Here is a 72089-nt window from a genome sequence, read left to right as displayed (position 1 = left end):
CATGCGCCAATTCCTGTAATACAAGAAACTGAGTGGGTCAGGCTTGGGAGCCTGGTGAGCACATAGGGTTTTCAACCCACAATAAATAAGTTTATTATTTCCATCAACCAAACAAACCCGATTACCCATTCCCGTTAACCTCACTTTACGTCCCTAAAACATCTAACACAAGGGACCTAGTCTAAGGACTTTCATCGGGGTGACAACACATGCTTCGGGGGTTCCTCAGCAGTTCATGTCAAATAAGGCAACCATGTGGGGGATGGAGTACTGTTGGTGAGCACACAGTTCAAATAAACACCTACAGGTTGCGAGCCTGCTAGCGTTCCACTGGACTGTCTAGAATAGTCCGTGGTCGTCATCTATACTCCGCTAGATGACTGGATCATCAATAACATCTATAACGAGGCCTCTCATTATTTTATTTTGTCACAAAGCAACTATTACATCTACCCATGTTTTATCCAACACATTTTGTAGATATAAAATAAATATACAATTTAAATCATTTAAAACATGTATAAAATCGTTCATCCAGCTTAGATAACAAGTATACAGATAATATGCACACGTAGCATATAATTTATATAAAATACTTCATATCTATGTGTAAGATGAAAGTAACTATGCACTCACCTGTTAGGGTGGTGACTCGGTACTCGGACAGCGCTTCGTTATCTCAAAACAAATTTTCCCCTTAACAAAACCTAGTATCAATACCAATAGGGTTTAGTCTAACGTTAACCGCGACCAATTAATAGTCTAGCTATTATTACTATTATATAAGCGTTAAATAACACTCAATATAACTCATAATAATAGCCCAAATAATTATTTTAAGGTCCTAATAATGTTACTATAATTAAATAAAAGCTATATTAAAAATAGCGTAGGCGTAGCTCACTTACAGCGGGTTTTATAGAAAACCGGGCTTTGCTTGGAGAAGCGTTTCCGAACCGAAAGACTCTTTTTTCTCGGGACTCCGGGAGCCTCGTGGCTTCCTTCGGGTGCTAGGGGGTTTACCTAGGCTTAGGAGGGGTTGGAATGGGTTATAGAGAGAAAGAAACTAGAAAGAGAATGAATTTTGGTGTGAAAAAGATGGCAGCCTCGCAGCCCTTTTATAGGCGTCAGCCTCGGACGTACGCTGGGCGTAGTCCTTGGCTACGCGGGGTGTAGCTTCGGACATGGCACAGGTGGCGAGGCCTCGGTGGGGCTACGTGGCCATCTCTCGGACCGCACAAGATCAAGTACGCCGGGCGTACCCAGTTTCGGACGCGGGGAGTAATGCGAGGCGACGTGTCTCCATCCGAAGCGAGGCTGTGGGCCGCAAGCGACGGCTCAGATGCGGCCACGTCATCACCCTTCTCGTAGATTCGCAATTTTGCTTCCCGACTTCTAAAATTCATAACTTTCGCATACGAGCTCCGTTTTCAAAGTTCTTTATATCCACGCGTAGGCGGGAACGTACACTACAACTTTTGTTTAGACTCCGTCGGCTAATTTTGACTTTATTTTAAATTTTTTATTTTTAACAGGCCGGGACATGATTGGTCCGTTAAAAATTCATAACTTCTTCATCCGACGCCCGTTTTCGTCTGTCTTTTTATTGTTATGCTACTATTAACGAGATATTCGATTTTCCTTTAGGTTGTGTCGGCTAGAAACCGCTCGATCTAATATTCGAACTTCGGGTTGTAAACTGCTAGGCCGAAACTTCGAAAAATCATAACTTCCTCATACGAAGTCAGATTTGGGCGTTCTTTTTATGGACGCTCTCGATTTAACGTATTCTACGACTTTTGTTTATGGACGCTCTCCATATTGTAAAATGTCTTTGGATCTATTTGTTCTTAAGGAGTTTCATGGAACTTTAAATTTGAACTCAAAATCTAATCTGCATTAAACTGATTTCTTGAGACTCACACTGTTTCAAAAGTCAAATCAAACAATAAATTGGTTCAAAATCACAAAAAAAAAAAACAAAATTAAATAACATAACCTTCCTTGGGGTTTCAAAAGTCAAAACCAAATTCTTTTCTAAAATCAAAACCTAGTGTATCAGAAATAGAAATCAAAAACAAAATTAAACAAAAAAATCAAAACTTACCTTAACTGAAGTCGAAATTACAATTAACAACAAATAATCATTTTGATGATAGTATTGAGAATTAAAGAGAGAGGGTAGAGAAATGGTGGCAAGGGTGGGTGTAGATACCTCTAGTGGGATTTCATCAGCTTTTCTCCAAGAAACCTCATCTGCTATGGCATCCATTTTTTCTAGAAAAAACAAATCAAAACCTATAGTAAAAAACCAGTTCATACGATTGAATCACAATCAGTAAGGAAGAAAAACAAAAATAAAAAACTTAGATTTGTTACTTACTTTCTTCAAATCTCTAGAGATGATGGTGAGGTGCTCCGAAAGTGGTGATAGAGGTGGAGAGTGGCGATGTTGGTAGTAAGCAAGTGTGGTTCTAGTGTTTTGTGTATGATTTGTAGATCGAGAGCGATGGAGACAGATGCGGTGAATGGAGAAGCGTTTGTGAGGAAAGCAACCGATAGGGTTTTGTGGTTGTGGTGACCAACAACTACCGATTATGAAATAAACAATCTCCAGCCATGGTACTTAGAACACGGATAGGTTAGAACATTGGTAACAACAAAAGGGAAGTAGTCGACGATAGTGTGAAACAGCAACAACGACGATGGTGGTGATTTGTCATGCAGGTGGCGTTTTCTTGCGAGAGAAAGGAGAGTGTGTTTTTCAGATTTGAAATTAGGGTAAAATGAGAGAGAAAGAATAAGACCCTCAAGAGTAGGTGCGCTTTCAAAGGGAATGGGTGGTACGGTGGTGTTAGGGCTTCTAGAGTGAACATATGGGCGGTGGTAGAAGGCGGCAACCGATCTTTAAATGGTTATGGATGTGAAGTAGAGTGGTGATGTATGAAGAGAAATTGAAGAAAATTGAAGATAACAGAGAGGTTAAGGAGGTTATTAGTGAGTGAGTTTGTGATGGGGGCGCAATAGGAACGATTCAGTGAGGCTGAGAGAAACGAAGAAGGTGTTTTGGGTCTAGGGTTTTAGAGAGAGAACGAATATGTAGACGCTAAATGGGATTGAATCTGTGATTTGAGATGGAGATGAACAGTTCAACTAACATTGAAAGATTTTTCCCTAGATTTCATGCTTCAAGAGTCTCCATCGAAGAATAAATGACCAAGTCAAAAACCTTAGAGATAAGAAAAGGGACCTGGTCAAAGCCGATTTAAGTTTTAAAGCCTATGTTGACCAAGTAAGATATTTATTTCTGCAATGCATAAACTTGTTGTACATGACGCACTAATGGGTTATACCTCTTAATTTTCAGCTTTTGACCAAATTTGCATAATAAGCAGTATATATATATATATATATATATATATATATATATATATATATATACATCTTATCTTACTATCTTATTATACAAACCTTACTATTACTAAAAGTAGATTTAAGACGTCCAAACTATTAAGCTAATAGTACAAGTATCATAACATTATATAAACTATTTTATTTTTATTTTGACCCGATCATTATATTTTCCTCTTATCTCTCCTTATTTTCTCCTTATTTGGACCTGGTAATTGAAGAACGTATGTAATCCCATTTAATTCGCTTAACTACAAGTTCAAAAGCTCACTACCAGTCTCGTATCCTTCATATCTCTCTCGATAACCATTGCTTCTCACTTTCTCAAAACCCTATCTAGAAACGAATAGGCAGTCGATGAACGCCTCCCCTCATTCTCTCGTGTGAATTCAAGTTTTTAAATATTCCCCCTCTAGAAAAATGTAGACGTCGGGATCTGCTTCTTTACTCACAGACAACCTGTTGCTTCCTTCACCATCATCTATGTAGTTGAGCTTCAACACCATCATTGACATATGCCTTTCCTTAGGTTTTCTTTGTGATTACTAGGTTCGATTTAGTTTTTTTTATTTCCCATATGTATATGCAAAAGAGATGCATGAGTTTATGTTTTTTGATTTTTTGAATAGAAAGCACCCAAGAAGACCGGGAAACATATGACGAGACTAGGCCAGGAGAAATGGAGAGGAGATGTAAACTTTAAGGGATGAGTCCATGGATTTATTTATCCCTTCTTGGTTCTTAATCCAGGGTTTTTATTTGTTTTTATTGTGTGTTTCTACATTTATAATTGTTTTAATTTTCATCTCTCTGATCATTTTACATAGATTTTGTGTTTCTTATCCAACAACCCTTTATACGATGATTGAATGATTCAGAAAGGATTCACAATGCCAACATCCCTTCATATTAATTTTTCCAGGTAAAAGTGAGTCTTATTCCTTTTTTTTCTAACATTTTTGTGAGGAAGGGAAATTTTAGCCTCCTTTATATGAAGTAAATTAACGGATGTCCTGATATCATAATTGTATACTATCATTCTTTGGTATTCTTTAATTGGTCAAGACTACATGACTAGATGTAAGAATTTAATTTGTAAGACCAAAACAGACACTCAAAACCGTTTCATTATTTGGGTTATTATTGTTCTTAGCTCACGAACTACCATCAAAACTCTAGGAGATAAAGATGATGAAAATCCAAGAGTTTGTATCCCACTTATGAAGCTATATTACAAAAGTTCGCATCCTTACTGACATTATATTTTTGTTTTTCTTTTTAATGATTTTCATTTTTCACCCGCCCTAATTGGCCTTTTGAAACCACTTGGGTTGTGGTGACTTGGTAAGGCATGTGGAAGATATGCTGGATAACCTATTGAACCATGTTAAAATCATGGCACCACTCAGCCCTTGTGGTCATGGAGGTTCGCCTGCAGTGACTCCAGGGCATGAGGCAAAGCCTCATGTTTGCAGCGGGGGATTAGTCGGTGCGCGAAAGCTGGCCCGGAAACCCTCGTTAGGGAAGTTCCCTTTCCAAAAAAATTGTCCTTTTGACATTTAGATGGATTCATTTTCTATCCTAACCTAGATTATGTAGTTAACAGTGGTTGGGTGCTTGGAAATTTGTTGAACCATCGAATCTCCATTATCATCACCATTTTTGTGCATAGTTTCAAGATATAAACATCAACATCAATCTTCATATCTCTAATGTAGAATTCTTGAAACATAAAAAGAGAATGGAAGATTAATGCAACTTCTTATTGAATCATTTCTTAATATTTTTAGACGAGGGATTTATATGAGATACTAATCCCAAGTCAAAATGCATTTATGTGTATTTTCTTTATTGTTTCTCTCTTGCATCAAGATTCTAAATATTAATCGTTTTAGCTAGAAACACTACATGTTTGCACCGAGATCGTTCATTTATTGTTGTGGGCTTATGAGTTATATGTCAACAAATTACAAATTATGCGGTTAGAACTTGGAGAACTTAAAGAAGTCTATGTATGTGATAGGCCGAACTAATCAGTCTGACACTGAATGCTCCATCATTCGAAATCTCCACCATCTCTTCAAGCCAAGTAAGTTAGAGTATAAATTATTGTATGTCCCTAATAATTATGAATAAAGACGTAAGTTGGAAATTCCATAATGTCATGGTATATTTGTGTGTGAGGTTTGAATATAAAAGGGGAAAGAAAATAAATATCAAGCAATAGAGAGAGGGACATGGAGAGAGGGTAATTTGATGGAATTCAGGTGGAGCTACTTACAACTAACCAAACTGAGATTGATATTGATGTAATGATGTGTTAAAGAATGGTGATATTACATTGTTGCTGGTAAAAGCCCGTGAAGATGTTTGTAACGCCCGCAGATTCAGGCTAGTCAATTTAGAGACGATAAGCGTAAAAAATGACTTTTTGATAAAGGATTATTTATAATAAATAATCTTAACTAAGTTGTAGTATATGTCACAAGGTTTCCATACATGTAAAGAACGCTGAAATCTGAGTTATAACGAAGAAATTATGACATGTCGAAGTTTCGCGACAAAACCGACACGACACCGGGAATCGTAAAAAGTGAGTTTAGGATAAAGTAATTTTTAAACTTAGTGATCTAAAATAAAGTTGTAGAGTACGTCTCCACCTACACGTGGATATAAAGAACGTCAAAAACGGAGCTCGTATGCAAAAGTTAGGACCTTCCGAAGATACAACTGTCTGAGAGCATGACACGTGTCAGAAACCCTAATCTGACTGGACTCACGACGTGAGCATGATTTCTCACGATGTGAGGAGTCAAAATGCCACTTTTCAAGGCTAGAATGCAGATGACAAGTTTACGTTCAAGGCTCACGACGTGAGCATTGTTTCTCACGACATGAGGAGTCAAACAGACACTAATCGAGGCTAGAAAACACCAGGGAAGGCTACGAGATGACTCATGGAAGCTCACGACGTAGGCATGTGAGGCTCACAATGTGAGAGAGCCAAAATCAACCTATAAATAGCAAATTTGACCATTTCATTCTTTACACCAAAGCCTCTTTCCTCTCTCTCGTTTGCTGAAGCCGTTTTCCCTTCCCGAGCCTAACAACGACGAACCGCTGACCGTTTTTAGTTAGATTCTATCAAAGCACGCTACAAGTGAGTGCATAGTTGCTTTTATCTTATACATATATATGAAGTATTTAATATAAATTACGTGCAATGTGTGTATATTATTTGTGTTCTTGATATCTATGTTGGATGAACAATTTTATACATGTTTTAAATGATTTAAACTGTATATGTACTTTATATATAAAAATATGTTGGTTAAAACATGGGTAGATGAATTAGATGATGTGTAATGAAATAAAAACTGATGAGAGGTCTCAATGTTCAAGATGATCTAGTCATCTAGCAGAGTATACACAACGACCACAAACTATTCTAGACAGTCTAGTGGAACGTTAGCAGGCTCGTAACCTGTCGGTGTTTTTGAACTATGTGTTCATTAGGTGTTTTTGAACTATGTGTTTATTAGGTGTTTTTGAACTATGTGTTCATTAGGTGTTTTTGAACTATGTGTTCATTAGGTATTTTTGAACTATGTGTTCATTAGGTGTTTTTGAACTAAGTGTTCATTAGGTATTTTTGAACTAAGTGTTCAGTAGGTATTTTTGAACTGAGTGTTTACTAGGTGTTTTTGAACTACGTGTTCACCAGATGTACTCTAAATATCCTGGCAGCTGCGCCTAAAGGATAATATTGGCAGCTGTGCCTAACCTTGGAACTACATGTTCACCAGTTGTAATTTAAAAACCCTGGCAGCTATGAACTTAGTGCCTTATGAATGAAAATTGGTAGCTATGGACATAGTACTTAAAGGATAGTTCTGGCAGCTGTGCCTAATAGATAACATCGACAGCTATGGACTTAGTGCCTGGTAGATAAACCCTGACAGCGATGAACTTCGTGCATATTCCTTAGGAAGATCCTTAAGAATGAATAAATGAAGGATAGATGATTCTTAGGGTAGGTCCTTAAGAAATAAATAAGATAATGGGGATGGGTAATTGGGTTGATTGTTTGATGATTGAACATAATAATTATATTATTGTGGGTTGAAAACCCTATGTGCTCACCAGGTTTCCTAACCTGACCCACTCAGTTTATTTGTATCACAGGTGCCGATATGAAGATACATTACACTGAAAGATTAAAGGAGATGTAAATCACTAGTGTAAATAAATGTAAGGTCCGTTTATGCTTATGTTTCTATATTGACGATAACATCCCAAAGTTTTTGTCACAACTCCAAATTTTAGACCTAGCATGGTCTAAACCCTAACCAAGTGCTAGTGAGTATCACATTGCAATTTTTGTTGCATTTTAACATCTATAGCCTCAGGGCTTGTTAAAAGAATTAACAAAGAGGTATGGATTGAAAACTTAAACTAAATTGGAGTGTTATAAATGAGCATAACTTACAAGTCTAAGGGTTTAAAACATAAATAACCCCATTAAGTTTTCACCAAGAAATCAATGCATTAAATGGAGTTCACACCTAGAATTAAATACAATTGGGAGTTCACGACCAATAATTCACTTCAAAAAAATGTTCACGGTTGGAGAATTAATGCATTAAATGTAGTTCACGGCTAGACAATCAATTCTCATTGTTGTTCACGATCTAGAATTAATCCCATGATGATGTTCACGGTCATGGAAGGTTCCTAACTTCTAGTTCACGGCCAAGGTTAATGTAACAACGTAAATTTTCAAAACAATTTTTCATTTTTAAATCATACTTTCAATCACACGATAATCACAAAAACATAATGAATCCACAGTGTCATAACAAAACATGTCCCAGAATCTCAATAACATAATCTCTATGAGTGTGTACGGATCATGCCGACGCCTTCCCGTGATCCTCACTAGTACCTGAAACACATAACACAACGACTGTAAGCATAAATGCTTAGTGAGTTCCCCAAATACCACATACAACACATACGCCTTTCCAGGCCACAACTCTGTAGGATCTTCCGATCCATGTGTCTCAGGGGACTTCCGTCCCGAATCCCGGTAGACCTTCCGGTCCTACCCGTATCGACCTTCCGGTCCGTAACCCCTTGACCTTCCGGTCCATATCATCTTGACCTTCCGGTCCTCATCATACATAGCATACATAACACATACATATCACATAACCGCATATAGCACATACATCGCATAGCATACAAGACCTTCCGGTCACACATAGGTACCCTTCCAGGTACAGTATAGTGAGAAGACCCACCTCAATGAAGTCGGATAAACTCTCGTGCTCAACGTTCCGACCTAGCCTCCTCCTATTATTCAAATAACATTCCAGATCAATATTCTCTCAGAGCCTCATCTCTACAGATTGGGTAGAAGGCCATTTTACCCTTCCCTGAACTCTCTTGCATCAGTCTTGACCAGAACCCTAAGGTCAACGACAGTCAATGGTCAACTTTGGACTCGTCAAGTGCACATGGGCGACTCGGTGAGTCCATGCGGGTTCTATGAATCCTTCTAGCCTCTCTTGGCTCGTCGAGTCTTCGTCCCACTCGACGGATTACACCTGTCATGAATCGCGGGGCAACCCCGACTCGACTCGTCGAGTCCACTTATGGACTCGGCGAGTTGCTTCCATGTTCTTACTCAAATGACCTTCTAAGGTCAGATCTGCTTCCCTAACTATCAGATCTACCCTTCAAGTGCTCAAATGTCACGTAAAGGTGCAACCTTTACGTGCATGCAACCCACATCAAGTCATAAATGGAGAAATAACTCTAAAAATGGCAACCTAGTCTCCAATCCTCCATGAACAAACATAAAGCAGAATGGGGAAGGTTCTCTGGACCTCTATGGGTCCAGATTTGAGGACTAACCCAGCAAGGGACCATAAACTCAACTTTTCAACCCTTAAAAGGTTATAGAAAACCCTAAATCATAGATCTTAACCCAAAACAGAAAGGAAGTTCGATTTGATACCTCAATAGTGTAGATCTGAACTTGAAAACCCTGGATCCACAGCTCCCTTGACCTCTTCTTGTTGGAAACCACTTCTCCTTTGCTAAAACACACAAGAAATGGTGAAATAGCCTTCCTCTTGCACCACAAGCTTTCTCTCTGCCCTCTAGGGTTTCTCAGGGGTGCATTGGCCGCAAATGGAGGCTATAAAGGCCTTTAAATAGGGCACAGACCCCGGGAATTAGGGTTTCATTTTACAGCATGGACTCGCCGAGTCCACGCATCGACTCGTCGAGTCCTTCATTAAATCAGACAAGAAATGCGCGATCCTACTCGGCGAGTCTGAGCGCCTACTCGCCGAGTCCTTCCCTAAAACTCAATATAAATACTTAAAATAAGATACCTGGGAATCCGGATGTTACAGTTAAATGAAAACATGTGTTTACGGTCAAGTCCAACTGTGAACACCCTCTTATTGGGCTAAGAATTCAAGACTAGTCCACTAGTGAACTGTAAACCCAATTCATGGCCCAAATTCAATCCGTAAACACCCCTTTTATATATATATATATATATATATATATATATATATATATATATATATATATATATATATATATATATATATATATATATATGTGTGTGTGTGTGTGTGTGTGTGTGTGTGTGTTTACACCCTGAATTCATTCATTTCTCACCTTTTCAACCGTAAACATTCCCACAATTGCTCTCAATCTTCATCCGTGAACAGTCCCAAATCCTTTCAATCTTCAAAGGTTTACGCCCAAATCTTCAAATCTTCAACCAATCCATCAAGAACATTCATAACAAACTTCAAATATTCATAATCCTCAAGAACATACTGTGAACTCACATGATCCAACCGTAAACCCATTTTCCAACCTTAAACTCCAACCGTGAACTCATTTCCAACATTTCCAATTAATTTCCAATTAATTGTTAGTCCTCCTTATATAATTAAATTATTATTTAATTATTTAAATTAATATTCTTATTAATTTAAATGCAACGTCAAATATAATTATTTTTAGGATACGATCACTATTACATATTCTAACCCGAGGAGCAGTCGCAGTTACTTCGAGTCCGATTAAGCACACGCACTAGAGGTGAGTTCATACCCTTATGTTTTCAATATTTTTCAATGTTTTTAGGGGGGGATACAAGTACAACACAATTAAATTTGTGTAAACATTCAAATGATTTCAAACGTTTTCAACGATTTCAACGGCTACAAACAATTTCAAATGATGATAAACTATTTTAAACAGTTGAAACCATCATTCCTACAATAACATACTTTTATATATAAATATTGTTATTTGTATAAACACGAGTTCAAATATGTTGAGCAAAGGAAAACGTTTTAGAATAATCACATTTCCAACGAATCATACATTATCAATGCACGAAGCATAGATACAATGAGAATAAACATATAAACTGTAATAAGTATAGTTTATGGAACAATTACATTATCAATGCACAAAACATAGATACAATGAGAATAAACATATAAACTATAATAGATATAGTTTATGGAACAATTACATTATCAATGCACGAAACATAGATACAATGAGAATAAACATATAAACTATAATAGGTATAGTTTATGGAACAATTACATTATCAATGCACGAAACATAGATATAATGAGAATAAACATATAAACTATAATAGGTATAGTTTATGGAACAATTACATTATCAATGCACGAAACATAGATACAATGAGAATAAACATATAAATTATAATAGGTATAGTTATGGAACAATTACATTATCAATGCACGAAACATAGATTCAATGCGATTAAACATATAAACTATAATAGGTATAGTTTATGGATCATGTAAACACATAGTCGTTTAAATTCAAAGGATTCATTTTATTCTATACTTAATCGTCGGTATAGCATTTTATGAGTGAGCATTCTTCGCGTACTTATCTAAGTACTAACAAAAGTCCTGAGATTATAACCAGAGTCTCCTGGAGGGAGAACGTGAGTTTGTGTATATATCTATACGAGACCGACAATCCCGCACCCTGAATCTTAGCTACAGTCACCGGGGTGACAAAGTCATCTCGATTCCGACGTTTGAAGAACGTCGTTAAGGCAATTCAATAGTCAAGTATGGTTATAACAACTCATATGTGACATCCCCAATTTCACGGCCAGAAAAGACCGATTTCGTTTATGTTTTTTAAAATAAAACCAGAGTAATCATTTGATTGAAAGTGTTGCGGAATTTGTTCCCAGAAAAACATGATAAATATGTTATCAAATCATTTCTGAAGAAATGTATTTTATTCATTTAAACCACTGGGATGTCATTTCCAATACAAAAACATAAGCATAAACAAAACTTACATTCATTTACACTAGTGATCTACTTCTCTTTTTAATCTCTCAGTGTAAAGCAACATCGTATCGATACCTGTGATACAAATAAACTGAGCGGGTCAGGCTTGGGAGCCTGGTGAGCATATAGGGTTTTCAACCCACAATAAATAAATTTATTATGTTTAAACATCAAACAATCAACCCAATTACCCAACCCCATTATCTTCTTTATTTCTTAAGGAGTTACCCTAAGAATCATCTATCACTCATTCCTAAGGAATTTTCCTAAGGAATAGGCACGAAGTCCATCGTTGCCAGAGGTTTATACCACAAGCACTAACAAACGTCGATCCCCACATACTGATCCTATACAGTGATCTTACTAGATCTACCCTAAAGGATCGATATGAACAACCAACTGACGAAACTGCTTCGGAAATTCCCTAGCAGCAAACGAGGATCGATAAAGACATCAAATGAGAGGAATGGAATAAGTTTCACCACGAACCTTCGTTCGTAAAAGAAAGAACCACAAGACAATTAAGTCAGGGGTAGTTATCTGGATAACAATGCCTAGCCGTGGTTCGAATATCGTGAGGTGTTTTACCCCCAGACTCACCCTATCCAACATCGAACTTTGCCTAGCAGTGATCTGAATATCGTGAGGTATTTTTTACCCCCAGACTCACCCCTATCCAGCATCGAACTTTGCCTAGCAGTGATCTGAATATCGTGAGGTATTTTACCCCCAGACTCACCCTATCCAGCATCATAACACCAGACATACCTAGTGGTGGTCTATTACCGACACACTTCATTAGGCAGCCTACGAAATTCCCACACTTACTTCGTGAAAGGAAACGCTGACACATGAAGTTCGTCCAATCACTTCATAAAAGAAACGAAGACCCTAAAGCTCTTCGAAATAAAAAGTATAGGGAAAATACTAATAAAGTACTCCCGTACGCTCCCGTAACCCGACACGTATTAGTGTTAAAAAGAAGAACTATCGGATGAACACATAGTTCAAAAACACCTAATGAACATATAGTTCGAGAACACCTTATGAACATATAGTTCAAACATACCCACCGGTTACGAGTCTGCTAACGTTCCACTGGACTATCTAAAGTAGTCTGTGGTCGTTGTTTATACTCTGCTAGATGACTAGATCATCTTAAACATCGATACCTCTCATCAATTTTTATTTCATCAAACATCATCTAATTCATCTACCCATGTTTTACCCAATATATTTGTAGATAAAAATACATATACAGTTTAAAACTTGTATAAAACATCTATTCAACAGTCACCTTAAATAAACAATTAATATAATTACACATAACACATATTTTAAAGAAAATACTTCATATATATGTGTAAGGTGAAAGTGACTATACACTCACTTGATTTAATGATAATCGGGCAGCACTTCGTTTCCTAAAACGATCGTTTCTAATAAAACCGAGAGTTTTATTGAGAAACCGGGCTCTGCCAGGGTTGGTCTTCAAAACCGAAAAGATAAATTTCTCGGGCTTCTCGAGCACTTCGGGACGTGTTTCGGGCGTTGGAATTAATCTCGGGGCTTTGGGGGAAGTTGAAATGATAAAGATATTGAAAGATGGGTGTAAAATGGCAAAAATCCAATTTTTACCCGGGTAATCTCGCAAGCCTTGTATTTATAGGCGAGGTCCGAAGGTGGCCCGAGAAGGGTGAGTCATCAGCGAGGGACACGCGGCTCGGACTTTGCGAGGGCAGGTGGCTCGGACAGATGGCGCGCATGCGAAGGGCCACCTATGTGAGGTTCGGACGTGACACGGGGCGAGGCGCGTCGGACTCTGGTTGGCTGCGACTTCGGTCGAATCCGGAAGCGGCACGCGTCGAATGGTCGGACACGAGGCTGATCGCGAGAGCGGTGACGTGGCCGAACACCAGCCATGCGAAATTCCTCGGTTTTAGCATTTTTTTTCTCGATTTTTTGTGCTAAAACTTCTAAAATCCATAACTTTCGCATACGGGCTTCGTTTTTGACGCTCTTTATATGCACGCGTAGGTAAAATTACTCTCTACAACTTTCGTTTAGACTTCGCCGGCTAATTTTGAATTAATTTTTATATTATTATTTTTAACAGACCGGGACAGAAAATCCGTTAAAAATTCATAACTTCTTCATCCGACGTCTGTTTTCGTCTGTGTTTTTACCGTTGTACTACTATTGACGAGACATTCGATTCTCGTTTAGGTCGTGTCGGCTAAAAATCACTCGATCTAAAATTCGAGTTTTTAGCTGTCTACTGTTAAGCTGAAACTTAGAAAAATCATAACTTCTTCATACGAAGTCAGATTTGGGTGTTCTTTTTATATATACTATCGGTTTAAAGAACACTACGACGTTTGTTTAGATCACTAAGGCTAAAAAGTAGTTTATCAAAAACTCACTTTTTATGTCATTCGGCACCGTGCCGGTTTTGTCGCGAAATTTCGACAGGTCATAACTTCTTCGTTATAACTCGGATTTCGGTATTCTTTATATATCCGTAATCCTTGTCACGACCACTACAACTTTCTTAATAGATATCGGCTTTATCTAATATTTATTTTCGACGCTTATTTTTATTCTTAATTAATTAAATCTTAATAATTAAGCATAAAACACATAATTCACATATATTCACATAATTCCTTTTCATTTCTTCAAAATGAGTTACAAAGGTTAACCTAGACTATCACGTCAATATTAATGCCTAGCCTAGAAACACGGGCGTTACAATTCTCTCCCCCTTAGGATGATTTCGTCCCCGGAATCACACATCAGCAAACAAATGCGGGTAGCGACTCATCATGTCAGTCTCCGTTTCCCAGGTGAGATTTGGCCCATTCGTATGTTTCCAACGCACAAGCACTAAATCGACCATATTGCGTCGCAACTTCTTAGTCTTACGGTCAACGATTGCCTCAGGTTCTTCAATTAACCTCTTGTTTTCATCCAACCTTAATTCAGAAATTGGAATTATGTCGGGCACGTCTCCCGTGAACTTTCTCAAATAACACACATGAAAGGTATTATGAATACCCTCTAGTTCTTCTGGTAATTCTAGCTTATAAGTTTGATTCCCAATCCTCTGAAGAACTTTAAACGGTCTAATAAACCTTGGACTCAACTTTCCCCTTTTACCAAATCTTATAAGTCCCTTCCACGGCGAGACTTTAAGTAAAACCGAATCTCCAACTTCGAATGCTATCGGTTGTCTCTTCTTGTCAACATAGCTCTTTTGACGATCTTGAGCAGCTAACATCCTTTCCCTAATCACTTTCAACTTTTCAGCAGTCTGATGGACTATTTCAGGTCCCATAAACTGCTTTTCCCCAGCTTCCAGCCAACATGACGGCGTTCGACACTTTTCTCCATACAAAGCGTGATAAGGTGCCATATTGATGCTCGAGTGGAAACTATTATTATAGGAAAATTCTACTAGAGGTAAGTGTTCATCCCAGTTACCTTGGAATTCCAGGGTACATGCTCTCAGCATATCCTCCAACGTTTGAATTGTTCGTTCGCTCTGACCATCGGTTTGCGGATGGTAAGTTGTACTTAAACACAACTGGGTACCCAATTCCTCTTGTAGACTTCTCTAAAACCTTGAGGTAAAACGGCTGTCACGATCTGATACAATCGTTAACGGAACACCGTGAAGCCTCACAATTTCCTTCACGTAAGAATTCACAAGTTTATCCATAGACCATTTCTCGTTGGCTGCTATGAAATACACACTCTTAGTGAAGCGATCAACGACCACCCAAATCATGTCGTGACCGTTCCTTGTTCTGGGCAGTTTAGTCACAAAATCCATGGTGATGTCTTCCCATTTACCCATGGGTACAGGTAAAGGTTCTTGATGGGTTTTGCGCATTCTAACACTCCTAAGTGTACATGCAACCCTAAATACCTTGGATCTATGTTTTCTCTATTATACATGCAATTATGAACTTTCCAAGGTATTACCCTATCTAGCATACAATACTTGATACTTGGGTAATCAAATGGATAGAATACATACCTTTGTTTGATGTAGCTTGTCTCCATGAAGCTTGAGTGCCTAGTGCCCCAAGTGTGACACCTCAAATGGTTCACACAACACCAAATGCACATGGAATGACTTGAGAGAAATGGAACACTCCTTGAAATCGTCTAGCCCTCATATTCACACATAAGTCACGATTTCTTGAGCCATGGGATTCTTTTATATGGTAGCTATTAGGGTTACACCATGTAACTCATAACTTTACCCATTCCTTATGCTCCATGGATTTTAACCTCCATGGAGTATCCATGGGTCACCCCATGGACTTAGTCCAACATAAGAAATCTTGGATCACAAGCCCACATATATAAGAATGAATGATTTACACAATCAACCCATATATTTAATTAGTCTCCTTTTGATCACTTAATTAATTCCAAATTAATTCTTGATCAATACTAATTAAATAACCTTATTAATATATTAGAACTTATAATATATTAACCAACCTTAAGTGTTATTTCTCTCATTATAGTCTATCCAAATGCATGATGCCATGCAACCCAAATGGACCATGCCGGGTCGGGTCAAGTCTTACCAATTATAGTTATGGACTTAGACATTAATCCAACAGTCTCCCACTTGGATAAGTCTAAAACTATTATTGCGTATGACTTCAGGAACCGATCAACAGCTCTCAAAAGCTTCTGTCGAACTCTGACCTTGTCGATGAACTCTGACCTTTGTCAATGACTTGTCCATTAGATAAGGGATCATATATTCCTCCATTCTAGATATCATATGGACTGAGACATGGATTATCAATCATTCTCTCTGTCCATTTGTTGTTTCCCGATTTCCGATTCATGATGACTGACTGATTGAACAAATCAAATCAGTCCTGGCTTGGCCAAGCACTCACATGTGTCATCGCTAAATCATCGAGGGGCCCACATATATCGCTTTTATCCCGAAGGTAAAAGGAATGGATAAACTTCGACTCATATGGCTTGTTCTACTACTTGTTGAATCATACACAAAGGCACGTTTTATAACATCGAGTTACCAAATGCGTTTTCGTGCAATCAATGTACAACCAACTCATAGTAACAACTCATATCTCTAGGTTTGAAGAATATAATATATTATCGTCTCATGATCACTCGTGATAAAATCCATGAAGTGATTCAAATGAGCGCGGGTTGGATCCAATACTCAGAACTTATGAGCACTCATGAGTGTTGTAGCACCACTTTGTCCACCAACTTGGACCTCTACAAACCAACCCATGACAGTCTTGATTCATATCTACTTCCAACATATGACCGACTGTGGATGGTTTGAATAACTTAATCATTCAGGAAGAGCGACTTAGTTATTCTGGAAGTCAAAACATGCAAAGTGAAACACAAGAATAAATGAATCAAATATGGTATCAAACCCTATGAATATAAATAAACACTTTTATTTATCACCATACTGATTACTCATTATTCATTGTTTCGGTTTTATCAACTTTATACTTGAATTAAAAACACTAGTTGTCCCATGCTCCAAGCATATACACTATGTTTTTCTTAAACAATAGCTTTGCCATACACCAAGTATGCACTCTATGTTTGTCTATGATCCTTACTTTGTGAAATAAACCAATTGAACATAATTTCAATGATTCTAATTTCACACTCCCAAATCCTTATCGAAAAATGTGAGAATTTCAAATTCCTATCATTTATCGAAATCTGTTTAGATTTTAAACTTATATGCACTGACCCTCCTGTAATGAATATGTACAAAGTCACAAATACTTGTCAACAGTCATTATAAGGTATTCCAATGGAGATCAACTCCATGGAAACTAAGTCTCATATTCAAAGTACATTGCTTTGGACATGCTTCTTGCATTAAGTTTTCTAATCTTACACATATAACTTCCACCTATAGAGACAACTCCATATTTTCATTTTGACTATCACTTCTGAACAAAAGATGCCTCTTTTCAGAATATGTCAATATGGTCCTTCCAAAATTAGCACTATACTTCCAACTGTCCCTGAGCAACCAATCTTTGGTAAACCTCAGATTGTCCTCGACAATTGCTTAATCATTTTAGTCATATCCAATTCTAGACCTTTTCCCTTCTTAATGCCTCTGGGCATTTGGAAAAATTTAGAAATGACAAATATTATAGCACATGCAATCGATCCTGTACCCACGATTCATGATGTCTCACATAAAGACATGATTCTAGACCAGTCTTTTGCTACAATATTTTTATTTGCCATGTTTTCAAAATTTGACTATGAAGAGGGATGCCGTAATCATAATCGAATTTTGAGAATGCAATATATAGAATTTCCTTAAGTTGAACCAATCCAACATGAAATTCATATATATATTCTTGACTAAAGATGATTAAGGTCTCAATCTAAGCCTTTAGAACTGAAATGAAGTATATCCTCTCCCTTAATTATAGCAAAACAACTTTTTCAATCCCTGCAGCCTCACGAATTGAAAGTTTTGTTTTCTATAACTAACATTGCTAACTTGCAACAGTAACAATAATTATCATGCTCTCACTAACATGATGATTATTAGCATAACACTTATGCTCCCACTAGCTTTGACATGTACTCAGAAATCAGCTGGACTTCTAGAAATCAATACTTTATTGATTTCCTTACCAAAGTTCAGATTTCTGATACGAGATGCTTTAATAAAACTTTATCAAAATCATACACCTTTCCTTAGATAGCATGCATGTGTGTCTAAACAATTTCAGAACTATGAAAAGGGATGCCGTAATCATAGTCTCAGTTGTTTAGACCTTTTGCCATCTGCTTCAAATCTACTTGGTGGAAGTGTTTCCTCACCATCATTTTCATGAATCGGAGAGAAACCTTATGACCCTTAGATTTTATGGTGTATGTGTTCTTATCCATGTGAATCGTCAAAACCATAGTCACAAGACAAGGATAATGACAAATCCAAACTCATATGGACTGAACTTATGCAATCTTAACTTCTTGCCACCTGGCAGTACAGGGCCTGCCATTGCTTCCAAGTTGTTATGCAACCAATTGAGAACTTTCAGAACTCCTATGCAAAGCCAACTTTTAACTGGAATGGGCATAGAATATGTCAACATGATAGATTATAAACCTCAAGTCGTGTGCTAGTGAAGAACCTCAGGTTTTATTCTTGATTAGTTCTTGAAATTCTTTTTAGGATCTTTAAGACTCCCACTGTCCTCTTGACATATAAGACTATCTTGCCAAATATTCAAGAGATAGTGCGGATTCTTTATCAAGACAAACACTTCACACAATTGGCCTTAGTTGGTCTTTGTTTAATCCAAAACATCACAACCTACCAACTTCAAATGTACAAGAGTAGGACACTTTTACTCTTACATTTGACAAGTGTTATAAACATTTCTTTAAGATATGTCACTCAACTTATAGTCTTGGAGTATGACTCTAAGACTTGTTTTGAAACGAATTATGACTCATCTTCTTGATTTAACCATTTCAACAATTCATGACTCCTCTTCTTAGTCATAAGAATGCACTAAGATGTCCTTAGAAGACCAATTGTGATGTGGTTCTTTAATCATTAAGATGATCACAAAACATGATACTAAAGTACTCTCCCATCTTTTCAGATTTGAGAAACTTTTATCTGTCTGCCTAATTTGATTCTTCCCATTCGTTCTGCCATACATTGAAACTTTTCAAATGTTTCAGAATTATACTTAAACTTGTAAGTATAACCATATTTACTAAAATTTAGTAAATCATGACGAATAGTCTTAACGAGCTTTGTGGTGGACTTGACCAGTGCACAAGAATGTGTACTCGATCCCTTTAGTCCTTAACTTGACTCACACATCCATGTGAACAAGTCTTAATTTTCCAATGCTTGAAAGTTCTCATTCATCATACTATTCAACTTGCATGATTCCAAGTTTCTATCCAACTGAAGCCTTGGGAATGAGAATCTTTCCTTATTTGGTAAATTATGACACTACCACAAACGAAAGAATCAAGTCCATTTTTTTTTCAAATATTGCTATCAATGGAATCATATAAACAACCATTTTTCACAAATGCCACTTGTAAGGATATTTAAAATAAATATAAAATTAAAAACTTTTATTTTATTTCAAAACTTTGCGGAAAAAACTTATCCTTATAGTGCAAATGCATACGGAAAAACTTGTTGTTATCTATTCCTAAGCAATATATCATAACTTGGCAGAGTTAGATAATGGGCTCTACCTGAAGTAGAGTCAGACTTATTGACTTTAACATCCTTAGGTAAACTTGGCAGCTTTGCAATCAACGCCCCTTCCTTTGGCAAAATAAACATATGGACCCTTTGGTAATGAGACTATCTCAGACTTAGCCTTTCTCCTTACCATTTGGTCAACCGGGTTGACTATGGCCAATCCCTTTCCATTGGGAAGAGAATGCTTTTTCTGGATTTCCAGTGTCACCATTGTCACTGTCCATAAAGTTTTTGGGAAGTTGATCTTCTAATCAAATTTGCTTTACTATCGTTCCAAATCATTGCTGATTCAGCAGCACCAAGCAAATAGATATGATCATTAAAGTTCATGTCATAGTCTGTTTCATAGTAGTCCCAAAGGAACTCAGTATGTGACTTAGAAAGTGATTGAACATCCAACTTTCTCAAGACTTTGACACCCAACTCTCCCAGCTTGTCAATATGTGACTTCATCTCTAAGATGTGATCACACGTAGACCTTGCTTGCCATTAGGGCTTGAGTGACCTTGAACTTGTGGGTTAGGGAGAATAATTGGAGGAGGTGGAGGAAGTAAAGTTCCAAGAGATTTGGGAAGATCATAGATGTCTGAACTAGACATCTTTTGGGAGATATTCAAGATAGTTGATCTAAAGTCCTTAATATAACACCCAATATGAAATATTAAGGCTAGGATCCAACAACCTATTTATAACTGGAAGAGGGATGCTGTAACATCCGAAAAATACCAACTAAAAATTTCATTTTTAAATTAGGTTAATACATAAAAACATCGTTACAAAACATTCATAATATTAATTTATGTCTGAAAACCGGTAACATCATAGTAAAATATTCAGAGTACATCCCAGAAAATCCATAGTGCGGAAACAAGAGTGTGTGTGATATGCCGCTACCGCGCCAGCTCCTTTTCCCTAGCTGAAGAGATACCTGAAACAAAACTATAAAACGTAAGCACGAAGCTTAGTGAGTTCCCCCATAATGCCACATACCATGCAATCATATAATGAGTAACTAAGGGATACGGGCCTCGCCCACACCCATAGAGATACGGGCCTCGCCCACACTCTGCTATCCATGGAGATACGGGCCTCGCCCACACTCCACTACTAACCCATAACATACAAGTATCACACAGACAACAAGTATAAGCAATTCTATCATACTGGCATGTAACACAATCAAACTCGGCTATGAGATACGGGCTCCGCCCACACTCTGATACTAACATATCGTCTATACGGGCCGGCCTTGGTGCCTTAGACCCGTCCCTACTGGAAAGAAACTCACCTCGAGAGTAGCTGCCGAAAACCTGCTCAGACTACGCCTGGCTGCCGCACCGGTAATCCCTCCGACTATAAATCCGTAAACATGGATTAGGTACTCATAAATACCCCTATGGTCAAATGACTGGTCAAAGTCAACTCCTTGGTCAAAGTCAACCTTCTGATTGACTGGACTCGCCGAGTCCATATGGCGACTCGCCGAGTCCTTCTGTGTCTAGCCCGACTCTGGCTCATCGGGTCCTTGTTCCCACTCACTGAGTCAGCCCGACTCGCTAGACGGGGACAACTAACAACCCGCGACTGGACTCGCCGAGTCCGAGGGGGAGCTCGCCGAGTCCGACGAACAGATCTCACAAATCGCTCCAATCTTCCATCCGATCATCAACCTTGGAGGTTTGGAGATTTTGGGACTATAGCTACACGTTAAATTGCTAATTCCACGTGCGACTACGGAGGGTTGGACCTCCTACACTTAAACCCTTCTTATCCTAGTGACTGATCATATGACTCGCCGAGTTGGAAGAACAACTCGTCGAGTTCAAGGCTATATTCACGGGACTCGCCGAGTTTGAAGAACGACTCGCCGAGTACCAGACAATCTTCATAGGACTCGCCGAGTTGTTTATCCAACTCGCCGAGTCTAAGGCCATCTTCATGGAACTCGTCGAGTGCACTTTGGCACTCGCCGAGTACCCTTTGACTCTTCACCCATTCTGGCCAATTCTGAGACATGCAATGGTTCCAAACCATAAATCTAAGCTCCTAGGGCATAAACACATGGAGTTTGGGAGGTTTAAGGGCTTGCAATCCTCATATAAGGGACAAAAAGGAAATCTATTATACTAAAGATCAAGAAGGAGCTTTCTTACCTGGTTAGGAGCTTCTCCCAGGGTAGATTTCGGATCTACCACACTTCCTTGCACCCTCCAACTTCCTCCTTCTTCTCTTAAGCTTCAAACTTCCTTCACCAAGCCAAAATCACTCACAAGGATCAAAATGGGCTAGGGTTTCGCTCTACAGTTCTTCTGGAAGAGAATGGGACGAAATGGGTGTTTTAGAATGGGTAAAATAGGGTGCAATGTCTGAAAATAGAGTTTCATCCAGACAGGTGGACTCGCCGAGTCCATGCATCGACTCGCCGAGTTCACCGCTCAAATCTCGTGTCCACCCTGCTGCTACTCGGCGAGTCGGGACGCAGACTTGCCGAGTTCGTGGAAAAAATAAGAATAAAACTTAAATAAAATCATACCATGAACCCGGTGTTACAAATCTCCCCCACTTATTTTAGACTTCGTCCTCGAAGTCTGCCGCTCCCTTTCAGAACAGCTCCGGATAATGCTCCATCATCTCATCCGCGGGCTCCCAAGTCCATTCCGAGCCCTTCCGATGCTGCCATTGCACCTTCACCAGCTCCACCCTTTTGTTCCTCAGTTCCTTCGACTTCCGGTCTAGGATAGCCACAGGCCGCTCGATATAATTCAGGCTGTCATCAATCTGGATGTCCTCCAAAGGTACCACTGCTGAATCGTCCACCAGGCACTTCCGCAGCTGGGAGACGTGGAAAGTGTTGTGGATCTGACTGAGTTCGGCTGGCAGGTCCAGCCGATATGCCACCTTGCCCACTCGGGCTGCAACCCTAAACGGTCCAATATACCTGGGACCTAGCTTGCCCCGTTTCCTGAATCGGATGACGCCCTTCCACGGCGACACTTTCAGGAGAACCATATCCCCGACCTGGAACTCCAGGTCTGATCGGCGCTTATCGGCATAACTCTTCTGCCGACTCTGAGCAGTCTGAAGCCTGCTCCGGACCTGCTGAATCTTCTCTGTCGTCTTGAGCACTACTTCGGTGCTCCCCATAACTCTCTGTCCAACCTCGCCCCAACATATCGGGGTCCTGCACTTCCTCCCGTACAACATCTCGAAGGGAGAGCGGTCAATACTCGCGTGATAGCTGTTGTTATATGAAAACTCGGCTAAAGGAAGATAGGTATCCCAGCTACCACCGAAGTCTAAAACACACGCCCGCAGCATATCCTCCAGAGTCTGGATGGTCCGCTCGCTCTGGCCATCCGTCTGCGGGTGAAAGGCTGTACTAAAATGCAGACGAGTACCCAACTCGTCATGAAACTTCTTCCAGAACCTGGAAGTGAACCGCACATCCCTATCCGAAACCACTGAAACTGGCACCCCGTGCCGTGCCACCACCTCTCTGACATAGATATCGGCCAATTTCTCGGCCGAGATGCTCTCCTGAATTGGGATAAAGTGGGCGCTCTTGGTCAATCGATCGACGATGACCCATATCGAATCCACTCCCCGCGCGGTCCTGGGAAGTTTGGTGATGAAATCCATCGCGATGTCTTCCCATTTCCACAGCGGGATATCCCACGACTACATCTTGCCGTGCGGTCTTTGGTGTTCGGCCTTGACCTTCCTGCAGGTCAGACACCGCTCAACGTACCATGCTACATCCCGCTTCATGCAGGGCCACCAATAGTCCAGACGAAGATCCCTATACATCTTCGTTGCCCCTGGATGAATGGAGAATCGGGATTTGTGCGCCTCCTCCATCAGAACCTGGCGCACGCCTCCGAGATATGGAACCCACACCCTGCGGTGTAATGTCAATAATCCTCTGCTGTCATAGTCGAAGGAGGAAACCTGTCCCACATTCCGCTCACTCTTCCTATGTTCCTCCTTCATAGCCTCCTGCTGAGCCTCCCGGATCCGCTCCAAAAGCGGAGTCACCACTGTCATCTGCATGCAAATATCCCTGATCGGCGCCGCCTGGCGGCTAAGCGCATCGGCCACCACTTTGGCCTTCCCCGGGTGATAAAGGATTTCACAATCATAATCCTTTACCACATCAAGCCACCGACGCTGCCTCATATTCAGATTTGGCTGGTCCATGAGGTACCTCAAACTCTTATGGTCCGTGTAAATCGTACAGCGAACCCCATAGAGGTAATGACGCCAAATCTTGAGGGCGAACACAACAGCCCCCAACTCCAAATCATGCGTCGGGTAGTTCGCCTCGTGAGGCTTCAGCTGCCTCGACGCGTAGGCGATGACATGCCCTTTCTACATCAATACCGCGCCCAAACCTGAGATGGACGCATCGCAATATACAACAAAATCCTCCATGCCCCTTGGCAAGGCTAAGATTGGCGCCTCGCACAATCTCTGTCTCAGTGTCTCGAATGCTGCCTGCTGCTCAGGCCCCCAACGAAAGACCACAGCCTTCCTCGTTAACCTGGTCAGGGGTAATGCTATCTTGGAGAAATCCTGGATGAATCTCTGATAGTAGCCAGCTAATCCCAGGAAACTCCGAATCTCAGATGGAGATTTCGGAACCTCCCATCTCATCACGGCCTCCACCTTGGCCGGATCCACCGAAATCTCGTTCTGGTTGACAAGGTGCCCAAGAAACTGCACCTCGCGCAACCAGAACTCACACTTGGAGAACTTAGCATACAAGTTCTCCCTTCTCAAGGTCTCCAAAACCTCCCGCAAATGCTCCTCATGCTGCTCTCGCGTCTTGGAGTAAACCAAGATATCATCAATAAATACTATCACCGACCGGTCTAACATCGGTCTACACATGCGGTTCATGAGGTCCATGAACGCGGCAGGAGCATTGGTGAGCCCGAAAGGCATCACCACGAACTCATAGTGGCCATAACGTGTCCGAAATGCCATCTTCTGCACATCCTCCTCTCTGACCCTCACCTGGTGATACCCTGAACGCAAATCTATCTTGGAGAACCAAGATGCTCCCTGAAGCTGGTCAAAGAGGTCGTCAATCCTCGGGAGTGGGTAGCGGTTCTTCACCGTTACCTTATTCAGCTCCCTATAATCGATACACATCCGATGCGACCCGTCCTTTTTCTTCACAAACAGAATCGGGGCTCCCCAGGGTGAACTGCTCGGTCTAATGAAACCCTTGTCTAACAGCTCCTGAAGCTGTGTAGACAACTCCTGCATCTCAGGAGGAGCCAACCGATACGGTGCCTTGGCTATCGGAGCCGCACCAGGGACTAGGTCGATCCTGAACTCCACCTGTCGCTCTGGAGGTATCCCCGGCAGCTCCTCGGGGAATACATCCACGAACTCTCGTACTACGGGCACATCGCCCACCGTCGCCTTACCCGCCTCCCGGGTGTCCATGACATATGCGACATATCCTGCGCAACCCTGTTGAAGGTAACGCCTTGCCCTCGCTGCCGAACAGAAGGCTGGCCCTCGCTGTGATCTCTCACCCTGAATTACTAACTCTCCCCCACTTGGGGCTCTGACTCGTACTAACTGTTGCGTGCAATCTATCACTGCGCCATTGGGACTCAGCCAATCCATACCAATAATGACCTTGTTTCCCCGCAATGGAATGGGAACTAGATCAACCAAATACCGCTCTTCGAACAACCTTAACACATAATCTCGGAAGACCTCTGATGCTCGCACCGACCGGTCGTCCGCAATCTCGACCTCTAAAGGGCAATCCAAAATTCCCGAGGACTCAGGAAACTTCTTGCTAAGTGCAAGAGAAACAAAGGATCGGGTAGCCCCCGAATCAAACAACACCTGGACTGGAATACCGTTCACATGGAACGATCCCGTCACCACATCGGGTGTAGCGCGTGCCTCCTCAGCTGTCAGCTGAAATGCCCGACTCCTCACCACCGGAGCCTCTGCCTTGCCCTGCCGGCCATCTGTAATCCGCAGGGTCGCTGGAGCTGGCGCCTGTACTGGCGCTGCCGCTGTCAACTGGGGGCAGTTGGCCCTCTTGTGGCCCCTCTGGTTGCAGTGGAAACACAGCAACTCAGATGTCTGAATAACCGGAGCAGGGGCAGTACAATCCCTGCTGAAGTGTCCCGTCTTGCCGCACCTGTAGCAGCCTGTCGATCCTAATCTACACGCTCCCTCGTGCGACCTGCCGCACTTCCTGCAGCGGCCCAGTCCTGAATGGCCTTTCGGCCTACCATCTGATCCCTTGGGCTTCTTTCCCGAAGCCCCTATCGTCTGTCCCTCCTCTGCCTTCCTCTTCCGGATGTGCTCCAGATCTATCTCCCTCTCCCTCGCCCTAGCAATCATAGAATCCAGGGTAGGGCAAGCTGAAAAACTGACATGCTCCCGAATGTCGGCTCGCAGCATGTCATGGTAGCGGGTCCTCCTCATATCCTCATCACCTGCATACTGGGGCACCAGTAACGCCCTCTCCCGGAACTTGGCAGTGATCTCCGCCACTGTCTCTGTCGTCTGCCTCATATCCAAGAACTCCCGTGCCAACTGCTGGAGCTCCACCGCAGGCGCGAACTCCGCCCTGAATCGTGTCACAAAGTCCGGTCATGTCATAGCCTCAATGGCCACGGCTCCCAAAGAGTCACAAACCGACTCCCACCAATCTCTAGCTCTGTCACGTAGACACCCTGCTGCAAATCGTACCTTCGACCCCTCGGGGCAGAAGCTGATCAGCTGTGCAGACTCAAGGTCTGCAATCCATCGTCTGGAAGCAATGGGGTCCTTCGCCCCATGGAAATCTGATGCACCACTGCCCCTGAAGTCCTTAAAGGACAGTGTGCGTGGTCCTGACTGGCTAGCCGCCATATCACTCCTGAACGCCCTGAGACGATCCTCCATCAACTCTACAATACCCTCCTTGATCGACCCGAATATGATGGGAGTCGACTCAAGGATGCCCCTGGTAATCTCTGACGCAATGAACTCGCGTAGACCCTCATCAACTGGTTCGGACCCTGAACCCGAACCCGATCCTGATCCTGAGCCTCCCGCTCCCTGTCGTGTGGTCACCATACTGCAAAACATAGCATAACCACCATCATACTATATTCCACTAACGAGGCTCACATTCATATCACAAGTCCTCGGTCTCGTCTCGGCCCTTTTTGAATCGAGTACGGATCCTCCGCTTTCAGTAGTACGGGCCCATACTACCTTCCACGTCTATCCGTACTTTCCTCAAGAATTGCCTCAACTCAACCAAGACCTTTCTACTAATACTGCGGTTCTCGTGCTACTCTCGCCCTAGGCTTGCCCTAAGTAATCGCCATCCCACTCTCTGCCATCAGCTGCACAAGAAGTCCCTGCTTTCTTTCCCTAACTAGCTCGCGAATACTATTACATATTACTCAGACTAGATAATTCTTCGAATGAGAGGTCCTACCCTACAACGGTTGGACTCAAACAAGAGCTGTGAAATAGGGCTAGACCCAACCTTCTGAAATTATTTAATCCTTGCAATATGTAACTTAGCATATTCGTTCACTAGTTAGTGAAAGACGACTAGAACTCCTAATAGCACAAAACAAGCAGCATTCGGGCATTGAGTACACATAATCAAGTATATACTACTCTGGCTATCATACTGACTGATCTGTACTAGCATGCAATTCTCAAAAAGCCGAAACACATAAAGCAGGCACATAAGGCATCATTCCTAGATCCTTAGTCCTATCCTAGCATGCTGTTCTACTGGAACTGAAATTGATAATCATAACGTAAACTTGTATGGGTACTTTGGGGAAAACTTACATGAGCTCGGCCGGTCGCGCACATCACACACCTTTTTCTTTTTAGAAACCCATTTTACTTAGTCTTTAGAAAATCATTTCTTTATAAAAATCTTTTAATCCCTTGATTTGAGTCCAGACACCCCCGAAGGTGTGTCCGAATCCCTCAAACCAGGGCTCTGATACCAACTTGTAACATCCGAAAAATACCAACTAAAAATTTCATTTTTAAATTAGGTTAATACATAAAAACATCGTTACAAAACATTCATAATATTAATTTATGTCTGAAAACCGGTAACATCATAGTAAAATATTCAGAGTACATCCCAGAAAATCCATAGTGCGGAAACAAGAGTGTGTGTGATATGCCGCTACCGCGCCAGCTCCTTTTCCCTAGCTGAAGAGATACCTGAAACAAAACTATAAAACGTAAGCACGAAGCTTAGTGAGTTCCCCCATAATGCCACATACCATGCAATCATATAATGAGTAACTAAGGGATACGGGCCTCGCCCACACCCATAGAGATACGGGCCTCGCCCACACTCTGCTATCCATGGAGATACGGGCCTCGCCCACACTTCGCTACTAACCCATAACATACAAGTATCACACAGACAACAAGTATAAGCAATTCTATCATACAGGCATGTAACACAATCAAACTCGGCTATGAGATACGGGCTCCGCCCACACTCTGATACTAACATATCGTCTATACGGGCCGACCTTGGTGCCTTAGACCCGTCCCTACTGGAAAGAAACTCACCTCGAGAGTAGCTGCTGAAAACCTGCTCAGACTACGCCTGGCTGCCGCACCGGTAATCCCTCCGGCTATAAATCCGTAAACATGGATTAGGTACTCATAAATACCCCTAAGGTCAAATGACTGGTCAAAGTCAACTCCTTGGTCAAAGTCAACCTTTTGATTGACTGGACTCGCCGAGTCCATATGGCGACTCGCCGAGTCCTTCTGTGTCTAGCCCGACTCTGGCTCATCGGGTCCCTGTTCCCACTCACTGAGTCAGCCCGACTCGCTAGACGGGGACAACTAACAACCCGCGACTGGACTCGCCGAGTCCGAGGGGGAGCTCGCCGAGTCCGACGAACAGATCTCACAAATCGCTCCAATCTTCCATCCGATCATCAACCTTGGAGGTTTGGAGATTTTGGGACTATAGCTACACGTTAAATTGCTAATTCCACGTGCGACTACGGAGGGTTGGACCTCCTACACTTAAACCCTTCTTATCCTAGTGACTGATCATATGACTCGCCGAGTTGGAAGAACAACTCGTCGAGTTCAAGGCTATATTCACGGGACTCGCCGAGTTTGAAGAACGACTCGCCGAGTACCAGACAATCTTCATAGGACTCGCCGAGTTGTTTATCCAACTCGCCGAGTCTAAGGCCATCTTCATGGAACTCGTCGAGTGCACTTTGGCACTCGCCAAGTACCCTTTGACTCTTCACCCATTCTGGCCAATTCTGAGACATGCAATGGTTCCAAACCATAAATCTAAGCTCCTAGGGCATAAACACACAGAGTTTGGGAGGTTTAAGGGCTTGCAATCCTCATATAAGGGACAAAAAGGAAATCTATTATACTAAAGATCAAGAAGGAGCTTTCTTACCTGGTTAGGAGCTTCTCCCAGGGTAGATTTCGGATCTACCACACTTCCTTGCACCCTCCAACTTCCTCCTTCTTCTCTTAAGCTTCAAACTTCCTTCACCAAGCCAAAATCACTCACAAGGATCAAAATGGGCTAGGGTTTCGCTCTACAGTTCTTCTGGAAGAGAATGGGACGAAATGGGTGTTTTAGAATGGGTAAAATAGGGTGCAATGTCTGAAAATAGAGTTTCATCCAGATAGGTGGACTCGCCGAGTCCATGCATCGACTCACCGAGTTCACCGCTCAAATCCCGTGTCCACCCTGCTGCTACTCGGCGAGTCGGGACGCAGACTCGCCGAGTTCGTGGCAAAAATAAGAATAAAACTTAAATAAAATCATACCATGAACCCGGTGTTACAGATGCCGTAATCCGAGTTATAAAATAGTTGAAGGTAGGTAAATGACGATTTACCAATTTCCACCATGAAAAACGAAATAATGTAATTAGGTTTTTAATTGGATTTGAAACTCCTAGATCTTTTGAGATTCATTGAACTTTTCAATGGCATGTTTCAATCTCGAGTGTGCCCTTCAGGTTTTGTGACTGGGATGCCGAGGATCACAAAACAAGGTGTGAAGTAACCATGCAAATATACTTGGTACCCTTAATATTTACCCCTCAATCGATGTGCCGGTTAACCACACGAGCTCCACCGATACTATGATAAATATTAAGTTACCCTTTGCCTACTTTGTTAAATCCAGGTTAGTGTGCCGGTTAACCACACACGCTCCACTAACGGTTTAAACAAAGTGCAAAGTGTAATTTCATGGATTAGCACCTTATTCACATTTTCCTAAGTAACTAAGATTGGGAATTTATAAAAAGTTTAGTTACTTAGTATTTATCATTAATACTTTTAATGAAGGGAGAATTATAGTCCTTGTCCTACCCGTTCGGCTAACGACCCTCCACCAGTCAAGGAAGCGGTGGGTGAGAGTGGACACCCATTAAACTGCCATTTTATAGGCAGTAACCTTATACCCCCCTTATAGACCGGCTTCGTGAATGAGGCCTACTAACGGTAAGACTGACTTGCTCTTATACATATATTTATTATTAACTTATAATACTATAAAGTATAAGGGTTGAATTTTAACTTTTAAAATTCTAAGGGCTAACTTGGAATTAAAGTATTCATGGGGAAAACTTTACAAATTCCAAAACTTGAGGGCAAGTTTTGAAAATATTCAAAACTAATTAATTCCATAACTTATGTGTTTAAAGTAGTTTTAATTAAAAAAAAACTCTTCAAGTTCCATAACTTGAGGACAAGTTATGGAAGACTTTAAACTAATAAAAGAATGTAACTTTTCTTTATTTTTGTAACTTATGGAACTAATTAAGGTTACATATTTTATCATTTAATGAAGTGACTCTTGAACCTCCATAACTTGAGGACAAGTTATGGAGTCATAAAACCATTTAATGAGGACAAGACTCTTCATTTTTGTAACCATTGCCAACTTTTTATGAGTTTTATGAAACTTAAATTTGACTTTTCATATAACTTGAGGACAAGTTACAAAAACACATTTTAGAATCAACTCTTAGATTAAAATGGATTGAAAACGCATAATCAATTAACTTTTCTATTAATCTAATAAACTCATATGAACAAAGATAATTCACATCAAATTTTTTTTCAAGTGATTAGCATAACTTTTAAACTAATACAATTCGATTTTTCAGCTAATTTTGCAAGTATAACAAGAAAACAAGCCTTGGCTCTGATACCACTGATGGGTTTTACGCATTCTAACACTCCTAAGTGTACATGCAACCCTAAATACCTTGGATCTATGTTTTCTCTATTATACATGCAATTATGAACTTTCCAAGGTATTACCCTATCTAGCATACAATACTTGATACTTGGGTAATCAAATGGATAGAATACATACCTTTGTTTGATGTAGCTTGTCTCCATGAAGCTTGAGTGCCTAGTGCCCCAAGTGTGACACCTCAAATGGTTCACACAACACCAAATGCACATGGAATGACTTGAGAGAAATGGAACACTCCTTGAAATCGTCTAGCCCTCATATTCACACATAAGTCACGATTTCTTGAGCCATGGGATTCTTTTATATGGTGGCTATTAGGGTTACACCATGTAACTCATAACTTTACCCATTCCTTATGCTCCATGGATTTTAACCTCCATGGAGTATCCATGGGTCACCCCATGGACTTAGTCCAACATAAGAAATCTTGGATCACAAGCCCACATATATAAGAATGAATGATTTACACAATCAACCCATATATTTAATTAGTCTCCTTTTGATCACTTAATTAATTCCAAATTAATTCTTGATCAATACTAATTAAATAACCTTATTAATATATTAGAACTTATAATATATTAACCAACCTTAAGTGTTATTTCTCTCATTATAGTTTATCCAAATGCATGATGCCATGCAACCCAAATGGACCATGCCGGGTCGGGTCAAGTCTTACCAATTATAGTTATGGACTTAGACATTAATCCAACAGTTCTAAACTCCCATACGATTTCTGATGTTGTGCCTTAACCCTAGCACATGTTACACACTCGGCCACATACTTAGCAACATCGAGCTTCATCGTCGGCTACCAGTAATAGGGTTTTAGATCCCTATACATTTTTGTACTGCCGGGATGAATCGAGTACATGGTCTTGTGAGCTTCTTCCATCAGAAGATCTCTTATTCCTCCCGTCTTAGGTACCCAAATCCAATCTTTGAATACCTTCAGTCCTTGACCGTTTGTATCAAACACTAACGTTTTTTCCAAACGTTCTTCCTTTCGGTCATTTTTCTCTAAAGCTTCCTCTTGAGCTTTCTTTATACTTTCCACAATTGTCGAGACAACTTCAATTCTCAACGCTCTTGGCCTTTTCTTTTCAAGGTTTACCTTCCGACTGAGAGCATCGGCAACAACATTTGCTTTACCAGGGTGGTAAAGTATCTCACAGTCGTAGTCCTTGAGTAACTCTAGCCAACGTCGTTGCCTCATGTTCAATTCCTTTTGATTAAAGAGATATTGAAGATTCTTATGATTAGTGAAAAGTTTGCACTTTGTGCCATAAAGATAATGCCTCCATATCTTTAAGGCGAATACTACCGCTGCCAACTCCAGATCATGAGTGGGGTAGTTGTTTTCATGCTCTTTCAATTGCCTCGATGTATACACTATCACTTTATCCCTTTGGGTCAGAACACAACCTAACCCAACTCCAGAGGCATCACTATAAACTGCGAAGTCATCAACTCCTTCAGGCAAAGAAATAATCGGTGCTTCACATAACTTCTTTAACAACGAGCGTGATACTTCTATTGATCGCTTTGATCATCTTTCACTTCAATCTTCTGGCTTAAGTCAAATGCTACATCAAACTTGGTTCTCTGAACCACGTGACATACTCATCTTAGTCGAAATCGATTCGATATGACCTCTAGGGTCGGAATAACAATCATCTTCTTAGTCATTAACGAAACGATGGTAACGACATACTTGAACAAAAACGAAACCAATTACTAACTTCTTGGTAACCTTGTGACTTTCCCTGATCCAAGTGTGAGTCTTGTGCTTCCAGTAGTATAGATCTCTACTACTATTCACATCTACTCATACTCGTCCCAAGTATTGTCTCGCAGTCCCCAAGTCCTAAAATCACAAAACAATTAAACACATACGAATGTGTCCAATTAATCATAAAATTTTCCTAGACTCTACTAGGACTTCTTCCATGCGTATCTTCAATCATCAATTCTACTTCAACTTGGTTGGTGATGGAAATTCAAGACGATGGGACAACTTCAAGAATTACACCAATCGTTCCATCATCCTGCCAATCGAAGGTGTACTTCAGACGTATCGTACCCCTCTAAACGTTCCATTATTTTATCAGACATATTCTAAAGGCAAGATACCACTCTTACGATATCTTCTGATAGGTATCATTCACTATCATAAGCTTTTCCTTTCCTCCATCTACTCAATTCTCTATGAGTCTTCACCATAACGTTTTGTACACCCAAGCAGACGTTCGGTGTACTGGGCGAGAATTTAAGATATGAAAGCTTTATTTACGATAGACGAATAAATCTCCTCGTCACTCCGAAACATTTACATGCTAGTTCTAATATCGTAGTCATACGCTTAGAATCCTAAACACATAAAGTTTCCAGATCCGGTCGGCAACAAACCATAGATCCGAAGAAATAATAGCATATAAGACATATTTATAGCTATAACATAAAATATTTAACACATAAAACATTTTAGGCATCTTTCCTAAAATAAGCGTGTGCTCGTGTCTAAAATATAGCAGACACTCATCTCACAATCATCGCTTAGTATTCTAAGTTTAAGTCTAGAAATCCTACAAATTCCTAGTTCGCTTAAATTAATGCTCTGATACCAACAGTGACATCCCCAATTTCACGGCCAGAAAAGACCGATTTCGTTTATGCTTTTTAAAATAAAACCAGAGTAATCATTTGATTGAAAGTGTTGCGGAATTTGTTCCCATAAAAACATGATAAATATGTTATCAAATCATTTATGAAGAAATGTATTTTATTCATTTAAACCACTGGGATGTCATTGTCAATACAAAAACATAAGCATAAACAAAACTTACATTCATTTACACTAGTGATCTACTTCTCTTTTTAATCTCTCAGTGTAAAGCAACATCGTATCGATACCTGTGATACAAATAAACTGAGTGGGTCAGGCTTGGGAGCCTGGTGAGCATATAGGGTTTTCAACCCACAATAAATAAATTTATTATGTTTAAACATCAAACAATCAACCCAATTACCCAACCCCATTATCTTCTTTATTTCTTAAGGAGTTACCCTAAGAATCATCTATCACTCATTCCTAAGGAATTTTCCTAAGAAATAGGCACGAAGTCCATCGTTGCCAGAGGTTTATACCACAAGCACTAACAAACGTCGATCCCCACATACTGATCCTATACAGTGATCTTACTAGATCTACCCTAAAGGATCGATATGAACAACCAACTGACGAAACTGCTTCGGAAATTCCCTAGCAGCAAACGAGGATCGATAAAGACATCAAATGAGAGGAATGGAATAAGTTTCACCACGAACCTTCGTTCGTAAAAGAAAGAACCACAAGACAATTAAGTCAGGGGTAGTTATCTGGATAACAATGCCTAGCCGTGGTCCGAATATCGTGAGGTGTTTTACCCCCAGACTCACCCTATCCAACATCGAACTTTGCTTAGCAGTGATCTGAATATCGTGAGGTATTTTTTACCCCCAGACTCACCCCTATCCAGCATCGAACTTTGCCTAGCAGTGATCTGAATATCGTGAGGTATTTTACCCCCAGACTCACCCTATCCAACATCATAACACCAGACATACCTAGTGGTGGTCTATTACCGACACACTTCATTAGGCAGCCTACGAAATTTCCACACTTACTTCGTGAAAGGAAACGCTGACACATGAAGTTCGTCCAATCACTTCATAAAAGAAACGAAGATCCTAAAGCTCTTCGAAATAAAAAGTATAGGGAAAATACTAATAAAGTACTCCCGTACGCTCCCGTAACCCGACACGTATTAGTGTTAAAAAGAAGAACTATCGGATGAACACATAGTTCAAAAACACCTAATGAACATATAGTTCGAGAACACCTTATGAACATATAGTTCAAACATACCCACCGGTTACGAGTCTGCTAACGTTCCACTGGACTATCTAAAGTAGTCTGTGGTCGTTGTTTATACTCTGCTAGATGACCAGATCATCTTAAACATCGATACCTCTCATCAATTTTTATTTCATCAAACATCATCTAATTCATCTACCCATTTTTACCCAACATATTTGTCGATAAAAATACATATACAGTTTAAAACTTGTATAAAACATCTATTCAACAGTCACCTTAAATAAACAATTAATATAATTACACATAGCACGTATTTTAAAGAAAATACTTCATATATATGTGTAAGGTGAAAGTGACTATACACTCACTTGATTTAATGATAATCGGGCAGCACTTCGTTTCCTAAAACGATCGTTTCTAATAAAACCGGAAGTTTTATTGAGAAACCGGGCTCTGCGAGGGTTGGGCTTCAAAACCGAAAAGATAAATTTCTAAAATTCCTCGGTTTTAGCATTTTTTTCTCGATTTTTGTGCTAAAACTTCTAAAATCTATAACTTTCGCATACGAGCTTCGTTTTTGACGTTCTTTATATGCACGGGTAGGTAAAATTACGCTCTACAACTTTCGTTTAGACTTCGCCGGCTAATTTTGAATTTATTTTTTATATTATTATTTTTAACAGACCGGGACAGAAAATCCGTTAAAAATTCATAACTTCTTCATCCGACGTTTGTTTTCGTCTGTCTTTTTACCGTTGTACTACTATTGACGAGATATTTGATTCTCGTTTAGGTCGTGTCGGCTAAAAATCACTCGATCTAAAATTCGAGTTTTTAGCTGTCTACTGCTAAGCTGAAACTTAGAAAAATCATAACTTCTTCATACGGAGTCAGATTTGGGCGTTCTTTTTATACATACTATCAGTTTAACAAACACTACGACGTTTGTTTAGATCACTAAGGCTAAAAAGTAGTTTATCAAAAACTCACTTTTTACGTCATTCGGCACCGTGCCGGTTTTGTCGCGAAACTTCGACAGGTCATAACTTCTTCGTTATAACTCGGATTTCGGTATTCTTTATATATCCGTAATCCTTGTCACGACCACTACAACTTTCTTAATAGATATCGGCTTTATCTAATATTTATTTTCGACGCTTATTTTTATTCTTAATTAATTAAATCTTAATAATTAAGCATAAAACACATAATTCACATATATTCACATAATTCATTTTCATTTCTTCAAAATGAGTTACAAAGGTTAACCTAGACTATCACGTCAATATTAATGTCTAGCCTAGAAACACGGACGTTACATCATAAATTTGGTACTAAATAAAATGACTAATGTATGAATGGTAAACAACTTCACTTAGTTTTATACTTTTATTATAAACAAAACTACAACAATGTAATAAAACTACAACAATGTAATAAACTACAACAAAGTATTTTTACAAACAACTGGTGTTACCATGGAATTACAAATAACAGAGCCTTTATCCATATACATGTGCATCATACTATTTTGAGATACAAAAACACCTCTGCAGAAAATATAGGATTTTCTAAAGAAACACATCACGTTTTACAAACAATAAGGAACCTGTTTTCTAAAATAAACACTTATGAACTCACCAGCTTTAATGCTGATACTATTTCAAAACCTACTTGTATTCTCAGGACAGTAGTAGACAGGTACACGCACCGGATTCTAGAAGATGGAGCATATTATCTTCAGGTCTTTACTTGTTATTTACTTTTGGAGTCAGTTATATATGATTCAAATACAATGTAAACATTTATACTATTAATACAATGTTTGTTGTTGCTTTGATTACTATTATTCAATTGTTGTGATACTATACATGACGTCCTCCGCCCCCAAATGTTTCCGCCGTTCCGGTTTGGGGGTGTGACAGTTTTAATATAAACAAATTACATTTTTTCGGAAATGCTTTGATAACATATTTATCATGTTTTCTGGGAACAAATTCCGCAACATATTTCTTTAAGAGATACTCTGATTTTCAAAATAAAGTATAAACAAATCGGTCTTTTATGGTCGTGAAAAATGGGGATGTCACAATGTTGATCTTGGTGGTGATAAATTATCTTCCGGTTTCTGATATATTCCCTATTTATTATTTCAAATTTGGTGAACTCCTTTGATTAATGCCTTAAACTACACTATCTAGGTGTGTAGAGATTAGAATGTAGAATTGATGTAAATACAAAAAATTAAAGCATTTATTCTTCTTGCACACCTCCTTGGTTTCTCATTTTGGTATCTTAACTTATTTTTCATTGCAATCAAGAAATTGACATATATTTTCATCTCATATTTTATCCATATCTATTTTTATGAAAATTATGTCCTAATGTTTGCAATCTTGTGTTATGCTTCAACTTAGCCACCAATGAGGCTGGAAATGAATCAGGTTTTGAATTTTTTGGGCTCCTTTATTGTTATATGTTACATGACCATCATTATTCTTTCCATGAACTTCAGATAAGAAAAGAAAAATTGAACTTAATCTCCCTTTTATTTACATGGGTTTAATCAATTGGGGAGTTTTCTATGTTGTTTGGATCTTGACATTAGTTATCATGTGTTCCTTTCTCATTACAAAATATAAAAGACCCCTGAAATCAAGAAATGGAGAAAGAGAAGATGATTATATAGTGATGTTAAACTAACTTTCATTATCCCAAGGTAAGATATTTTTTTTGTTCTTATATTGCTTTGTGGGGGTTTAATAAAATAGACAGTTTTCTATATTCATAGTTGAATGTCTTAGCTTTTTATGTGTATTTCTTATCCTTTTTATACTTTTTTTCAAAATGCAGGTCTACATGGAGTTTAGGTAAAAGTGGTTTGATAGATCTATTAAGGTTGCAAAGCGTTTTGATGCAATAAGGATTTTTAGAATATTATAGTTTAGATAGAGAAATGTACTTTGAACATCTATCACTTGCAACATCCTACTTTCATTTTAGTTCATATAAGCATTGTACTTTAAAAATGTACAAATTAATTTATGTCATTTTAAAGCACTATACTTTGAAAATCTACCAATTATAACATCCTACTTTCATTGTAGTTTATTTTAAAGCAATGTATTTTGAAAATTTACCAATTCCAGCATCCTACTTTCATTTTAGTTCATATTACAACATCCTACTTTGAGTTTATATACATTTAACCGAAAAACTTATTGTACTATATTTTATTGTCAAGGCTTTACTTTTGATTTTTTAATTACTTACAGAGATTTTGGATAAATAAAATTTTCTGTCACGTTAGTTTAGACCGGTCACTGCAAAAAGAAATCGAATCGCCGAAAAGGAAATATTCACCAAAAGAAACTATTCTCCTCCCGTCGCATTGCGCGGGTAGGTGGCTAGTATATATATATATATATATATATATATATATATATATATATATATATATATATATATATATATATATATATAGGTTTACGTTCTATGAAAAACAAAAAACCCTAAAAATTATAAAAATGCATAAAAAAAAAATACTTAGAGATCACAGAACTTTTTTTTGAATTTTTTTTATAAAAAATCGCAGCTTTTTATTAAAATTCGTTGAAAAAAAAAAAAAAAAAAACCAGTTTTTTTTTTTATAAATTTTTTTTTTCAAAATTTTTTTCAGCGAATTTCTTTAAAAACCTGCGATTTTTTCATAAAAAATGTCAAAAAAAAGTTTTGTGATCTCTAGGTATTTTTTTTATGCATTTTTATGATTTTTAGGGTTTTTTTTGTTTTCCAAATAACCCTTCCCTATATATATATATATATATATATATATATATATATATATATATATATATATATATATATATATATATATATACACACACACACAACATAATTAATAAAAAAAATACTAGAACAACAACAATAACAATAAATAATAATAATAATAATAATAATAATAATAAATAAATAAATAAATAAATAAGAGATAAAAAATAGAAAATATAAGATAAAAAAAACAAATAAGAAAGGGGTTATGAACTAACAAACACCTAAAAAGAACAAAAAATGACATGAGAAATAAGGGATAACTATAGTAAAGTCCCTATATTTTGGCAAAAGTTTCAAAAAAGTCCTAAATTTTTTTTTTGAATGAAAAAGCCCAATAAACCGGATAAACCGGACAATTTAGTCCTTATCATCCGGTGACCCTCATTTTCCCGGTTAAAGAAGTCTACGTGGACTGGGCATGCTTAGGTGGACTTAACGAAACTTAAATATATACATCATTCATTCCTTTCGTTCCCTAAAATCGGACCAGGCAAAAATCGAAGCAGGAGGAGGAGCCACCAATGTCGTCTTCATCTTCTGTAGGAAGCAGAAGTTCAAATCGAAGAGTGATGAATCGACTGAGAAGCAGGTGCTATTGCGGTGATCCCGTTGGAAAATGGACTTCGTGGACTCCGTTTAACCCAGGAAGAAGGTTTATAGGTTGCCCAAATTACCAGGATGCACTTAAAGACTGCAATTTCTTCCAATGGGTGGATCCTCCTCTACCAAATCAGTGGTATGCAAATCTTTTACTAGAATTTCACAACAATGTTAATTTGGAGAACAATGCAATTTTCGGGGACTATGGACAACAACAAGTTGAAGGGAACTTTTTTGAGGACGTTGTGGAACAACCAGTGGCACAAACACCAGTGGCAAATCAACCCGTGGAAGGAGTGGCCATTCAAGTCCAGAATGGAGAAGAAGGTGGAAAATGGAAATCTTTTTTTTATGTGTTCATGGTTTCTTTTGTTTTTGTGTTGGTGATGTTGAAGGATTTGTAGGATAAACAGAAGATGTATGGAAAATAGTGTTTTGGTGTCTTTTATGTGTTTTGATTGTGTTTTGGTGTCTTTTAGGATAGACAGAAGATGTATGGAAATCATGTTGTGCCCTTTTGTCAAGTGAAATGAATTAACAAGTTTATGTTTATGTATGAGTCATAAGTGCTTCGAATGTAATCATGAGTGAATAGAGTGGAATGAAAGAATGAATGGAATGAAACAATGAATGGAATGAAACATGAATGGAATAATTAATTAATTGAATCAATAAACAATGGAATGAATATAGAATAGAATCAAACATGTTTAATAAACAATGGAATCAATAATGATTGGAATCATTTATGACTGGAATCATGCATGACCGGAATCAAGTATGGTTGGAATCATGCATGACCGGAATCAAGTATGGTTGGAATCATGCATGACCTGATTCATGCCCTCTTGATCCATACCTTCTTGATCCAACCCTTGTGCACCCATTCCATCCTGATTCATGCCCTCTTGATCCATACCTTCTTGTTCCATGCCCTCCTCATCTATGCCCTCTATACCCATATCCTCTTCAATGATTCCCTCTGGAACCATACCATCCTGATTCATAATATCCATACCTTCTTGTTCCTCGCCTAGTCCCTCCTGATCCATACCTTCTTGTTCCAAATCCTCTTCATTCTCAGTCAAAGTTTCTACAGTCAATTGGCTAGGAAATTCAAAACCCTGCAACAAGCATATCAATATATGGTTAGGCATACTAAACACAATAAACTAAAATTCTCTTGCTAAACCATACCTGTGATATATTAAGATCCACAGGTACATGTTTTAGACCCTCAAATTCATATAATTCTTCCTCATTGATTCCAAGACAGTCCAAAATATCTTGTGTAGTGTAATTCGACTGTCTCATGAAATCAATATCACTCTTTACATCCACTCTTATTTCATCATCAACTTCAGGACTCTCCACATCTCTTGCCTTTTCATTATCACTCTCAACAGTAGGAGTCACCACATTTTCTTCATCAAGATTAGAAGTTCCCTCACCAAATTTTGTATTCCCTCTACCTCTTTTGCCTCTTCCTCCAGATCCCCTACCACCACCTCTCTTCCCTCTTCTACCAGATCCAGTACCCCCACCTCTATCACCTCTTCTAGATCTTGTCCAGTTAGTCAAATCAGGATCCAATTTGGGTCTGCCCATTTTCTTTTTAGGTTTTGGCTCAGGTACAACCTTTGGATTTTTGCAAGAAGCTTTATTATGTCCCCTTTGAAGACAATTCTTGCATTGTACAGTTCTTCCCTTGTTAGACACTTGGGGGTACTTGTCTTCATGCTCAGATACATGTCTCCTTCTTTTGACACTGGGTCGTCCTGGCATCCTCCTAGCTGTAGGTGGAAGGGGCTTGGTATAGCCAGTTTCTTCCCACAAGTTACTTCCATTGACTGGAAGTATGTTAGACTGATATGTAGCCATGTAATTACTCTTGCTGAACCAAGTGCTAATGAATTCCTTTGGATCTTGGTTGGTGTATAAGATTGCTACTTGTGCATGCACACAAGGTATCCCTGCTATATCCCACAGTCTGCAGCTACAGTAATGGTGTTCCAAATCAACTCCATAACTTTGAAAGCCATTTCTAATTTCATATGAATTAACACCACTTGGCACTGCATACCAAGTCCTGCAAATATAAACATTTATCTTATTATAAATGTAATAACAGTTAATTAAAAAGCTACATGTATATATGAAATATAAAATATACCTTATATCCTCAGCAAATTCCTCCATCTTTAGAAGTGCTGCTTCACACACATCACCTTCTAATTTCTGTGCTTCCTCTCTTAAGTTGTAGAACCTTTCCATCATGTAGAGTCTTATTTCTTCAAGCATAGCCAAAAGAGGCTTCTTTCTAGCATCTACAATGACTGCATTAAAACACTCAGCTATCCCATTCTCTACAGACTCACATGCCAAACCACTACTAAAAAATGCCCTGCACCATGTATGAGGTTCTCTAGCCATAAGATGATCATATGCACCTTCACTTAAAGTCTTGATCCTATCCATGTTTATCTTGAAATCACCTTCTGTTGTAGATTTTGCAGCAGCCCAAAACATGTTTCTGAATTGTATCCCACTATACACTTTCCTAAAATTGGCATAAATATGCCTAGCACATTGTCTGTGCTCTACATGGGGTAGAATATCCTTTGTTGCTTCAACAAGACCCTAGGAAATGAAAAAATATATTAGTAACTGTTATTAAAAACTATAATAGATGATATAAATTAAATGAACCTGTCATTACCTTGTGTTGATCACTAATGACACATAATCCCTTGCCAACATCCAATGAAAGATCTTCACTAACTAGTTCCAAGAACCATGTCCAATTAACCTTGTTTTCAACCTCCACAACATCCCATGCTATAGGGTAAATTTGATTATTTGCATCTCTACCTATTGCAGTTAGTAACTCACCCTTGCATTGTCCCTTCAAAAAACACCCATCCAACCCTATAACCCTACGACATCCTATCTTCCACCCATCTTTGATTGCTTTAAAGCACACATAGATTCTATGAAAAGTTGTAGTCTGATCAGGGTTAATATTAACAGAAATCCTAACTGTGCTACCTGGATTGGACCTCATCAGTTCATGTCCATAATCCCACACTCTTGCATAATGGTCACTCAAATTGCCATCAATTAAGGACAGTGCCCTACACCTTGATCTATAACATTTTGACCATGACACCTTGCAATGAAATTTACTTTGAATTATTGCCTGCATTTCCTTGCATTTTAACTTTGGTTTCCTTACTAGTTCTTTCACAAACTGCTTTGCTAACCAAGTTGGATTCATAAGCCTTGAACTACTAAAATTCCTAACACATGTATGCCTATCATTCATCTTTTTCACCTGGAATGATTTTTCAGTACTCATCCATGAAGCACGAACCATAAAAGGGCATTTTTTTGGATCACTAGCACACACAGCCACTAGTCTAACACTGTCACACTTCTTGAAACGAATTTTATAGCCCTTATAGATGGAATAATTTGTTAAACATAATTTCAGTTCGTGTCTAGATTCATACCTTTCTCCAATAACCGGTTTCATCACATTCCATTTGACCTTCGGATTATGGATGGAGTATATGATTTCATCTTCATCACTAGATTCGTCAGTGTTTTCCTCATCATCTAGTTCTACTCGAGCATTTTCTCCTTCACCTTCCACTAGTTCGTCATCACTGTCTTCACAAAGAACATTAAGGAATTCATCTTTGCATCTTGAAACTGATTTGGTTTTTACAAAATCATAAACTTGAACGTCGATTGTGTCAGGCTCAAATACTTCATCCATCGCCAAAGGACACGAGCAGAATCGAGATCGATTTGTCGGGAATAAAGGAGACGAGAAAAAAGGGTTTTCAAAGAAAACCCTAAATTAATGAGGTCAACGATATAGTCACCATTAAGATGCCATGTAGACTTCTTTAACCGGGAAAATGAGGGTCACCGGATGATAAGGACTAAATTGTCCAGTTTATTGGGCTTTTTCATTTAAAATTTTTTTTAGGACTTTTTTGAAACTTTTGCCAGGAGTTCCTAAGAAATAACAAAAAGGGAGGTTACATATAAAGTGAATTCAGTCCGCTTAATTCAACTGCCGAACTGGTCACATTGGAAGAACAATGCGACAACGACAGAGATGAGGTCGGCTTTCTCGAAACTTAGGAAAACTTCAAACATGCCATTGATTCGGCCGGCAACATAACCTCATTCTTAAAAACTTTCATCACTCTTGCTCTGTCTTCTTCCATTTGTCTCACTCTCTGTTACCTCCCTGTCTCCATCTCCATTTGTCTTAATCATGCTACCGTTTCTTATATCTGATAGCCAATGGCCTTCACTCACTCGTTTCTTCAAAAATTTCGCCAATATTCCATTTTTTTCTTGTTACCCTTTCTCAATTTTGCAGTTTCCTCTCCGATCATCGGAAGTGCTCCGCTGGAAACCATTTTATGTTCCTGTGGTACGTGCGTTTCGAGTATATACCGAGAAGATCAAAGTTAAGGGTACGAGTATTCAATTTTTTTTACTAGTTATAAAGTGCACATCATGTGTTTGACAAAATGCATAAATGACTAAAATGGTGTGGCATACAATATATGGCCGGTTGGTGGCTATCTACAAAGATTAAATATATCGTGTGAAAGGTTATAGGGGGTCATTTGTTTCGATTAGTATTAGTAGTTTTACACCTAAATTTTGATACTAGTACTTCTGTAAGAGATCATGAGTATTTTAATACAAACTATACAACCTTTCACTGAATATTTTGTGGCAACATGGTCACGGAAGTGGATTGTATAAGCAGTTATCTAAGAACCCTTTGAATATTTTGTAGTTCCCCAAGCTTTTATACCATATTATCTGCCTGTGTTGAATTGCATATATGATTTGAGATGCATATTAGTGGATTTTATCATTTGATTTAATGACACGGGTCTTCTTGGTTAAAACAGGATTTCATACCAAAAAGCTTCAACCTTTCTAAATGGCAATGTCACTGGAGGATCTTCTTACAGAGGAGGGTTTCAAAAGCAATAGCTCAAAGAGAATGACTAGAGCTTCCTCTGGACCCGTAACATCAATCCCAACCCACCCGCTTCGTGGTCCTTCAATTCGTTTGAGAAAAACAGAGAGGGCATATTCAGATACCCGTAGATATGATATGCGTGTTGAATCTCCCTTTTCTGATAAACTCAAGAGTAGGAGATCAGTAGATGTTCTGAAAAGGGAAAAATCGGATAGAGGGTCAAGGAATGAAACTAGGGAAAGACATATTAGAAGAGGTTCTCAAGACACACGTGATGTTCCTCGATACAGTATCGATTCATCACAACCATTTTCTCTTGATGAGATAGTTGAGGTCAAAGAAGGCAAGCAGAAAGTCAATGACAGAAGACCAGATAAAGGAAAGTACAAAGATATTTATCTAAATGGAGTGTTTAGCCCTCCAATGAGCAAGAAAGAAGAGAAGTATGATAACATGGACATCTCAGGGAAGGATGTTCAGGTTGATAATGGCTATGTTAATAATCATCAGAAAGATGTGAATCAACCTGGTTCATCATCTACCAGATCAAACAGAAGCACACAAAACAAGGACACTAAGGTTCGAAGACCAGTTGATATTGAATCTGTACCCGAAGTAGCTCTTGATGACATTGCAATCAAAGCAATGATATCTATTTTGAGTGGTTACATTAAAAGTTTTCTCAAAGATCAAGATTTCAGGACATCAATGTACCACAACTGCTTTGCTGCTATTAATTTTTCTAAGTTAGAAGAAGAAATAGTTGCTGAAAGCAAAGTTATATCGAATCTCGACCAAGCCATAGAAACAGTTGAAAAAGCTGCAGATAATCGCGCCACTACAAAAGAGCTCAAAAAAGCTTCTTTACAGCTTAGTGTGATCACAGGTCTAAATGCAAATGATCTAAAGGATGGAATTACCTCCGGAATTCCTAATTCCATTCTTTCAGCTTGTGGCCACTTGTACTTAAGTGTGGTATATCAGTTACAAAAGAAAGAAAGGATAGCAGCTAAGCATCTTTTGCAGATTTTCTGTGATTCACCATCTGCAGCTCGATCTGTTTTGGTACCTGAGTTATGGGAAACTGTATTTCACCCTCATTTATCACATTTAGAAGAGTGGTATAACCAAGAAGTTGAATCTTTATCTGATGACCCACAGAATACAAGGAAGCTAAAGCAACTTAAGAAAGTGTATAATGAGATTTTGGATACGGGTACTTACCAATTTGCATTGTACTATAAAGATTGGCTCACAGATGGTGTTGAAGCTCCCTCAATTCCTTCCATCCATGTTCCATCTGTTTCTGTTCAGGGGAGTCAGCATGAGGTCAGCCCACCATTTTCATCACAGTCTATGGTCAGCAAGAAGTTATATGATTCTGTATTTGGGCGGATGAATAAGCCAGTAATTGCTGAAGTGGAAGACTATCAATATTCACAAAGATCAGATGATGATATATGTAGCTTTGATGAGTCTGTAGTGGAAGATAAAAGGACATTGACATACCCTCTGGAAGAAGATATATACAAAGATTTAGATGTTAAAGGGGATGTGGTACCTTATCAGGTAAGTTTAGTCCTAAATTTTGATTTAGCATGTCATTAGTCGTTTCACATTAATATTCTCCATTGTAGCAGGATGTAATAATAGCAAAAGAAGAAGGTTTGGAGAGCACTAAAATGTTAGAATCACTTCCAGTTGCAAAAGTCAATGAACTTACTCTCAAGAGGCTAGCAACATATGTCTTTGCACTGCAACAATCCGAGAAATCTGCTGATTTAGATGATGCAAAATATCCTGATTTTTTGGTAATTATATTGAAACAAACATTGATCCTAAGTGCAAAACTTTATAGTTTTATACAATAGTACAATACCCTTTGTTTTTATTCACCCTAAAAGTACATTTCTCTTTTTTTATGCAGCCAATGAAAACAAGGCCATATGGTGATGGAGGAGGGTGCTTTTACTTGAATACCCCTGAGGATTATGTATGCCCTTTAACCGGACTTCTTTTTGAAGATCCTGTGACTATAGAGACTGGTCAAACCTATGAGCGTGAAGCTATTGTACAATGGTTTAATAAAGGCAACACAACATGTCCTGTAACTGGGAAAAATCTTGAATGCCATTTTGTCCCATTCACAAACTCTATCTTGAAGCGAATGATTGATGGCTGGAAATCAAAGCACTCCAGGGAGATATTAGCTTCTGCTTCTCAGCCCACAGGAAGCCATGGGGAACAGAAATATAAAGCTGAAGCAACTGTTTTCATATTAGAGCAGCTTCTTACTGATTTTGGCACAGAGGAAAATACAGATAATGCCAAACAGTTACTTGCTCTTGGGGGCTTACAGTTTCTCATTCAAAGATTTGAGTATGGAAATTTGGATGAGAAGACTCGTGTAGCTGCATTGCTGTCCCACTGTATTAAAGTAGACCCTAGTTGCAGAAATCATGTGGCTAGACACATTGAGAAGCAATGTCTGCTTGAGTTGCTTCACTGTAAGGGAGTAAAATCAAGAGCAAATGCTGTGTTTCTGCTGTTTGATCTCATTTGTCTCAACAGGTATTTCAGTTTCAACTTTCAAACCTCTATGTTCTTCTTCTTTCTGTTAAATTAATAACATTTGTCCATGTGTGCGACTCAAGGAGAAAAGATGTCCAGTTTTTCTTAAATCGCTTGCACAAGGAAGGTATAGTGAGCTCGATGCACATTTTGTTACTCTTTCTTCAGAGCTGTTCACCAGAGCAAAAACCCTTGGTTGCTGTGCTCCTTTTACACCTGGACCTAATGGTATGTTTTGTTTGTTGTTTAACCTGTTTGCTTCTTTTGAGAGGATACTAAAATTAGTTAAACATATGTGCAAACTGACAGGTAGATCAACAACAGAAGTACAGTATATACAGAGAGGAAGCTGTTGATACCATTTCATCTGCTATGGATGCCAGCCTTTGTAATGAAAAGGTGCGAGAAGCTTGTTGCAAGGCACTCCTTATCTTGGGAGGGCGTATCTCTTTCTGTGGGAAGGTCATGACAGAGGATTGGATCTTAAAGAAAGCTGGTTTCTTTGATAGACCTGATTCATCAGACAATAAAATCACAATCAAAGATAACGTATTGATGGTAATTTGATTTCTCTTTCTGCAAGTGTTACAGTATATGCTTTGGGACGATTGTGAAATTGGTTATGAATGTAGGATACTGAGGAGGAAGAGGCTGTTGAAGATTGGTTAATGAAATTGTCGGAATCTCTAATTGGTGATGGAAAGAAGTTGTTTTTGGAATCACTTTCTCAGGGTTTGAGTTGTGGACACAGGGAGATGATGAAGGTGGGGTTGACAACGGTGGTGTGGTTAAGTTCTTCACTTGCTTCATTACTTGATTCTGAAGCTAAATTGTCTGCTTTTTCGGTTCTTATCTCTAAACTGAAAGAAACCATTGAAAATAGTGAATGGGTAGAGCACAAGGTTCTTGCTGCAGCGTCTCTGCTAAATTTTAGCAAAATCCCAGGTTAGTATTTTGCAAACACTTCATTGGCATTGATTTTTTGTATAGGCATAAAAATGGAGAAATTTTGCTAACACTTGAGCTATTAAACATAAAGGATAAACCCAAAGAAAGTGCGAGTATGATAATCCCCAAGATCTTAAAGTTAGGAGCGACATTTGATGCACTTTTTTATAGACCCTCCATAATCTGATATGAAGTAACAGATTTAAAAGACACAATCACTCAAGAAGGATAGTAATAAGCAACAATTAAACACCAAATAATTGCTTAGTATTCAAGATAGTAAGTATCACACATTCGAGAGGGGGAGCTCGCTAGGTTCACAAAGAAGTTTGTACAAAATATTTCCCTACCTTTCTCTACCTTCTAACAACTATATATACTACTAGGAACACCAGACCACAAACCATTAACATAGTACTATAACTGCTGAAAAAGCCTGGAAATTATCCCCCAGCTCCCTTCTTGTGGGAAAACAGAAGTAGTGGACAAGCGGTTTTTGAGCTAATTCTTAGGATCAGTTAATTAACTGTGTTTAGCTAACTAGTTTTCAGAGGGCTTTGCAGTTTGTTTTCGTTCGTTCTCAGACTCAGTTCTGTAATTGGAGACTCAACCCCTCTCGAATCGGGGCTTATCATTTTCAATTTAAGTATTAATTGCTTGCTATTTCCTTGGATTCTGTGAGAAGGATGTGTTGTAATTTTAGAGAGAAGAGAGGAGTAATTGTTTTAGTTTTGATACCATGTAATTGTGATATTTTGTTTTCCTCTAATAGTCTCATAGAATAACATAGGGTTAGCCTAGGTTAATAAAAGATCTAAGACTAGGCTGAGATACATAGGGCCGGACAGTAAATATAATGCAAATATACAATATTATCTACACTAGGCCTACCTAACAAGAAGAAAATGTGATACCACTGGAAATGATATGAAGGAACTGTTTTTTTTGTTGTCAATTTGTAATGAATAGAAAGACTGACCGTGACTGACAAATGAGTTGCAGATTGCATGGAGCTATTGATGGCAATTGGCGATGAGATTGCAGCTCCTCTCAGAAACCTTTCAGAAGCAAGCTTTACTGCAAAACAATTGTATGCCTTCATCTCTCACTCTCAGTCAGGAAGATAGATCTGGTTTATGCAGTTGACCTTTCTAATTTTCTGCTTGAGATCATACAGGCTACAGCCATCCATGTTTTTTTGCTGATTTTAATCTGTAAATGTGTATATAGCTAAGCTACTACGCTCTCTCCCTTTTTTTTTTGACTGGATTCATATTGTTTCTACTCTACCATTACTCTTTTATGTGTACATTAATTAAGTTGCGTGCGCCCTTTGTTTTGTTCCTAGTAAAATACTAATAAATTAAGTAGCCACAGAATTTTTATATTTGTTCTAATTATATTGGTTTTAAATCAAATTAACTAATAACCACACGTAATTAATATGAGCAACAAACACTAGGAAAATATAATTTTACTAGAAGCCAATTTTAATATGATGACTTCATCGATAAATCTTTTCGTTTTGAAAATATAAATTCGTAACTTTTAAGCTAGTACAAGGTACCATTAACATCAAGAACATATCATTATCGCTATGTGACAAAATGGCACCATCTAAATACTATCAGTACAATTACGGAATGTAATTGCATCCCACAAGAATTCATGGATAATACGGATTTAGTTGAGAGACCTTTTCAATGATGGACCAAAAGTTCTTTGGTAGTTGTTTCACACTTGTCTTAAAAGAAGGAACTACTCCATGTTCATTAAACTAACAAAATACCAAACACTCAAACACTACATTTAAACCACAACCACACAAACAAAAACACAACCTAACCTTAATTCCTTAATCTTTAATTACTTAATTCACATCTTATTCTTATACCAAAACACTCCTCCTCCCTCTCCCTCCGCTTCCACAAACAAACACTCCTTAGCCTCCCTCCACATGGCAACATAAAACGGCGTCTCATCCAACTGATAATACTCCCCAAGCACCGGTCTCGCAGCTTTCGTCGCCTCCATCGCATTATAATGAGGCATCGTTGAAAACAAATGGTGCACCACATGTGTATCTGTAATATTATGAAACAACTTATTCAACACACCGTAATCCCTATCCACCGTCGCCAACGCCCCCCTCAGCCAATCCCATTCCGACCCGTCATAATGTGGCAACGACGGGTGTGTATGTTGAAGGTAAGTAATCAAAACCAGGAATCCATTCACAATCAGCAACGGAATCCCGTAGACACAAATCACCCAACTCACGCCTTTCAATACAGCAACACGGTAGAGGAACAAAGACATGGTGATGATTCCGACGTCGGAGAGCCAGATCTGGAGGCGTTCGCGGTCGTTGTAGATAGGGCTGTTGGGGGAGTAGTGGCAGGCGAAACGGTCGTAGGGTCTGCCGGAGACGTTGAAAGCTAGGTATAACGGCCAGCCTAGAGTGAGGGTGGCGAACAGGCTCATCATTCGGCCCGGTGGGTTGTTTAGGTATTTTGAATACCATGGGATTTTGGATCTGGGCTTTGGGACGAACACTTCGTCGCGTTCGAGTGACCCGGTGTTGGAGTGGTGGCGCCGGTGGCTGTATTTCCATGAGAAGTAAGGTACGAGGAGGGCGGAGTGGAGGAGAAAGCCCACGGTGTCGTCAACCCATTGGTAATCGCTAAATGCGTGGTGACCGCATTCGTGGGCTAAGACCCAAACGCCGGTGAGAACACAACCTTGAACAACCCAGTAAGCTAACCATGCGAGGGAGGAGAGAGGCGTTGGGAGGCGGTGGAAGTAGGTGGTGGCGATGTGGTAGAGGAGGAAGCTGATAACAAGGTCGTAAATGACGTAGGAGAAGGAACGGGTGAGGGAACGGTTGAAACAGTGGGGAGGGATGGCTTTTTTGATATCACTGATTGTGAAAGGAGGTTTTGCACAAGGGACTCGCTTCAAAGGATTCTTCTTTTCTTCGGGTTTTGTTTCAGAAACAGACATACATCCTCCTGCTCCCATTTTACCTCTTCACCAGATCCTTCAACCTGCAAGATGTTTAATATGAAGCATCAATTATGGAAATTACTTATCGAAACTTGAAAGCAATATACAGGTGTTTATATCTTTGAGCAATTGCCATTTGTCGATGATATCAATGATTATGTAAGCTTAAGAACCTCAACAACAAAATATGAAATAAACGAATTGAAAGCTTAGGACTGTAATTCACAGATCTATTCGTCGATTGAAATAAACAATTCATCGTTTTACAGATATAACAGTAGGTATTTAATAACATCACTGCCGAAGAACTATTTCAACAGTTGTCATCCGTCTGTGACTATATTAAGGAAAGCAGAGAAAATCTAAAAAGTTCTCCCAAAGCATTTATCGCAAAAATTATGAGCAAGGTAAGAACACAAACATACGATAGATTCCATCCTCAATGCTTAATAGAATTAAGAACTCAAATCCAAGCAACAGCAAAAATTATGGATTTTCATTCAATAAGTAAAAAAAACAAAATTTCATGCAACATAGATAAATGCTCAAATTTTAAGGAAAAACCGAATCAAATGAACCGAATTGAAAGCGCAGAAGACTGTAATCCACAGATCTATACATCATTCTATAATGCAGCTATATCTAAAATCAAAATGAAACCGCGATAATCATTGATTTTTTTCGAGGACAATAATCGAAACATAATCTATACGCACATGCATTGATTAGATCAAAAGGAGAAAGATATAGATTATAGACCTGAATCGATCAGGTTAAACAGCCCTAGGCTTTTCACTTGAAACAAGCGTTTACTCTCTCAATCTCCTCCCTGCGTGCGATGGACTGTTTCTTCAATTCCCTTCACAGAATACATAGGTGATAGGTGGTTTAAATAAAAGAAATGTTTCAGAAGACACCCTTGAGGTTTTATCAGTTTGACGAAAGAGCCTTGATAAATGAACATTGGTCCAACAAACACGTATATTGTTTAAAAACGGCAAATTTAACATTTGCTTGGATTTCGGAAAAACTAGGAGTGATTTTTTTTTTTTTTTTTTCATCAATGCGATTTCAGATTTAGAAAATTTCTAATCAATTCAAATTGATGGTAATGATGACTTTTCTCAGGTGAACAGATGACAGAAAAAACCGATGATATCACTTTGCAGAAAAAACCGTTAATATGACTTTCATTTTAAGGGGTTTATTCAGTACTTGTTGTGAATTGGACTTCTATTTACTATCATCATCGTTTGTTATGATTAGACAAAACTGCGAAGATGATCCTGTGTTATGTATTTTTTCTGAGATTTGTTCCAAACCTCGATTTTTTTGGATTGAGGTCCTTTTGAGCTAGTTTTTTTTTTTTTTTTTTTTTTTTTTATTTTTTATTATTTGGTTCCTCAGAAAACTAAAAAAAAACTAAAATGGCCTTTTATTTTTATTTTTATATTTTTTAATACTTATTTTTATATTTTATTAATTAAAATACAAGAGAGGACCCACCTCTCTCTCTCTCTCTCTCTCTCTCTCTCTCTCCATTGCTTCGAGACTTGTACAATACATATTCTTGTAGCTTCATCTTCTCCAAAAAGCCAAACCCACTTTGACCTTGAATAATCATCATCTCCATCAGAGTGGACAAGGAATTGACGAGCGAAAGGCAGATCGACGGGAACTGCGGTGCAGATGGGAAATCGCGAGGAGGGGCAAGGGGTCTGTCGAGACCGACTACCCTTTGTGGGTTTACTCTTCGCCTTCAGTGATCGGGAAGGGGAAGAAAGAACACGAATTCTAGCAGTCAAAATGGTGATCTGGTGGTCAAACAGATCACGAGAAGGAGTCGATCTCCGACAAACTTCCTTAGGCTTTTCGCTCGTCGTCGGCGGCCACAAATCAAGGGGGGAAGGGAACCGATTGGATCGAAGGGAGAAGGAAGAAGAACAGAAGCATAACAGATGTGGTTCGGTGGAGGTTTGGTCCATCACCAAAATGAAATAAGAAAACGAAGGTAACTTACGTTGTCGGGTGACTGTTACATCGAGGGGACTGCTCTGGTGGCCTCCTTGGCTGTTCTCCTTTTGTTTAATTGGCAAAACACGAGGGATGAGGGGAAAGAAACACCGAAGTAGTAACGGAGGGAAGCGGCGATCCTCGGGTGGTGTTTGGTTGTTTCCGATTAACAGGAAGGAGGGGTGAAGGAGGGCTGTCGGTTCCCTTTTTTGTAGCCGATGGACCATTTTTGCAGTTTTGTCTTATGATTATAACAAACATGAAACTCAAATTTTGTTATTGTGATAATTGGCTTAGTGTGAATGTTTTAAATAATGCTTGATCTGATAATGATGCGAAAAGTTATGTTTCACTGGAGATTACATCATAGATGCACTTGTTTATGACTATCATATTGATGATCATATTACGATATCAATGCAAAGATTTGCTAAGATTTAAGCCTGTCTCGGAAAATATGTCAAAGCTGATGGGTTTGACACAAAACAACAATCCTATGTGCTCATACAAAACCCTAATGCTTGGATCTAGGCTTCTCTATTGTACATGCAATTCATCCAAGACTTGAAACCCTAATCTAGCATACATTTAAATTGAAATCTATGATGAACTAGTTTAGATGATACCTTTCAATGGTTGCAAGAATCCTTTGATCTTCAAGAAACTTAGTGTCACAAATGTAACACCTCTAATGGCTCACAAACACCAAGAGCAAGAGAATGATGTATAGGAGAGAGGATGAGAGGAAAAAGTCGGATCCAAGCTTCCAAGGGATCAAGTGGCCGATTTTGCTAGCCGTAGGGGTCCTTATATACTTGAGCTTCTAGGGTTTCAGTCAAAACCCTAATTGGATGACTTAGGCCCTAAGTAACTTGAGAACCTTCTGGAATAAGGCCTCCTTGGACGAAACTTAAGATGGAATCCTCCTTAAATTCATCCATGCCCTAATCCATAAGGATTCTCAGCCCAATATCAACTATCACACAATTGACAGTTTCAGTCCCCTTTAATTAATTAATGTCTTTTAGCCACAGAATTAATTCTTGTCTAATATTAATTAAACTATATGATTTCTCTTTTAATATATTATTCATATAATATATTAATAAACCATAATAACCTCTCTTTCTCCATAAATCATCCTATCAAGTTGCTTTGGTGAAGGCAACCCAAAAGGACCATGCACAACCGGGTCAAATACATACCAAATATAGTTACAGGCTTAGACACTAATCCAACAAAAGCATCGTTATATATTTAGTGAAGTTTTCAAAAAGTTCTATGCTTTTAAGAGTATAAAAAGATCCAATTTCATAAAAAAAATTCTGAAAGATGTAGAAAATCTCATCTTAAATAGCTAATAAAAGGACATGTAGTTAACTTTGTCTTTTGCAACATCTTTAATCTACCATCAATATTTCATACATACAAGTGCTAATGATTTATGTTTATATTAAATTAGCTGCAAAATGTTAGAAATTTAGGGTATAGAAAGGCTTGGAAATTCCGAGAATCGTGTTGAACACTTTCAGATTAAAGTATTTGGGTGGTGTAACATCCCAATTTTCAAAGCCAAAAATTTCATTTTCAATTAAGTAACTCATAAAACAATTTACCCAAAAACATTACCAATGTCAAATCAATTTATAAAACTGTAACAACGTGTCTCAAAACCATATCATTAATGGTAATAAAAATCAGAGTACAATCCCAAGAAGTCTCATAGTGCGGAATCCAGTGTGTGTGTGATGTGCCGCTACCGCGCTGACTCCTTCCCCTTCGCTGAAGAGGTACCTGAAACCAAAACTGTAAACCGTAAGCACAAAGCTTAGTGAGTTCCCCCATCATACCACATACCATACAATCACATAGCATACATACTGTCGAGCAATTCTGGGGTGCCTGACCTACCCGGTCCGGCCATTCTGGGGTGCCGACCTACCCATGTTAAGCCGTTCTGGGGTGCTGACCAACCCATGTCAAGGCATTCTGGCGTGCTGACCTACCCTTCGGTCCTAACAACCGAAATACGAGGATTGTTTCACCTCCTACTACTACTACATAATATCATATCACATAACATATTGTCAGGCATATCTGGGGTGCCCGACCTACCCTTCGGTCCTAACGACCGAACTTGGGGACTATTCTCCCCCTACTACCACCATCACATATAACATATCATGCTAGCACATAAACATATCAGGTAGTAGCAAACCTAGATTAATATCACAAAGACAATCATCTAACATACAACTCCTACTAGTGGGCCGACATTGTGGTCGTAGACCCACCGCTACTGGAAGGTAACTCACCTCAATGTCGCGTAGTATCTGCCCTGTCCTCGGCACAAAATCGACTGGTCACAACTCCCCAATCCCTACACAACAACCTTCTCCGATTACTATTGTATACTCATAACCCTTACAAGGGTCATTCCAAATCCAAGTCAAAGTCAAGGTCAAACCCTGGTCAAAGTCAACATTTGGTTGACTCGACTCGCCGAGTTGGCCCGCCAACTCGTCGAGTCCCCATAACTACCAAATGTCTTACTCTCGTCCCTATCCGTCGAGTCTAGCAAGAGCCCGACGAGTTCGCCTTCAACAACACATTGGACAAATCTTCAACTGACTCGCCGAGTTTGACCTTGAACTCGTCGAGTTCATCTCCCTCCTACGAATACATCCAGTCTATGACTCACCGAGTTGTATGAACAACTCGTCGAGTTCATCTTCAAAGGTTGGGAGATTGCCTTGAACTCGCCGAGTCTGTTCATACACTCGCCGAGTCCTATGATTCCCAGGTCCCTTTACGCGTCCAAACAACTAAGGGATTTTCCATCCTAACAACTGGTCCATCCACAGAAGGGATTTGGTGGTCAAAACACCCCTGCTCGCCGAGTCCCAAGAACGACTCGTCGAGCCCAACCTTGACCATTACTATACAGTCGATTTAAATGGGTCTTAACACCTCAAAACCATAGATTCGGCCTTCTAATGTCCATTTTGCACGTAAAGCTCCAAACTTGGTGCACATGCATGAGGTCTTTGGCTCAAAAAGCCATAAAAGGTGTTCTACAAGATGCATGGGGCTCTCATGGCCTTAAAGTTGGCACCTTTATGCCATGAGACCCCTCCAATGACTCAGATCTGAAGTCAAGATTCCATGCACACCTCTCAAATCAGAAAATGGCTTGGAAAGCCCTAAATGTACCTAAAGTCCAAGCTTCTAAGGATGAATAACACATGGAAGACCAAGACAGGGGTATTTTACCTTGATTGAGCTGGAAGTGGACCAAAATCTCTGGATCTCCAAGCCTCAACTCGAACTCTCAAGCTTCACAATTCACCAAATGCACCAAAATGGCCTTAGAACACACAAAAACAGCTAGGGTTTCGATATACAGCTCTCTGGGAGTGATAAGGACAATGGAGGCTGAGATAAAGTGTTTCAATAGGGTGCAAACCCTCAAATTTAGGGTTTCACTCAAACAACACCTACTCGCCGAGTCGGTCTCCGACTCGTCGAGTATGTCACTTAAACTTCCCGTGGATCCCGACTCTACTCGACGAGTTGGGCCACCAACTCGTCGAGTCCCAGAGAAAATACATACAATTCTTGAATAAAATACATACCAGGAATCACGTGTTACAGATGGTACTCCCAATCTTCTTTAATCGGATAAGACTCAAAGAGACAAGAACAAAGAGTGTTTTGATGATGTTTCGTATGTACCAGCAAATGAGACCAAAAGCCAATTTCATGATCTCTGTCTGAAAACTGTCATATGACAATTTCAAACTGTCACAAACCAGCCAGGGGCTCTGCCCCCGGACCCCCATTCGTTCAGGGGCTTCGCCCCTAAATGACAGTGCACTTTGAAACTTGATCAAACTTAAACTAGTGTGTCTTCACACCTTCCTTACTTGTTTAATATTTATCAAGTCACTTTTGGTCAACAAATTAATCCTATTACACTTAAATAACATTGATGATAACAAATCACCAACACCAAATAGCTATGATCTTGTATATAATAGTCTTTTGGTTATTTTCGTCTAAAATATCAAAATTCTTTTCATAAACTATTCTAATAACTAATCTTCAAGTTTTCTAAACTGAACCTTGTGTTAATTTGTCACTTTCCCACTTACTTGTTTTAATATATATATATATATATATATATATATATATATATATATATATATATATATATATATATATATATATAAGGGTATCGATTCTCATTGCCTCAAACATAAATACAAGAAAGGTATATAAACAAATACAATAGGCCATTTGGGCTGAGCCTTACAACTATACAAGAATACATGGGCCTATACATAGAAGTATACACTAACATCCCCCCACAGTTGTATCTGGAGGAGGATTCCGGACATTCAAACTGGTCTTGAAGTCGTTGAATAATTGAGTCGGGAGGCCTTCGGTGAAGATATCCGCATACTAAGCGGAAGATGGAATGTGGAGCACCCGAACCAGACCTCTGGTGACCTGATCATGCACAAAGTCAATCTCGATATGTTTGGCGCGTTGATGTTGGATCGGGTTCGCTGACATGTAAACCGAGCAGATGTTGTCACAATACACAATCATGGATTTAGCAGGCGGACATTAAAGCTCACGAAGAAGGTTATGAGCCCAGTATGTCTCGGCTACGACATTAGCAACACCGCGATACTCAACTTCGACACTAGACTGAGAAATAACACCTTGCTGCTTGGATGACCATGAAATGAGATTGTCACCTAGAAATACACAATAACCTGAGGTAGAGCGGTGAGATACGGGACATCCGCCCTAGTCGACATCAAAATATGCAACAAGGTCTGATGAGGGAGACACGTAAAGCTGAAGTCTGTGGTCTAAGGTTCCCCGAATGTAGTGTAGATTGTGATTCAGGGCATGTAGATAAGGCTCCCTAGGATCATGCATGAAAAGACAGATCTGCTGAACCGCAAAAGCAATATCCGGGCGAGTGAAAGTCAAGTACTGAAGAGCGCTGGCGAGACTATGATATAGAGATGAAAAAAATAGCCTGGCCTTGGTAATTCCATCAACAGAAGGACCCGTGCTATCCAGATTATGAGTGGTCTCAGTAAGTGTCCTAGCTGGATTACATTGGAGCATATGAGCACGAGCTAAAATCTCTGAGACATACTTTCTTTGAGAGAGAAAGAGTCCATGTGAGGTACGAGTGGAAAAAATACCCAAAAAATAGTTAAGGGCCCCAAGATCGGTCATGGGAAACTCTCTGCTAAGTTGTGTGATGAGGGAGTTAAAAAGGAAAAAGAAAGGTACCATAGAACTTGGTCAACATCAGTCAACATGGTCAGAATTAGTCCTTCATGGACCCTACGCATCTTCAAAATGTTCCCCGCTTTAGAGCCATAAACCACATTCTCAACCACTTGATGGGCGAATAGATCACGGCTGGATGTAGTCGCGGTGTGCAAGACAAAGGAAACAGAGGATGCGCCCAGTGGGGGCACTTTAAATCACCAATGCAGATCATAATGCACGAAGGAAAGGCGCCTCTTCACACACTATGATTCCTATATTTGTCAGGCTAAAGTGTAGAGTAACGAAATAGGGTTTTGCAGTACGGCCTCCGGGCAAACATCCGGTTTCAGAGGCTTCTCCCTTGTACTGTCCTTTACAGTCTACCGTCTCATTGTCGGGGCCTTTTCTCACCAAAAATCAAAAATAAAATAAAATAATAAAAATTCTACTTAACCTAATCTAAACCTAACAGCTTAAATCTTCAATCTTGAACTTCTGTTATTTGGTCTTCGGCCTCTTTGTTGTTTGATATTCAGTCTTCTTAAATCTTTTTTTTGAACTAAAGTCTTGAACTTGGATTCTTGTGCTTCTTTTTGTGTTGCTATTTTTCTTCATTTTTCTTCTTTGTTTTTGCTGCTTTTCTTTAATCTTCTTCATTGTTTCTTTTTGTCTTCACTTTTCCAATTTCTTCATTTTTTTTGTGTTTTCTTCTTGGAGGGTTTAAGGAATTTCACCACGTAACATAGGATGGAGGCTAACATGAACACCTAATGATCATTGACAATGTGCCAAGATCAACTAAAAAGGGTGGGATATGACTCAAAAATGGGTATTACCGAAAAAACTTGGCCCCAAAAGATGTGAATTGGGGGACCCACTTCAAAGTTCATCAAGCACCTCAATGCAAGGTGTGATAAACAAAATCTATCTAACTATCTACTCTAGACTCCTAAAAAAATAACCTATCTTAAAAAGGTGGTGAGAATCTAACTAAGTAAGGCTCGGACGAGACTCGGGAGTACTAAGGGGTACTCCCCCTAAAACCAAGATGCGAGTCTTCAATATCTTCAATGTCTTCAAAATACCTTACCGGGCTAATCTTTGCTCGCACACATTGGCATGACCAACCACATCCCTCCGCACCTAGACCCAATCAAGCTACCTGCATCTGACCCCCACACAAGCGGTCTCAAAGTGGTCTGTGAGGCTCAAAACGTGTCCCATTTATCCAATACAATGAATTCCATATTAAGACCCGAAACCAATCTATGATTCAATACTTATGACTCGGCGCTATGGTACCTGTAGGGACGAGAAGACAAGAGAGAACAAAAATGCATGAAGTTAAACTAGGATGCATCTAAAAAGCATGAAAATTAGAAAAGAAAGAAATAAAATATGCAATATTTTTGAATTTTTTATGAATGACCTAAATGAGTCACTCTAAATGCAACTATATACAACCTAAATGCAATAAAAATAAAAATATAAGAATACCTAACCCCAAGCTTAAAATTTAGCATTGTCCTCAATGCTTAGGATGAGAGTAAGGAATGATCATACCGAGATCAAGGTGGAGGAGGCCCGCGAGGACGGTACGAAAGCAACACATGGGTCGTACAATGATGTGTAAGTGGAGTTCTTGGCCGCCTAAATACACATGGATGAAAGCTTGGTCGCGCAAAGGAAGCATATGAAATGGCTCCAAATTTTATTATGAAGTGACATATTTGAGCGGGTACCCTTGCAAACTTTGCGCGGGTGGTGGTTGGGTCGCGCAAATAAAGAATTAGCATCATTGGTCTGGCAAAGAAAGGGAAAGATTTGGTCTTGGCCACGCAACAATCTGTGAGGGTGGAAGGCAGCCGCGCAATTAGTTGCGAGGGTGGCAGTCGGCCGCGCAGAACTTGCGCGGGTGGGGGAGCCGGTCGCGCGAACTAATCAGATGCAACCCCATGTTGGGGTAATTTGGAACTCGGAACCTGCGCGACTAGGGGTCGGTCGCGCAACGTTTGCGCGGGCACCCGCGCAAGTTGCAGATTTTTGACACTTTTTTGCATACTTTACCAAGATCATTGCTAAACCTCAAGATGCTTATTTTTAACCAACTTCAAGCTTAGAAACACCAAAACTTCAAGCAAGATTATTTATTTACAATGCATTTATTTAACGTCTTTGCCAAGACATAGCCCCACTTCCGTCAATCTTCATAAATCGGGATTTCCAATGTTACGTTGTCGAATTCTCCCGTGTCAAAGCCTTCATAAAATGGTTTCAAACATTTTCCATTCACTTTGAAGATTTGATTCGTTTCCAAACTCTTGATTTCAACCGCACCATGATCAAACACTTTTAAAACAATGAAAGTTTCGTGCCATCGAGATCGCAATTTTCCCGAGAAAAACTTTAAACGCGAATGATAAAGAAGAAATTTTTGACCCGAAACAAAGTGCCTTTGGGTTATGTGCTTGTCATGAAACGCTTTTGTCTTCTCTTTGCACCTTTTAAACCTTTTAATTATATTCTTCTTGACCACTTCTATCATTGGAGGATTCAATCTTCTTTGAGCCTCTCTCCTAGGCTTGCAATAATCTTCCATAAGAATCTTGTGTGTGCATACATTAGGGCTTATCCCGTTTATTGGCTCAATCACATCACCCGGTACAATGGAGAAATGTTGCTAGGGTACCTCGTTGACTCAAAGATGTTGAAGTGAATGATCTCTCCATCAAACTCTATAGTAATTTTCCCTTTATGGACATCAATGATCGTGTGAGCGGTATTCATGAAAGGTCTTCCAAGGAGGATCATAGATGATGTGGAAGGAGTCTTCTCTTCAAGATCAATGACATAAAAATCCGCAGGAAAAACAAGGTGATTAACTTGTACTAACACGTCCTCCAACACTCCTCTTGGAGACACACTTGACTTGTCCGCTAATTGAATGATTACTCCGGTTTCTTCTAAAGGTCCAACATTGAAAGATTTAAAAACCGAATATGGCATCACATTAATCGAGGCTCCAAGATCTAACATGGCACTTTCGACATGTAAATCACCAATTGTACAAGGGATAACAAATATTCCCGGATCCTTGCATTTGGGAGGTAGCTTCTTTTGGATAACTGTAGACATGTTTGCATTGACTTGAATATTTTCATTTGCCTTGAATTTACTCTTCTTGGTGCACAAATCCTTGAGAAATTTTGCATAACTTGGAATTTGCTTAATACCATTCAATAGTGGAATGTTGATTTGGACCTTGCGGAAAGTTTCAAATAATTCATTTTCTTCCTCTATTTTCTTGGAAAAGGCTAACCGGGAAGGGAAAGGTGGTGGTATGACCAATGGCTTGATAGGCTTGTTGGAATACTCGGGTTGCTCAATGTTTGGAACAACCAGTTCCTTTGGAGGAACTACAACCTTTGAAGGCTCAACAACAATAACCTCATCTTCTTCTTCTCTTGAAACTCTTTTGGAGTTGCTTTCTCCAAGGGTTTTCCCACTTCTTAAGGTTATTGCACTCACATTGGGGTTCTTCTCGGTTTGAGATGGAAGTTTACCCCTTTGTTCCATCTTGTTGAGAGCGGTGGCCAAGTCTCCAATTTGTGCTTGAATGTTGGAGAAAGTGTTGTTGGTCTCTTGTTGAAATTGGGTTTGGCTTTGAGCAAGAGAAGTTACGAGTTCTTGAAGGCTCATTTGATGTTTACCACTTGATTGGCCTTGTTGTGGAGGTTGTTGGTAATTTGGAGGGTTATAAGAAGTTTGTAGATATGGAGATTTTTGGGATGGATATTGCGGATGTTGGGGTCTCATCAAAATGTTTGGTGGATTTTGCTTTGGTGGATATGGGTTGTTTGGGTCATTTCTACAATTTGGGTTGAAATTGTTTTGAAATCCCATGGGTCTTGGTTGACCTTGATATCCGCCCATTGCATTCACATCCTCTGGTTCACTTCCAAGTGTGGGACACTTATCCGTATAATGCCCCGTCATTGCACAAATACCGCATACCATCAATTGTTGACCACTTCCCACCACCATTTGACTTAATACATTAGTCAAATCTAAGAGCTTTGATTCCAAGTGTTGAGTGTTGCTAACTTCACCAACCACTTGTGGAGAATTTCTCTTCATTTCATTTCGAGTCCCAAAGTTCCTTTGATTTTGAGAAATGGTTCCAAAAAGTGATCTTATCTCTTGAGGTGTCTTGTTGAAGATGTCACCACCACTTGAAGCATCAATCATCCTTCGATCCTTTTCATTCATACCCTCATAAAATTGTTGAAGAAGTAGTTGTTCGGGTATATTGTGTTGAGGACAACTTGTACATAAGTTGTTGAATCGCTCCCAAAATCATGAAAAGTCTCATTCTCCCCTTGACGAATCCCCAAAATGTTACTTCTTTGGCTTGAAATTCGGGAGGTGGGATAGAACTTGCTATTGAAGGCTTTGAGTAACTCTTCCCATGTGTGAATAGATCCCGGTGGTAAGTTGAATAACCACTCTCTAGCTTTATCTTCCAAGGTGAGCGGGAAGGCAGTTAGCTTGAAATCATCCAATGTCACATTTTCGGGCAACATGCTAACACATATCATATGAAAAGACTTCAAATGCTTTTGAGGATCTTCTCTATCCAATCCATGGAACTTGGTAAGTTGATGTATGAAACTTGACTTCAATTCAATTCCTCGGCGGTTTGCGGGATAAACAATAGCAAGAGGTGTATGAGTAACATCCGTCTCCATCATTTGTCTAAGTGTCAACTCTTGAGGGGGATTGGGTGGATTGGGGTTATTGGGATATTGTTGCATGTAATTGGGTGGTTGTTGGTAAGGTGTATATGGGTATGGTTGGTGATTTTAGATTGGTGGTGGATAAGGTTGGTAATTAGGGTATTGGTTGTAGGAAGGTTGTTGTGGTGGGTACATCGGGTTTTGGTACATTGGAGGGTGTTGGTAATTGGGTTGATTTGGGTAATGTACTTGTTGTTGAACTTGAAAAGCATTGGTTTGAGGTTGGTTGTTTTGGTGGAATTGTTGGTGTTGTGGTTGTGGTGGTTGATAATTGGGTTGGTTTTGAGGAGGGGCTTGATTCCAAGGTGGCATATCAATGAGGGGTTCTTGTTGTTGTTGTCTTGGTTGTTGGGGTGGTGTATTGGCATCTTGGTTGTTTGGGTTTGGGTTGGGATTGTGAGGCGGGGTGTGATTCATGGCTATGTAGTTTCCAAATGGAATATCTTCAAAGGATTGACCAACAATTGGAGAATTCGGCTCGGTTTCGGTATCACTTGAAGTATGAACTTGGTCTTCTATGTTGATTAGTGGAGAAGAGGAAGAAGCTTGAACTAGTTGTTGTTGCTTTGCTTGTTTGGCTAACTTTTTCAACCTTTTTGCTTCTTTTTCAATTTCCGGATTGTAGAGTAGTTCACCGGTTCTTGTAGACCTAGGCATAAACAATCAAATAACAATAACCAATTTCCCCGGCAACGGCGCCAAAACTTGATGGGATGTTAAGTCCACCAAGCAAATTACACCCTTTGTTTGCAAATAAAACGTAATATAATGGTAAAAAGGGGTATCGATCCTCGGGGAAATGGTTGTATTCAATCACCAATGCAATCTAAAAGAACTATTGTAAATAAACTAACTAACTACTATTAAACTAAAAGGGGGGGGGGGTGTTATGATTGCTTGAAAACTAAAAGACTTGAATAACTAAAAACTTGCAATTAAGCAAGATAGTGAGATGCTAAAATGTTGGGAACAATTGGTTAACCAAGGCAATTCAACACAATGAACATTTGTGTGTTTATCATTAGGATTAAACATGAAGCTTATCATTCATCCCAAATTGGTTATAGCAATCATGAAGCATGATATGCCAAGATTCCTCTTAGGTAGTATGGAGGTTGGGGAAGCCCACAACACACCTTCTTAATCAAGATCAAGGGTTTAATTGAAGCAATTGAACCCAAGAAGTTAATTAGCCTTAAGAAAGAAGGAATCCCCAATTCCTAGAGGATGTCAATGCTTACACATCTATAAAGGAGCTATGATTCATAAACTAGAGATGATTTTTACCATCATAAAGCCCTTGTTCTAAGTTAATTCAATGATTCAATGCAAAACCAAATAAATAAACTAACAATAGCTCATTCAAGTGCCAAGCTCATGATCAAAGCATTAAACAAGCATAAGAAATATGATCTAGAACCATAAACATAAGATAATCGATAATCTAGCATGAATCCTTCAAAAACCCACAAACATTCAAAGGTTTTAACCAAAGTTAACTAATATAAGGAAATTAGCCACTCATGGCAACAAAATAACAATAACAAAAGTCTAATTGCATAAAGAAACTACCAATGACTTGGAAAGATGAAAAGAAATGACTCTTGAGCTTCAAAATCGCCTCCTTCAGCTCTCCAATGGTGTAAAATCGAAAGTATGGCTGCTAGATCTGATCCCCCAAGGTTATGGTGTGCCAAATGACCAAAATACCCAAACTGGGCAGTTGCGCGGGTACCCGCGCGACGAAAATTCCACCCGTGAAAATGTTGCTGTAATGCTATTGGTCCTTCATTCCTCCACTCCACCCTTCCACTACCAAAGATTCCTTTGGTCCCCTCCATATCCCTGTGATTTAAACCAACCAATCATCTTTTAGCTTTAAGGAATGGATGCTCCAAGCCCAAATTAAATGTTTATGACCCATCTTTACAAGCCCAAAATATCCAAGCCTTTATCTTTTTAAGCCCAAATCTTCTTTGGTGGATCCGCCAAGCCTAATAATGCATCGGAAAACCCACTAAGCCCAACTCCAGTCAAACCACAAGCGCAATGAGCTCCAAAACCCTGCAAAATTCCTCATGCAAAATAAAAAGTCCCCGATACAATCCATGATAAAGAAAATAAAGAATATACAATGCAATACTAATAAAAAGAGCTAAAAATCTAAAATAAACTAATAAAAATAAGGAAATAAAATAAGCTATCAGGAGTGAAGAAGCGTCGTGGAGGAGGCTGTAAGGACAATGTCGTCAACATACAAGAGAAGATATGTGGTGTCAGATCCATGGAGGCAGGTAAACAACGAAGAATCAATGATGTTATGCTGAAAACCCATATGAGTAGCGTGTTGAGCAAATCGATGATACCATGCCTGGGGGGCCTGCTTGAGGCCATAAAGAGAACGCTGGATGTGACATACGAAGTTTGGATGTTGTTGGTCCCGGAAACCTGGTGGTTGGTGCATATAGACGGTCTCCTAAAGATGACCGTGAATAGAAGCATTCTTCACATCTAACTGATGGGTGGGCCAATGCTATGAAATAGCCAAACTAAGAACTATGCGTAATTGAGGTGTTGTTTAGGTTTAACAATGCCACTCTGAGAGCGAGTGTGCATACAAGAGGAAAGAGGAGGAGGAGGATACAGAATATAAGAGGGTTCATCTGGAATAGGTGTATTATCAGGAGTACGAGGAGCTGAAAGTGGATTGTTAGTGGATGGTGGAGGTACAGGAGGTTGGAGAATTTGACGATGATGGGAGATATATATGTGTCAGAGATAAAGTCATAGTAGGGTGGTTCGGTTTGAGTGACCGAGTCATAAGGAAACATGGACTCGTCAAAAGTGACGTGACGAGATATGATGATCTTGCGGGTGGAAAGATCATAGCAACAGAGATGGTGAGTGGGATAACCAAGAAAGATACAAGGGGTAGAGCGGGTTTGGAGTTTTTGTGAAGTATGAAGGCGAGGATAATAGAGATAGCAAAAAACACGGAAGTGGTCATAGGTTGGGTGTTGGCGAAAGAGGCAAAAGTGGGGTGTGTCGTTAGCAATAGATACGGATGGGAGGATGTTGAGAAGATGAGAAGCAATATGCAGAGCTTCTGGCCAAAAAGTTGGTGGCAGGAGTATTTATGAAGTGTGAAGGCGAGGATAACAGAGTCAACAAAAAAACTCAGATGCATACTTTTGTTGAGACAAGAATAACCCATCAGCCGATTGGGTAGTTGTAATACCCAGAAAGTAGTGAAGATCCCCAAGGTATGACATAGAAAACTTTGCGCTCAATAGTGAGATAATACTAGTCAGTAACTCATAGGAAGAGCCAATGAGGACAATATCATCCACATATAGTAATAGGTATGTCGTATGAAAGCCCTGTTTGTATATTGATGACACATGGTTTATACGACTGAGTCCAGTCCATTGTCATTGTCATTGGCCGCATACCAATAACATCGAACTGGGGGGGGGGGGGACTTGTTGATATATGGTCCATTAGCGTGGCCTAGACAGCTCTGGCGCGCCAGCCTTGTCTGGCGCTCCCTTTCCAGCTGTGCTGGGGACTTTCCTGCCGTCCCGGCCCGACGCTCCCTCGCCTGGCACTCCCCTGCTAGCCTTTCCTGGTGCGCGCCCGTCAGCCATGCCTGGGGCGCGCCAGCCAGCCCTGCCCGTCGCCTCCGGGCAGCCTCGCCCAACTCCTTGCTAGCTGGGCCTGAATTGGGCTGACCCAAGGCCTGACCTAATTCCCCTTGAGTCCATAAAAAGATCTCTAAAGTAGACAAACAAAATATGGGTGAGTAGGATCTATAAAGTCCGGTGGTTATTGCATGTATACGGTTTCCTATAAGTACCCATGAAGAAAAGCGTTCTTCACATCAAGTTGTCTAATAGGCCACTTATGGGTGACTACAATGGTAAGAATCGTACATATGGTGACATGCTTAACAACAGGGCTAAAAGTCTCATCACAATCAATACCGGGTCTCTCACTATGTCAATTAACAACAAGACGAGCTTTGTAGCGAGATAATGTCCCATCTGCATTACGTTTCTTTTTTAAAAACCAAATACATTTAATAACATTAGCAGCAGGTGGTCTCAGAACAAGTACCCAAGTTTTGTTAGATATAAGATCAATATATTATTCAGTCATTGCATTAAGCCAGCTTGGATATTGAAAAGCTGCAAGTAATTTTTAGGAACGGGAGAGGATGTGTCAATACAAAGATTGAGTTTGCGAATTGGTTTATAAATAGCTTGTTTTGCATGAGTAACCATTGGATGTTGAGATTGAGTGACATTGGAGGGGATATTAGACGACTGAGGTGAAGAAGTAAAGACTGGAGAATTGAAAGGCACAAAGGAATAAGAGTTGATGAAGGGTTGAGGGTTCGGCGAAGTTGAAGGTTGAAGATGAGAGCTAAGAGGATGATTGTTTGGGCGAATGGAGGTGTAAGACCCAAAGAGGGCTCGTGAGGAGCACCATCCATGAATAAGGGAGTTGGAACCGGAGTAGATGCAAGAGGATGAGAGGAGTCGAAATTGTCAAGGAAAGATTAAGATGAGGCTTTATTTGGAGTTATTGATCCAAAAGGGAACACGGTTTCGTCAAACACCACATGGCGATATATGATGATTTGATTTGTGTCAAGATTAAGACAACAATATCCTTTGTGATTGGTAGGATAACCGAGAAAGAATGCTTTGAGTGGATCTCGGGGAGAGTTTGTGGGGGGCATTGATGTGAGGAAAGCAAAGACATCTAAACACACGAAGATGGTAATAAGTGTGTGTTTTATTGTAAAGTTTATGAAAAGGGATGTCATTGGAAAGGGTGGTGGATGGAAAGATGTTGAGAAGATGAGCCGCCATGTGAAGAGATTTCGTCCAATATGTGGGAGGAAGACGAGCATAAAACAAAAGGGTACGAATGACATTGTTCAAAGTGTGAAGCATACGTTCAGATTTATCATTCTGTTGATAGGTGTATGGGCATGGAAAACACATTGTAATGCCATTTTGAGCAAAAAAGATGATGAAATTTGTTGTTTTCATACTCACCTCCATTGTCACATTGAAAGATTTTGATATCAGTTTCAAACTGTTTATTGACAAAAGACCGAAAATGCACAAATTTGTCAAAAACATCAGATTTGGAACGAATGGGATAGACCCACACAAAATGAGAGTAATCATCCAAAAATATGACATAATATTTAATTCCACTCAAACTTTAAATTGGAGATGTCCATACATTAGAATGAATTAATTTAAAAAGAAAATATGAAACAGAAGAAGACGAACTAAAAGGCAATTTAACATGTTTGCCCATTTGACATGCATGACATAAAGTAAAATCTTTACTAGACGAACAAGAAATAACATGATTATTAACTAGATGCTTGAGAATATGATGGCCGAGGTGACTAAGACGTTGATGCCATATAGCAGGAGTGGTGGAGATGAAAGCTTGAGTAGTTGGTGAAGTGACGGGATAGAGATTGCCAGAGCTATCACATCGGATGAGGATTTGTTTGGTGAGAAAATCCTTCACAGAAAAGCCAAACGAGTGAAATTCAATGGAACAATTGTTTTCACGAACAAAATGACGAACAAAGATTAGATTTTTTTTGTGGAAGGAGTAATTAAAACATTTTTAAGATGCAATGTACGATAATGATTAGGAAGCGAAAGGGAAGTACAACTTGTTTTAGTTATAGGAATAGTAGATCCGTCACCAACTAGTACATATGAAGAAAAATTCTATTTTTATCAAAAATAGACTTGAGTATGCATTCGAGTAAAGATGGGAGGTGACACCAGTGTCCATGTACCATTCCACATGAACCGGATCATTTAACATCATGGTGTTGAACATTTGAGGGAGTGTAGTGGGCTCATGATTTTGTTGTTGGACCTGAAAAGCTTGTTGTTGTTGAAATGGGTTGCTAATGTTGGGCTAAGGATATACAAAGAATTGATGTTGTTGATGGGGTCTGTGTTGTTGGGTTAGCTGTTGTCTAGGCCCAACAACATGAGGGCTTGGCAAAGGTGAAGATCCATTTAGGCTTGACAATAAGCCTTGCTGAACAGACTCAATTGAGGGCTGATGAACTTGAAACCATCCGTAGGCCCATGTTCCTCCTCCTAGATGTTGTTGTCCTCTAACATAAGAGGATGCGCCACCACTATTGTTGTATCTCCCACCATAGCGACCACTGCGACGACCACGACAACCCCCTCAATAACCCCCGTGATTATTTTTGCTATTTTGAGATTGAACAGTGAGAGAATTAGGAGATGATGAGTGATCCGCATGAGTGACATAAACATCCTATTGTTCATCTTGCACCATTTTTTGCTCCTCACAGATCAAAATTGATCAAGCATCCCAAAACGATGGGGTTAGATCTCAATGTCTGAGATTGATTGCACCATAACAAAATTTCTAATACAGCCCATTAATCATGTATGCCATGAGATTTGTTTTAGAAATCTTGACATCCATGTGATCCAAACGATCAACAAGATTTTTTTAATGTCCCAAAAATACCGAGTAAATTTTTAATTTTTAAATAAGTGAAACCATTCATTCATTGACTCAAAGACAATCAGAATAGAAGTATTCTCAAAACATCAGAGTAATTCGTAAACACTCAGTGTAGAATAAATCTCCAGGGGATGCAGTGCAATCAAGTCTGGCCCTTCCTTTTGAAACCATAAGTACTTCAAAACATTTTAAACATAAACCGTAAGAACAAAGCTTATTAAGTTCCCCAAAGTACCACATACCATACAAAGCAGTGGGCCCAACCTTGGGATATATTCCAACCCAACATACAATCATGGTCCCAGCCTTGGGGTATGTTTCAACCCAATCATACATACATGGGCCCAACCCTGGGGTATGTTTCAACCCGAACGTGCAATAATGGGCCCAACCATTGGGTTTATTTCAACCGAAACATGAAATAATGGGCCCAGCCCTGGCATTTCTTTCAACCCAATCATACATGTAAGAGTCACAAAGACAGATAACATCATACATAACACAATCTAGTGGGCCGACATTGTGCCTTCGACCCATAAGTATAGTGAGAAGACCCACCTCTTAGACAATGCTCAACTGCTACTATTCCCACTGCCAGAATACCGAGGCTACACTCCACCTATACAGTCACACCAGAGAAACCCTTAGCTCTTCTTCCAAAACAAGGTGTTTGACCAAAAGTCAACTCAAACTAAAAGTCAACAGTCAAGGTTGACTCTAGTCACCCGCCATGCCGTGGCCATCCATGGCCACGCCGTGGCCCTCATACATCGAGACACCCACGATATTTCCATTCGCCACGCCGTGGGCACTAGGTTTCCAACAACGTAATGTGTTAAGCCGTTTTCTTCGATTTCAAGAGCTCCAAAGCTCATATCTGGTCCGATACATGGTATAGAAGGATAAAGTTTCCAAAGTTTCCAACTTTATCCATCAAGACCACCCAAAAGGTCAAAATCTCAAACCCTAGGTTCCAAAGAGGCTAAATAAGACATGTATTCACCCATTAATCACTTATTCCAAAAAGTCCTTATCTTATCTACTCCAGATGGTTTCTAATACCAAAACCATCATAAAAGTCGGTGCTTTATGGACATGCATGTCCAACGCATGTCTTGAAGACAAAATGAGTCAAAATAAGGGTTCTTGATAAAAATCACATGCATGGCTCAAAAACTTAACTATACTTTAGATCCAAAACCATAATCAAACCAACTGATCCAAAGATTCATAAAGTTGCAAACTTTATGAGATCTCACCACTCTAACTAACTAGAGTATGAAGATTAAGGGACAAAACTCAATATCTAGCAATCTATCATAATAAAAATTGAGTCTTGGACACTTACAAATGTCCAGAAGAGTGCTAGAACGAGAATGAAGACATGCTTGCTGAATCTTGGTCACTTCTTCTTCCTTCTTCCTTCAAAAGACTTCGAAGAACACCAAAAAGGGCTTCAATAATGGAGGAAGGAGATTAGGGTTTCTTCATATCTTTAGGAGGATGATGGAGGCTGAGGGTGAGAAAACTCTAGCCTCCTCATTCCTTTAAATAGGGTGAAAATCCCAAAAATTAGGGTTTAGTCATCAGCGGCAGCCACGTCGTGGCGGGTGAAATCAACTCACGACTAAAAAATGTCTCTCCATGCCTTGAAGACACTTAAAAGTGAAACTTTGACAAATTAAAATGTACCTCAAGTTCCGGACGTTATAATTTTTTATTTTGTTACTGTAATCAGTGATAGACAATTTACCAAGAGAGATGTTTCGAAGTTCCTTGCCGAGTTGTATGAATTTGGAGGCTTTATTATCATGAAAAACTTTCTCAAGGTTCTCCCAGACTTCAAAAGCAGTTGCTCATTTCTTCATGTTGAGAAGAGGGATGGAGCGGGTACTGTATAGCCATGATCGAACAATTGAGTTTGTACGCAACCATTTAAACATGGAATCAGCAGACTTGGCAACAACCTTGTCTTTGTCTTTGTCAACTAGAAGTGATTGAGTGGGGGTTTGAGATGGTGGTCAACACCATATCCGATACAATGAATCTCAAAAAGTTCTCGTCATATGTCATAGTTCATCTATTCCAGATCTAAGACAAATGAGACAACATGTTTTATGTTGATTGTAGATGAGGGTTTGTGTGATATGATTTTAGACATTATGTGGGTATCGATATGGAGACTAAAATATCGAATAGAAGAAAAGGAGAAGA

General features: G+C 39.4%; 3 protein-coding genes across 4 annotated transcripts; 1 reads left to right on the top strand and 2 right to left on the bottom strand.

Annotated features, from left to right (window-relative positions):
• Positions 1-40296: 40296 nt before the first annotated feature.
• Positions 40297-43771, bottom strand: LOC145160802 (uncharacterized). Its single transcript, XM_079080134.1, has 4 exons — positions 42385-43771; positions 41839-42305; positions 40863-41754; positions 40297-40789 (listed from the first exon to the last, which is right to left on the bottom strand). The coding sequence occupies exons 1-4, from the start codon at positions 43444-43446 to the stop codon at positions 40472-40474; spliced, it is 2739 nt and encodes a 912-aa protein (XP_078936260.1). The 5' UTR covers positions 43447-43771; the 3' UTR covers positions 40297-40471.
• A 291-nt stretch (positions 43772-44062) lies between these two features.
• On the top strand, positions 44063-49589 carry LOC145160801 (putative E3 ubiquitin-protein ligase LIN). Of its 2 annotated transcripts, none has more exons than XM_079080133.1 (8): positions 44063-44161; positions 44612-46254; positions 46326-46496; positions 46613-47256; positions 47340-47484; positions 47566-47814; positions 47889-48201; positions 49207-49589. In XM_079080133.1, the coding sequence occupies exons 2-8, from the start codon at positions 44644-44646 to the stop codon at positions 49329-49331; spliced, it is 3258 nt and encodes a 1085-aa protein (XP_078936259.1). In that variant the 5' UTR covers positions 44063-44161; positions 44612-44643; the 3' UTR covers positions 49332-49589. The 2 variants fall into 2 exon arrangements, with proteins under 2 accessions (XP_078936259.1, XP_078936258.1); XM_079080132.1 differs by having other exon boundaries at positions 46323-46496.
• A 284-nt stretch (positions 49590-49873) lies between these two features.
• Positions 49874-52076, bottom strand: LOC145160800 (acyl-lipid (9+3)-(E)-desaturase-like). The gene is made up of 2 exons (XM_079080130.1): positions 51970-52076; positions 49874-51251 (listed from the first exon to the last, which is right to left on the bottom strand). The coding sequence occupies exon 2, from the start codon at positions 51223-51225 to the stop codon at positions 50080-50082; it is 1146 nt and encodes a 381-aa protein (XP_078936256.1). The 5' UTR covers positions 51226-51251; positions 51970-52076; the 3' UTR covers positions 49874-50079.
• Between the last annotated feature and the right edge of the window lie 20013 nt (positions 52077-72089).

This window comes from Lactuca virosa, chromosome 2 (assembly GCF_052849685.1).
Source record: "Lactuca virosa cultivar CGN04683 chromosome 2, Lactuca_virosa_CGN04683_v6, whole genome shotgun sequence".
NCBI classification, from domain to species: domain Eukaryota; kingdom Viridiplantae; phylum Streptophyta; class Magnoliopsida; order Asterales; family Asteraceae; genus Lactuca; species Lactuca virosa.
Note: the sequence above shows the minus strand (reverse complement) of the source record. Positions and strands in the feature narration are given on the sequence as shown.

Coding starts and splice junctions, on each gene's coding strand:
- LOC145160802 (XM_079080134.1), bottom strand. CDS start 43,446: ATGGATGAAGTATTTGAGCCTGACACAATCGACGTTCAAGTTTATGAT. Junction 41,755..41,838: donor GAATTTGCTGAGGATATAAG/GTATATTTTATA, acceptor TTATATTTGCAG/GACTTGGTATGCAGTGCCAA. Junction 40,790..40,862: donor TGGATCTTAATATATCACAG/GTATGGTTTAGC, acceptor TGCTTGTTGCAG/GGTTTTGAATTTCCTAGCCA.
- LOC145160801 (XM_079080132.1), top strand. CDS start 44,644: ATGGCAATGTCACTGGAGGATCTTCTTACAGAGGAGGGTTTCAAAAGC. Junction 46,497..46,612: donor CAAAATATCCTGATTTTTTG/GTAATTATATTG, acceptor TTTTTTATGCAG/CCAATGAAAACAAGGCCATA. Junction 48,202..49,206: donor AAATTTTAGCAAAATCCCAG/GTTAGTATTTTG, acceptor AATGAGTTGCAG/ATTGCATGGAGCTATTGATG.
- LOC145160800 (XM_079080130.1), bottom strand. CDS start 51,225: ATGGGAGCAGGAGGATGTATGTCTGTTTCTGAAACAAAACCCGAAGAA.